Source organism: Symphalangus syndactylus, chromosome 14 (genome assembly GCF_028878055.3).
Source record: "Symphalangus syndactylus isolate Jambi chromosome 14, NHGRI_mSymSyn1-v2.1_pri, whole genome shotgun sequence".
Taxonomy (NCBI): domain Eukaryota; kingdom Metazoa; phylum Chordata; class Mammalia; order Primates; family Hylobatidae; genus Symphalangus; species Symphalangus syndactylus.
The window spans coordinates 45,697,706-45,766,791 of record NC_072436.2 but is presented as its reverse complement, the minus strand read 5'-3'; the positions used below and the strand labels follow the sequence as shown (position 1 = coordinate 45,766,791).

The following is a 69,086-nucleotide window of genomic DNA, read 5'->3' as shown; positions in this document are numbered from 1 at the left end:
GAAATTTCCCCAGATTAAATGGTCCTAATTTACTAATGCCCAGTCTGAGGAGAGTCAGGAGGGACAGAGGTACTTTTCTGAAGTAGAGAGCTGTGTTTGACTTGGCAAGTCCCCACAGGGTGTAACAAGGCAAGCATTAAATGCAATAGTTTGAGGCAAAATTGACTTGGTTATGTTAATAACTAGACGGTCAGCAATAGAGTGAGGAAAGAAGAAGGAGTAATAGAATAGATGAAAGAGTTAAATTTTTCTCAGCTTCAGTTTGGTAGGGTTTTCCCCTGGGACCGTGGCCCATGGATCTGGAGGGGGTGGTGCTTTCTTGACTTGGTTGTGATGAGTCCATCCTTTTTTCACTGTATGAACAGCAGTCTCGGTGGTTAGCAGCACAAGGTAGTGTCCTTCCTATGCTGACTCGAGTTTCCTTTCTTTTCACCCTTTGATGAGAATGTGATCTTCAGGCTGGTGCTGGTTTACTGGAAATTCTAGGGGTGGTACATGTGCTAAAAGACTTTTAGTTTTGAGGGAAAGGAAGGTGGAAGATATACCAAGTATATAATTTTTAACCTTTTGTTTTAAATATGGGGACATCGGCAGTGGACTTTATAGTCCTTGGTGCCTTTCTACTGAACATCTATTTTTATTAGTTTTTGGACCAAAGAAGACAAACACCATTTTATATTTGACAATGCTTCCTGTATGATTTTTATACCAAATAAGCTAAACTTCACCTTTATATTAGTGTGTTATTAATGTTAAACTTAGCTTTAATAAAACCTTGTAGACATATTTATTCAATTTTTAATTTTAGACCATAAGGTAAGATTTTCATAGACTCTTTTTAAACTTTTATAATCTTGTTAAAGAGCAGGTTAGTGCTTTAAGCAAAACCCATTGTGTTTTTACTTTAATGTACAGTTCACAGAAAAACTGGATGATACCCCTTTAACTTTAGCTAATATGTTTACACACAGAATTTTCTTTACAATTAACGTCTTAAAACTTGCTTAAACCTTTAAAACAAAATTTTTTAACCTTTTAATGTAGGTAAAAATTTACATTCTTATGCCTCCTTATAATCCCTTTGCCAAAGGTATATTTTACTTTCCTTATACACCTTGCACATAAACTGTTATTTCAATAGTTTTACATTCAGGAAGCCTTGTTACTTTTAAATTATACAACAATTCTTGCATAAATTCTTTTTATAACCTTTTTTTCCACAAGTTTCACAGATAATTTTTCGACATGCCTCAACTTTCTGACTTGTTGCAAACATCTTTTTTTTTTTTTTTTCCTTAGGATACTTCTGAACTGGTGAGGTGTGCTCACAATGAAGTTTCCTCTTAAAGTCATTTTTTCTACTTTCTTCTGTAGGCAAAGCAGCTGCTGCTACAGACTGAATGCATTTGGGCCATCCACGGGTTACTGGGTTAAGGATTTTTGATAGGAAGACTACAGGTTGTGCGTGGCCTCAGTGCTTTCAGGCTATGCCATTGCTTACACTTACAACAAGATGGTATTCGAGTGTTGTAGGGTCACAGAGAAGACCTTCAATTATCAATTATAGGTTTTAAATTTACCCTAGCTTTTAAATGAATAGGGTACACGGTTTTTTTCTTAACTACTTGTATATCTCTCTCTTTCTCTCTCTCCTTGACTCCCTCTTTGTCTCTCTGTCTCTTCCTCTCTCTCTTTGTCTTTTTTCCTCTCTGTCTCTTCTCTCTCTCTCTCTGCTAGTGTTTCCTTGCCTCTGCCAGCCACTTATGCTGCTGTTCTCTCAACCACTGTGGGGTGGGGATGGGGGGGGTCTAAAACCAGCTGTAACCAAGTGTCTACATATGGGAAATGGTCTGGGTGCCCTGGCTTGCAGGTTACCTTGTGCCATACCTTTGAAACAAGGGACCTGACCAGGCTTCCTTCTGATGGCCAACCCTCCTCTAATGCTGGCCAGTCTATTTCACACAAAGTTCTAAATTTTCCTGGTGTCATAGTAACACCATAATCTCCCTTAAATCCTTTCTTGAAATTTTTCAACATAGTTGCTGGTGGGGTGGGCTTACTTTGTGCCTGACCCATGCTTCCTCGAGACAAAACACCACACTCACACCACACACACACCACAAAACAAAGAAGGGGTAAAAAGAGCACACACATACTTTTACAGTTTATACCAAACCAGAATCAAAACCAAAGTCAGAGTATCAAGAAATCCAAGCCAGATCAAAACCAAAACCAAAGTATCAAGCAATCCAAGTCAAGTGAAAACCAAAACCAAAATGCCAATACAGGCACGTTGTGGGTGATCAGGCCACGCTTCCACTCAAATGGAGTGGGCAAGTTCCAAAGACCAGTCTTACCAAGTTTCAGATGTATGGACTCCAAATGCCGGTTCCTTCCTGGTGTTCAGCCACTGTGTTGATCCTCTGGGGGCCTGCCATGCACCGCTCTGGTGAGGTGTTCCACTGGGCCAAATGCCTACCTGGGAGTGCTCTCAGGACGCACATTGCCCAAGCTGGCCAGAGTCTCCTGCAGGGATCCTCCGCAGGGCAGGCCTAAGCCACCTAAGGGGCTGCCTCAACTGTCCATCCATTAATCACCTCGTTTCTCAGTCAGGGAACCAAGAAATGTAGCAGGACGAGCCACAGACAAAACCCCTCAGACACTGAGTTAAAGAAGGAGGGGCTTTGTTTGGCCAGAAGGATCAGAAAGACTCATGTCTCAAAAACTGAGCTCCCTGAGTGAGCAATTCCTGTCCCTTTTAAGGGCTTACAACTCTAAGGGGGTCCACATGAGAGGGTCATGATTGATTGAGCAAGCAGGGGGTAAGTGTCTGGGCGCTGCATGCAGTGGTAATCAGAACGGAACAGAACAGGACAGGGATTTTCACAGTGCTTTTCCATACAGTGTCTGGAATCTATAGATAATATAAACAGTTAGGTCAGGGTCAATTTTTAACTACCAGGCCCAGGGCATGGCACCGGGCTGTCTGCCTGTGGATTTCATTTCTGCCTCTGGGTTTTTACTTCTTCTTTCTTTGGAGGGAGAAATTAGACATAAGACAATATGAGGGGTGGTATCCTTCCTTACCTCAGCCTCCCAAGTAGCTGGGACTACAGGCATGCACCACCATGCCTGGCTAATTTTTGTATTTTTCATAGAGATGAGGTTTCACTGTATTGGCCAGGCTGGTCTCAAACTTCTGACCTCAAGTGATCCAAACACCTCAGCCTCCCAAAGTAGATGGTATGTTACTTCTGAGACTAGGTTGTAAAGATAGTGAGGCTTCTGACTGGATTGAGCCAGCCCCAGCTCCCACAGTCACTCATTCTTGGGGAAGCCAGCTGCCATGCTGTGACAGTCATACAGAGATGTCCACATGGTAAGAAGCTGGGACCTTTTACCCCAGTCGAGCCTTCAGATGATGGAAGCCCCTGTCAATACTTTTACTGCAACTTTATAAGAGGTCTTACAACAGAACTTCCCAGTTAAGGGACTGCTGGACTGTGACCATCTCAAGCTGTGTGAGATAACAAATGTTCCTTGTGAGGAACAAGCTCTGGTTTTTTTATCTTGCCCAAATTCCTACCTAAGGGGTCTAGGGAGCCATGCCTTACAAACCATCAATTCTCAACAGATGGGTTTTATTTGAACCTGTATATTGAGACTTACTTCTCGATCTGACTCTGGCATAATATTATGAGACAAGGAAAAAAATATTTAACCCTAAAATATATTTCCTTGCCATACTTTGTAATTGCCCTGCAAAGTCTCTTGTGGGAAAAATTTACATCCTATAGATAATCCCTTTTCCCCTTTGTTTTCCTTCCTTTCTTTCCAGATCAAGGAGATAATCAACTAAGACCCAGGCACCCTTTTAGGTCCAATAAGAAACATTTTACAACCTGCTCTATCTCTGAATTTCCAGTTACTATAACCCAGCAAGGAGGACAGAATATAGCTAATTGGGCCACCTTTTCATTTAAGTTGTTAAAGGAATTCAAGCAGGCCATTAGTCAATACGGGCCAAACTCTCCTTTTGTGCAAACTTTGTTAAAAAATGTGGCTCTTGATAATAGGTTAATACCATATGATTGGAATACTTTAACAAAATCTGTTTTCACTCCATCTCAGTATTTACAGTTTAAAAGCTGGTGGGCTGACAAAGCTCAAAATCAGGCAAGAGAAAACACACAATTGCAGCCACCTGTGCCTATTGCCTTTGAACAGTTAATGGGAGTCGACCCTAATTGGAGCAGATTAGAAAATCAAGCAGTAATGGAGGATGTTGCCATTGTTCAGCTGTGCTCTGTGTGCTTACGGGCATGGGAAAGGATAAATGTTACAGAGCTGGACAACCTCTTCTGGAAACAGGAAGAGGGGCCAGTCTTGGACCCCTCAACAAACTGAGGCATATCTGGCACAGCCAGTGCCCTTACAAACATACAATTGTCCCCTGACACAGCAGGCAGTGCTGCCATAGACCTTTGCAGCACAATTCTCATCTCCCTGCTTCCTGGAGAGCCACCAAAAAAGGTCTCTACAGGAGTTAGGGGACCCTTACACTCAGGAACAGTTGGTCTATCACTTGGGAGGTCTAGTCTAAATTTGAAAGGTGTCACTGTACATACAGGAATAATTGATTCTGATTATACTGGAGAGACTCAACTAGTTATTAGTTCCTCAACTCCGTGGTCTGCCTCCCCAGGAGAAATAATTGCTCAGTGGTTGCTGTTACCTTACACAAAACTAGGAAGCAGCACAGTGAAAAGAACAGGAGGCTTTGGTAGTACTAATCCAGCAGGAAAGGCTGTATATTGGGTTAATCAAGTGTCTGACAAAAAAACCTATTTGTACAGTAATATTCAGGGAAAGGAATTTGAAGGACTAGTAGATACTGGAGCTGATGTCTCAATTGTTGCTTTAAATCAATGGCCCTGACACTTGCCTAAACAAAAGACTTCCATGGGTATTGTTGGTGTAGGGACTGCCAAAGTTCCTTGATTTTACATGTCAAGGGCCAGATGTCCAGGAAGGGACAATTCAACCTATTATTACACCTATTCCTGTCAATTTATGGGGTAGAGATTTATTGCAACAATGGAGTGCCCACCAAACATCTGAAGATCTATCATGAGCCACAGCAGGAAGAGAGGACTCTGGGAAGAGCCAGAACTTCCAATACGAGTGATGGCACGAATAAACATCTCAGAGATGAAGGAGAAGACTGAGAATACTTGTCAGGCAAATCCTCCAACATGAGGACAAATCAAGAAGTTGGTGAAGATGGCAGAGGACAAATTGAAAGCACAGAACATAAACAACTAGTAACCTGATGGTGGCCATGCTGGTGGTACTTACCATGGTGGTAACCTTCCCTACTTTAGGAGCAACTCAGATTTCACTTACTGGGCATATGTCCCATTTCCTCCTTTAATTAGGTCTGTGAGTTGGATGGATCCTGTTATTGAGGAGTACTCCAACAACAGTACCTGGATGCCTGATCCCATAGATAACCAAAGGCCAATGCATCCTAATGAGGAAGGGATGAAAATGAATATATCCATAGGATGTAAATATCCTCCAATATGCCTGGGACCTGCTGTTGGATGCTTACAAATTAACACACAAGCCTGGTTGGCAATAGTTCCTGGAAAAAATAAATCACAGGCCATTCTGCACATGATTTCAAGGCATAGTTTAAAATATAATCATTCCAATCCTAAAATTCTGCAGTTCCATCTGAATAAGCTTGAATATGGGCAAAACAGAGTTTGGTTTGAAGGTGTGGGCACTTGAACTTAGGAAGATTGTATAGCAAGTCAGGCTGAGGTGCTACAAAATAATTCCTATGGAATCGTCATTGATTGGTCCCCAAAGGGGATTTTTAAAGAAAATTACACTGGAAGGCCCTCTTGTTGAACAAATGTAATAAACCAGTGGAATCGTTGGCAATGGAATCATACACAGTATGTTCGGACAGAAGCTGATTCCCCTATCATATGGAGTCCCGCTGGCATTGTCACCCCTAGTCCAAAAACGATACCTCCTGCCATAGGACAAGAACATTCAGAATTATGGAAATTAACTATAGCTCAAAGTTCAATCAAAATTTGGGAGGGCAAATATAATAAATATAGTGGGGAGGGAGGTAAAAATAAATACGTTCTTTCTTTTCTTTCCAACAGGACCTTTTGGATTCAAAGTTGTGTTCAGCCACCTTTTATGCTAGCAATAGGAAATATTACTCTTGATATAAATACACGCTTTATTACATGCTCCAAATGTCACTTGTTTACCTGCATTAACTCAACCTTTGATAAAAATCAAACTATTTTATTAATTAGAGCCAGGGAAGGAGTTTGGATCCCTGTGTCCCTAAATAGACCATGGGAGGCATCATCATCTATTCATATTGTAACTAAGATCCTTAAAAAATTCTTATCCCATTCCAAAAGATTTATGGATGCTCTTATATTTGCTATAATTGGCCTCATTGCTGTTACTACCACTACTGCAGTAGCTGATGTGGCTCTACACTCATCTGTGCAAACTGCTGAATTTGTCAATAAGTGGCAAAAGAATTCCACAAAATTATGGAATTCTCAGGTTCAAATAGATCAAAAATAGTTAACCAAATTAATGATCTCCATCAGACAGTGATTTGGATGGGAGATTGTATTATGAATTTAGAAAGTAGAATCCACATGCAATGTGATTGGAATACATCCGACTTTTGTTTTACTCCCCATAGTTATAATGAGACAGAACACCAATGGGAAAAGATTAAATGCCATCTGGAGAGCAGAGATGAAAAATCTCACCCTCAGTATTGTGAAGCTAAAAGAGCAGGTTTTTGAAGCTTCTTAGGCTCACTTAGTCCTGCACCCTGGAACTGACATCTTGAACAAGGCAGCCGATGGATTGTCTGCAATCAATCCTATGAAATGGATTAAGGCCATTGGAAGCTCTACATTTGTAAATTCTATCCTAAAAATTATGTGCTTGTGCTGTCTCCTTTTAGTCTGCAGAATTGGAAGCTACCTCTGGAAAGAAAGCTGCTGTCAAGAACAAGCAATGATAGCTGTGGTGGTTTTATGAAAAAAAGGGGGGGGCATTTTGGGAGAAGCTGAGACAGAGCTGGCATGTCTGACATGATGTAAAAGAGTCTTGGAACATGTCTGTGGTCCAGGGTCTAAAGCCCCTCATGGCCTTTGGAACAGCAAGCTCTGTGCTAAAGGGTGGAAGTCTGCCCTGCCACACCACAATCTAAGCCCAGGGCATAAAACTCTTTGTGGCTTGGATGGACTCCAGGGCTCAGGGTATAAAACCCCTCGTTGCCTTTGAAATGTGTCTAGACTCACTGGCTTCTTGCTTCTAGCACTCCCAGGCTCATAAAATGATTGTATCTTAAACTAGAAGAACATGTTCCCCATTATCTCAAGTGGCAGGATATTTTCCATATACTTCAAAGGAAATGCTAAACCATCACAGCTACAGCTCATGTGCTTGATGCACTGCTTCTTTTCAACCCCCACATCCTCACCACCTGCTTCTTTGATCACCAATAAATAGCGTGGGCTCCCAGAGCTCGGGGCCTTCACAGCCTCCATACTAGTGTTGGCCCCCTGGTCCCACTACTTTATGCACTCTAAACTTGTCTTTTCTCATTCCTTTGACTCTGCTGGACTTCATTGCCCCCATGGCCTGGTGTTGGTTCTGGCCACCCCAACATCAGTCAATCATGTCTACTTAATAAACCTACAGTAAAAACTCTGGACACTGAAGCCCTGTAGAGCTTCCTGAACACATTGATGTGCTAGGAGGGTAGTGCACCTTGAATTCATGGGCCAAGGACACGGAAGCTTCATGTTTAAAAATCATCCCAGAGCTCATCTTATGGTGGTCCTAATTTGTATCCTTTATAATGAACTATAATTGATCCTAAGTACTATGCTTTCCTGAGTTCTGTGAGTTTTTCTAGTAAATCATCACACTTGAGGGGGTCAGGAGAACTTCCTGTAGTTGTGGCCAGTTGATCAGAAGTATGGGAACCATAGAACTTGTGGCTGGTGTCTGAAGTGAGGGGAGTCTTTCTGGGGACTGTTTCCTTAGACCTGTGCAGTCTGTTCTAGCTGTGATTGGTCAGTGTCAGAATTGCATTACAGTATTGCACATCTTCTAAACTCAGCTGCCTCCATTGTACCTCTCTTGGGGCAGTGCACGTATATGTTATTTTTCAAACGCAATGTTTGAAAGAAAAACATGCTAGTAGTGAATTTATCCAGTCAATCAAAGGTATCCCAATGCAGGGCTACAGAAATCCAGACAGAGTAGCACTGTAAATAAGGATGTGGGCAAGCTGACATTAACAACATGTGATTATAAAAGGCATACTGGTGGACAGAAAATGCTAGCTAACTTAGAGTTTTAGTAAATTAATTTGTGCTTAATTAAAATTTTATAGTATTGGAATCCCTAAGCCAAATTTTTCTTTCTAGTTTATTTGCTGCTTACTTGCTCGTTTATTATTTAAGCCATTTAAATTTTAAAATATTCAAGAGAGGTTATCAAGTTAAATAAGGTTTAAAAATCACAAAGAAAAATCACCAATTAGCCAGGTGCTGGTGGTTCATGCCTTTAATCCCAGCACTTTGGGAGGCCAAGGTAGGCAGGGATCACTTGAGGAGTTCAAGACCAGCCTGGCCAATATGGTGAAATGCCATCTCTACTAAAAATACAAAAATAAGCTGGGCATGGTGGCACAGGCTTATAATCCCTGATACTTGGGAGGCTGGGGTATGAAAATCACTTGAACCTGGGAGGCAGAGGCTGAAGTGAGCCGAGATTGTGCCACTGCACTCAGCCTGGGCAACAGAGCGAGACTCCATCTCAAAAAAAAAAATTGTCAATTAGTCATGATCTCTGATAGTCTGTTATCCTTGGAGATTTGGAAAGTCTTCATCGTTACTATTAGTGCCCTAGTCTTTCAGGATTTGGTTTGATCTTCTCAGACTTGACTGGGCATGGGGACTCCTATGGAAAGACTGGTCCAAGATCCAGGGATGTCCCCTTTAGTCAAGGGGAACGTGGGCAATGGAGTGGCCTGGCCTTCTCAAGGTGCCATGCTTCCAAGTTGAGTGATCCCCTGCCCTCTCTCACAGGAAAGACATAGGAGAAATTCAGCCTCACAGTCTCCAGTTTTTTTGTGTGATTTATGGTGTTGCCAGGTGAAATCTCAACCCTATAATTCATCCATACATGTTAGCCAAGAACAATTTTACACAGAAAGGGTCCAGATGACTGAATTAACAAACATTATCTGACCCACTTGGTATACTGTAGAGTTATTTCTGCAATTTGAGTTTGCTTTTGCTTTTTAGTAACATGGCAAGGAACAAAAGGAATGTCTTCAAAGGATGAGGAAAAAGCTTTTTAGCTTTGTAAATAATTTGTCAATGGAACTACAGGTGGGAAAGATATTTTTTGCCTTGCTTGAGTGCCTTGAGAATTGAGAACTCGTGTGTGTGGAGGCTTTGAACTCTCCAGGAGATGGTGGGAGAGCAGAACTGTCTCATTTCCAAGGTCCTTTAGAGCAGAAAATGCAATCGCCCTGCTCCGTGCCCTTCATCTGTCAGGTGAGGAGATTTTCAATCCTGCCTTCCTGCAGCTCATGGCTCAGCCTTCCCCAGTCTTTGACCTTACCCTCTGCACCCCACCTGCCATCTCCCCGTCACTGAGAATGACAGTTACAAGGGAAGAGGTGAGTTTACCAGCCATGCTGAGATTGTGGCAGGACTTAGGCATGCCCATGCATCCTGTCCCAGATGCTGGCTCGCTCCTCAGGGCAATCTCCTTTCACCTTTCCCAGCCTGTCAGTTCACACATCATTCTGTTTCCACCAACTGCTTGCGTGTTCCCCAGATTTGGGCCAGCCATAAATTCCCACTGACTCTGAAACTCATGTTCAATCTTCTTCTTGGGCCAATCAAGCATCATGGAGGTTAGTGTGCTTCTTACACCCAGCGTGCAACACCCTGGCTATTCACGCCAAAGGAGCACATCTGTGGCAAAGCCCTTGGAAAATAATACATATTTTCCCAAATTTAGTGCTGTATTTACCCAGAGCGATAAAGACTGATTTGCTACTGTATTTTTGTAAGTATGATACAGTAAGATATTCAACTCCTTTGTTCGCAAACCATTTTTCTCATTATTATTTGTTAGGGTCTCTTCTATGCTGGGCACTGGGAAGGGAAAGGTGAATAACAACACCAGGCCCTCGGCGTCTAATGTTGCCAGAAAGGGGTCACTGGGGGAGCACACAGCAGGCAGGGTGGCTGAGGTCCTGAGTGAGAAGCCAGTGCAGTGGACATGGGGGGTCATCTGTCAGAATCTGAGGGAGGAGTAAGGGATGAATTTCTGAAACAGAAGTAGGAACAAGCTGGGAGAAAGGGTCGGGAATATGGAGGGAGCTTCAGGCAGAGCTCAAGGAATCTCTAGGAGTTTCAAGAGGTGACAGCTCAGAGAGACAAGGATGGTGGTGAGCTAGGGTTGGGTCCCTCATTCATAGCCTTGGCTGCCATACTAGACAGCTTGGAAATGGCACCTTCTGGTGGAGAAGGCATGCTACAGGGGCCCCGGGCATCTCTGGGTGTATTTGGAGGTAGGTGTATCTCCTCCTTCCTTTCAGCACTCTCTTCCTCATTTTTGTCTCATGTTTGCTCTCTCCCCTGAGAGGCACCTTGTGACCTCAGACTGGCCACCCACCCCTCGGGTCCCACCCCAGCTACTCAGCACCAACACCATCACAAGGCAGTGGGTGACATCCACTAGTGTCCTCATCAGAAACTTGTGGGCTGGTGCCCTTGTATCCTCTTTCAGAACAAGTTCCCAAAAGTAATGAGCTGTCACAGGAGAAGACCAGTTAACTCCTTCATATGACAGTGATACAGCAGCTAAAAAAAAATTATTTAGGCAGTTAATGAGGGTAAGAGAGTCCTCACTAAGGTTTCCCTTTTAACAAGGAGCAGTCCTCAAAAGTTTCTTTTCTGACAAAGAGCAGCCTGTAAAATCAAGCTGCAGACATAGATAAGCAATCTGGAAGCTTGCACGGGTGAACACCGGCAACTGTGCCAATAGGAAAAGGCTACCTGGAAGCCAGGTATGTTCAACATAGAGGCTTCATCTTCCCTTTTCTCTGTCACCACATGTACAGTAAAAAAGCAGGCAACATGGCACTGGCCAGGTAAAGAAATTATCTGCATATTGAAAGATCTATGTTGGGGCGGCCAGCTTCTTTGCACGCTGTGTAAATAGAACACCTGGTCCAACCAATCTTTTGGGCCCTGTGTAAATCAGACACTGCCTCCTCAAGCTTGTATGCAAAACCCCGTGCATTTCACCGCAGAACTGGAAGACCCACTCAGGGGCCCCTCTCTCTCTTCAGGAGAGAGATCTTTTTCTTTCAACTGTTAAAACCTTTGCTCTTAACCTCACTTCTTGTTTGTCAGCATCCTTGTTTTCCTTGGCGTGAGACAACAAACCTCAGGTATTACCCCAGAGAAATGACACTGCTTCAACAGTAATAAAAGCCATGTAACTTATTGTATTTACATTTTCACATTGGGAAAGTGTTGAGCTGAAAAACAAATCTCTAGAGGTGAATTTTCATAAGAGTGTGGCAAGCTGACCACACTCCTCTACAAATTAAGCCATGCATATAAAGATCACTTCTGTCTATAACTATCCTGGACAGTTTTTACAAAATCTTAAAAAAAAAATTCCTGGCACAATTTTTTTGTTATTACAGCCTGCTTTCTTCTACTAGCAATAGATGGCAGGAAAAAAAATGTATTTTTTTTTTGAAAGTCCCAGTTTTTGAGTCTCTGGCTAAGAGAGGTTACCTGTACCAAACATAACACTGGCAGTTACACATCTTACAGACAGTTCTGTGCCTGGGCTGCACAGAGACACCTTTCTCTAAGAAGCTTATGAGAGATACATGTAGAGATTTTTTATTGAAGCCTTATCCCAGGCTCCTGGAAAGAAGGTGGGAAGGGTAGCAGAAGGAATCATCTTCTAGTTATTAGGGGTTAACATGGGAAGAGAGGCTGGTGGAGACAAATCTAATGATTTGAACCCAGTTGTGGCCACCAGCCTGTTGGGGCACTTGGTGCTGTGCTGTGTCTGTGGGCAGCTGTGCCTCCAACATGGCTTGGGGAGTTGCAGAGCAGGCTGGCACCAGCTTTAGCAATATATCAGCAGCTTTCAGAGAAGAATATAAACCTGCTATACACTAATGGAAATTTATAGCCAATGCAATCTGGAAAATACATTGAACAACCCAGCATCATGAAGCCAAAATACTTCCTGTGGGCTTAAAGCTGATCCTCGACACCTGGTCAGAGAGGTCTAGCTTTTTACAGGTTACCACTGGTATGGGGCATCCTAGCACCAGAAACCCTGGTTAACTAGCAGTTCATACAGATACCCTTAGAAGTCTGAAGGATTCTGAAGTGGCTTCAAAATCAGTGGACAGAAAGAGGAAGAATAGAGCACAAGAAAATTATGTGGAATTTGTTCTGTGTTATTTTTAAAATTCTCTATTTTTAGACTTGTCAATGTTGTACTAACATTTGAGTTCATGATATGTACTATGTACTGCTCTGTACTCTGTAAGCAATAAGCTTGTTTTTATATTCCCACTGCCTAGTGCAGTGCATGGACACACCAGACGCTCAGTATTTAGACCCTGTAAGACCAATTAGAGTATAAAATCCATAGTACACCTATACATTCACTTTGGCTTTTCTTTTTAACAATTCAATGAATATTTATTTATTTATTTATTTATTTATTTATTTATTTATTTAGAGACAGAGTCTCATTCTGTCGCCCAGGCTGGAGTGCGGTGGTGTGATCTCATCTCACTGAAACCCCCATATCCTGGGCTCAAGCAATTCTCCTGCCTCAGCCTCCCAAGTAGCTGGGATTACAGGTGCCAACCACCACACCCAGCTAATTTTCATATTTTTAGTAGAGACAGTGTTTCACCATGTCCAAGAGGCCGGTCTCAAACTCCTGACCTCAGGTGATCTTCCCACCTCAGCCTCCCAAAATGCTGGGATTATAGGCATGAGCCACTGTGCCCGGGCAAATAAATTTTAATATGTGTATAGAGTTGTGCAACTATAATCACAATTTTAAAATATTTTCATCACCCCCCAAAGAATTTGCACGCCATTAGTAATCAATCCCTGCCAGGCATGGTGTAATCCCAGAACTTTGGGAGGCCAAGGCTGGTCCCAGCTACTCAGGAGGCTGAGGTGGGAGGATTGCTTGAGCTTGGGAGGCAGAGTCTGCAGTGAGCCAAGATTACACCACTGCACTCCAGCCTGGTTAACAGAGTGAGACCCCATCTCAAATAAATAAATAAATGTTGAGTAATCACTTCCCATTTCACCTCAGTTGCCCCTACCTCCCTCCGGTCCCACCCTCTACCCCTTCTTTCCCCAGCTCCAGGCAACCACTAATCTGCTTTCTGTCTCTATGAATTTCCTATGCTGGAATTCAATATATATGAAACAATACCCTATGTGGTGTTTTGTAGCTGGCTTCTTTCACTCAGCATGATGTTTTTAAATTTCACTCATGTTGTAGCATATGTCAGCACATGCTTCTTTTTATTACTGAATAATATTCCATTGTGTAGAGGTGCCCCACTTTACTTAACCATTCATCAGTTGATGAACGTTTGGGTTGTTTCCACTCTTTGTTATGATTAATGCTTCTAAAAATATTAATGTATGAGTTTCTGTGTGGACATAAGTTTTCATTTCTTTTGGGTATATCTGGGGAGTGGGAACAATTTGGATAGTGGACTTGCTGGAGGTCACATGGTGATTTCATGTTTAACTACTAGACTGTTTTCCAAAGTGGTTGTACTATTTTATATTCCCATCAGCAGTGTATGAGTGCTACGATTTCTCCATAGCCTTGCCAACACTTGTTACATCTGTCTTTTTGACCATAGCCATTGTAGCAGGTATAAAGTAGTATTTACATGTGTTTAGATTTGTAGGTCCGTGATGGCTAATGATGTTCAGCATCTTTTCTTGTGTTTATCAGCCATTTGTTTATCTTTTCTGGAGAAATGTCTATTCAAATTATTTGCCCTTTAAAAAATTAGTTATTTTTCTTTTATCTATTTTTTCTGTTATATTTCTATTTTTTTCTCCTGTGTGTTGTCCTGTCACTTTCTTGATGGTATTCATTGGAGCACAAAAATTTTAAATTTTGAGAAAGTCCATATTATCTAGTTTTTCATTTGTCACTCATCTTTTTGGTATCATATCTAAGAAGGCTTTGCTAGCACAAGGTCATGAAATTTGCTCTTATATTTTCTCCTAAGAGTTTTGTGGTTTTAACTTTTGCATTTAGGTTAATAATTCATTTTGAGTCTATTTTTGTGTATAAAGTGAAGAAGGGGACCAACTTTATTTGTTGGTATGTGGATATCCAGTTGTCCTCCTACCATTGGTTGAAAATACTATGCTTTCTTTATTGAATTGTCTTAGCATACTTGTTGAAAATCAATGAACCATAAATGTGCCGGTTTATTTCCAGATTCCGCATTCTATTCCATTGATTTATGTTTCTGCTAGTACCTATACAGTATTGATTATGATAATTTTGTAATAGGTTTTACAGCTGTCATGAGTCCTCCAACATTTTTCTTCTCTGTTGGTTATAGAGGGTCCCTGAATTACCACATGAATTTTAGAACCAGCTTATCAATTTATGCAAGTAAGTCAACTGAGTTTGTTTTTGTTTTTTGTTTGTTTGTTTGTTTTGAGATGGAGTTTCGCTCTTATTGCCCAAGCTGGAGTACAATGGTGCAATCTTCGCTCATTGCAACCTCCACCTCCCAGATTCAAGTGATGCTCCTGCCTCAGCCTTCCAAGTAGCTGGGATTACAGGCACCCACCACCATGTGTGGCTTTTTATATTTTTAGTAAAGACAGGATTTCGCCATGTTAGCCAGGCTGGTCTCAAACTCCTAACCTCAGGTGATCCACCCACCTCGGCCTCCCAAAGTGCTGGGCTAACAGGAGTGAACCACCGCACCTGGCTGACAACTGAGATTTTGATAGAGATTGCATAGAATCTGTAGATTAATTTGGGGGAGTATTGCCATCTCAGCAATAGTAAATCTTCCAATCCATGAACATGTGGTATCCTTCTGTTTATTTAGGTCTTCTTTAATTTCTTTCAACACTGTTTCATAGTTTTCAGTGTACAAATACTCTTTTTTCTTTAAATTTATTCTTAAGTATTTTATTCTTTTTGATGTTGTAAATAAAATTGCTTTCTTAATTTTATTTTGAAATTGTTAATTGCTAGTGCATAGAAATACAATTAATTTTTATAGATTGATCTTATATCTGGCAGTCTTGTTGAAGTTGCTTATTAGCACCAATAATTTATTAGTCATTTCCTCAAAAATGTCTATATGCAAGATAAAGTCATCTTAAAATAGTGATACTTTTACTTCTTCCTTTCTGATCTGGATACCTTTTATTTCTTTTTCTTGCTTAATTGCTGTGGCTTAAATTTTCAGTACAATGTTCCATGGAAGTAGTGGTGGACATTCTTGCCTCGTTCCCAACTAGGAGATTAAGTCTGTCTTTCACTATTAAGTTTGTTGTTAGTGGTGGCTTTTTGAAGATGTTCTTTATTAGGTTAAACAGAGTTCTTCTACTGCTGGTTTGGTGGGAGTTTTTATCATGAATAAGTGCTAAATTTTGTTAGAGGATTTTTCTGCATCTATTTTGATCACACATTTTCTTTTCTTTTTTTTATTAATGTGGTGCATTATATTAAGTGATTTTCAAACATTAAACCAATCTTGCATTTCTGGGATAAAATCCACTTAATAGCTGTATATAATCCTTTTAATATGCTGCTGGATTCAGTTTACTAAATTTTAAAAATAATTTTGCATCTATATCCATGAGGAACAGAATATGTAGTTGTCTTTTGTTGTCATATCTTTGTCTGGATTTAGTATGAGATAATACAGGCATCTTAAAATGTGCCAGGAAACATTCCCTCCTTCTCTATTTTCTGAGAGAGTTTATGTAAGATTGGTATTATTTCTTCCTTAAATGTTTGGTAGAATTCACCAGTGAAGCCATCTGGACCTGGGCTTTTTTTGCAGAAGATTTTAAATTTCTAATTCAAATCATAGAAGAAATCTAATAATTTTAAAAGGTTTTGTAAGATTTGCATCTTTCTAGGAATTTTTTCTTTTTCATAAAAATGGTCTAATATGTTAACATCAAGTTGTTCATACTAACCTCTTCTAATCCTTTTAATTACCATAGGGTCTGTAGTGATGTTTCCTCTGACACTCTTGATTTGGTCAATTTGTGTCTTCTTTCTTTTCTTGCTCAGGTTAGCTCAGGGGTTAGCTAACTATGATCCTTGAGCCAAATCTGGCTTGCAGTCTGTTTTAGTATAGACTGGGAATTAAAAATGGTTGTTTTTTTGTTTGTTTGTTTGTTTTACATTTTTAAAGAGTTGTAAAAAACAAACAAACAAAAAACACAAAGAAGAATATGTGATAGAGACCATACATGGCCTGCAGAGCCTGTAATATTTACTATCTGGCCCTTTACTAAAAAAATCTGCCAACTCCTGGTTAATCCCATGTGCATTTGAGAAGAATGTATATACTCTTCTGTTCAGTGGAGCAGTATAATGTGCCAGTTGGTCAATTTGGTTTATAGTATTGTTATATACTTACTTATTTTTCTGTTTAACTGTTACATCGATTATTGAGAAAGGAATATTCAAATCTCCAACTATAACTATTGAATTAATTCTTTTTTCAATTATTTAGATTTTGCTTCATGTAATTTTGATCTCTGTTGTCAAGTGCATACACATTGGTCATTGTTATTTCTTCTTGATGCATTGACTCTTTTATCATAATGAAATGTTCCTTTTTGCCTCTAAAATATGCCTTTTCTTGAACTCAATTTTGTCTGATATTAATATAGCGATTTCAGCTCTCTGATGATGACTCTTTCTGTGTACCTTTTTCTATTCTGTATTTAAATATAAAATATGCCTCTTGAAGAGAGCATATCATTGGATCTTCATTGTTTATTCATTCTGACAATCTTTGTCTTTTGATAAGAGTGCTTAGTCTATTCACAGTAAATATTTTAGTGATGAGATAGGATTTATCCCTATTATTTTGTTTTACTCTCCATATATCTCATGTCAGTTTTGTTTCTCTGCTCCTCTTTTAAAATAAACTTTTATGTGTGTTAGAATAGTTTGAAATTACAGAAAAGTTGTAAAGGTAGTACAGAGCATCTTTCTATTGTCTTGTGTTAAACAAATATTTGTAGGTGCTCCATTTTTAATTATTTTATTTTTAGCTATGTTTTTGGTTCTGTATTTCTTTACAGTCATTGTTCTTAGAATTACAACTGCATCTTCAGTGTATTACAGTCTTCTTCAGGTTACTACTGATTTAATTTCAATAATATATACCAACTTTCTTCCAGCATAACTCAATTTTCTCTGTTTATTTTTTGTACTGTAATCATCATAAAGATTGATTTACGTATGTTGTAAACTCAGCAATAAAATGTCAGAATTATTGCTTTAAATAATCTTACAATTATCAAAGAAATCAAAAAATAAAGTCTTATATTTGGCCATATATTTACCATTTCTTGTGTTCTTTAAGCATTCCTATGGACCTAATTTATTTTATTATGAAGAACTTCCATTCATATTTCTTAAAGAACTGGTCTGCCAGCAAGAGTTATTTCCGTTTTTGTTCATCTGGGAATGCCTCACTTTCACGTTCATGTTTGAAGAAGAATCACGCTGGATGTAGAATTCTTGGTTGATAGCTGAGTTTTAGCATGTTAGACATGCAATTTCATGGCCTTATGGCCTTCATTGTTTCTGATGAGAAAACAATTGTTAATCTTATTAATGGTCCACTATATGCGAGAAGTCCTTTTCTTTTGCTGCTTTCAACAATTTCTCATTTTCTTTTGCTTACAACTATATGACTATCTGTCTAGCTGGGGATCTCTATGTTTTTTCTATCTAAGGATTGTTGAGCATCTTGAACCTATAATGTTTATTGTCAAATTGTGAAGTTTTTAGTAATTATTTTTCCAAATATTTTTCTGATTCTTCCTCCTTCTTTTCTCCTAGTATACTTGATGTTTTCCTATAAATATCTGAGGCTCTGTTTATTCTTCTTCAATATTTTTACTCTCTGTTCTTCAGACTGGGTAGTTAATATTGATCAACCTTTAAATTTATTTATTTATTATTCTGTTATCTGCAATTTGCAGTTGAGTCCATCTAAGTGTTTTTTTTCGTTTTTGTTATTGTTTTCAACTTTAAAACTAGCTTTTAATTTGTTTATAGTTTCTATTTCACTATTGAGATTCTTTATTGAGTCATTGTGATATTTTCCTTTAATTCTTTGAATATATTTATAACAGACACTTTGAGACCTTTGTCTATTAAATCCAAACTCTATGCTCATCCAGAGTCAGTGCCTTTTGGCTACTTTTCTTCCTTAATATGAGTCACACATTTTTGGGGTTTTTTTTCAGTCTAGTAATTTTTAAACTAAAATTGGACATTTTGTATAATATATTGTAGCAACTGTAGATTTTGTTTTATTTTTCTTAAGGTTGTTGTTGTTCATCATTGCCAGGATTTAAACTCTGAAGTCTGTCTCCACTATGGTGTGCCAGATATGAATCTACTAATGTTTTTATGCTTCTTTATATTTTTTGGCCTTACCTAAAAGTTGCCCCATATCTGCATAGCTCTACAGTTAGCCAATGTTTTCGATGGTGCTCAAACACTTCGAGTCTTTAAGGTTTACACCCTCTGCTGAGGTATCTATGTGTAGGCCAAAGAATGCCTCACAGTTTTAAGTGTCCCTAGGCTTTCACTTTTTATCAGGCTCTCTTTAGTCTCTCCTCCATGCTGAATAGTTTTCCAGTTGCCCAGGACCATGTGAAGGGCTTATCTTAGTTCTTCTGTGGCTCTCTTATTTCTAATACTTTCTTGTTAAGTTGCTAGTTGTCTCATTGCTTGCTTTAATCAGGTCCCCAGTCTCAGGCTAGTAAAACTGCAGGCTTTCCTTTGTAAAAGAAACCAGAGCTGGACACTAACCAAAGCAGTAAAACAGATTTTATTCAGGAACTATTGCAAAAGGGGACAAGAGACCTCAGTATATGGTATGCTCAATTCCAAATACAGCAAAGACAATTGAGAATTTTTAGCCAAGGAGGAGGTTGTAGGGATATGGTTTATGAAAAAATTACTAATAGGAGACATCAAGGGTAGTGAAAATTCTTACTAAACTAACCTAAAAGTATTATTGCTAAAGGTAGGTGATATGGTTTGGCTGTGTCCTGACCCAAATCTCATCTTGAATTGCTGCTCCCATAATTCCCACCTGTTGTGGGAGGGACCTGGTGGGAGGAAATTGAATCATGGGGGCGGGTTTTTCCTGTGCTGTTCTCAAGATGCTGAATAAGTCTCACAATATCTGATGGTTTTATAAAGGGCTGTTCCCCTGCACACACTCTCTTGCCTGTTGCCATAGTAAGAGGTGCTTTTGCTCCTCCTTCACTTCCGCCATGATTGTGTGACCTCCCCAGCCATGTGGAACTGTGAGTCAATTAACCTTTTTTCCTAAATTACCCAGTCTCGGGTATGTCTTTATTAGCATGTGAGAACAGATTAATACAGTAAATTGGTACTAGTGGAGTGGGGTGCTGCTGTTAAGATACCCAAAAATGTGGAAGTGATTTTGGAACCAGATAACAGACAGAGCTTGAAACAGTTTGGAGGGCTCAGAAGAAGACAGGAATATGTGGGAAAATTTGGAACTTCCTAGAGACTTGTTGAATGGTTTTGCCCAAAATGCTAATAGTGATATGGAAAATAAGGTCCAGGCTGAGGTGGTCTCAGATGGAGAAGAGGAACTTGTTGAGAACTGGAGTAAAGGTCACTTTTGCTGTGCTTTAGCAAAGAGACTGGAGGCATTTTGCCTCTGCCCTATAGATTTGTGGAACTTTGAACTTGAGAGAGATGATTTAGGGTATCTTGTGGAAAAAAAAATTCTAAGGAACAAAGTGTTCAAGAGGAAGCAGAACACAATTGGAAAATTTGCAGCCTGACAATGTGATAGAAAAGAAAATCTTATTTTCTGGGGAGAAATTCAAGCCTGCCACCGAAATTTCCATAAGTAACAAAGAGATGAAAGTTAATCACCAAGACAATGGGGAAAATGTCTCCAGGGAATGTTAGATACATTTGTGGCAGCCCTCCCATCATAGATCTAGAGGACTAGGGGGAAAAATGGTTTCATGGGCCAGGCCCAGGCCCCCCTGCTGTGTGCCACCTAGAGACTTGGTCCTCTATGTGTCAGCTGCTCTAGCCATGGCTATAAGGGGCCAAGGTACAGCTCAGTCCATGGCTTCATTGGGTACAAGCCCCAAGCCTTGGCAGTTTACACATGGTATTAATCCTGTGGGTGCACAGAAGTCAAGAATTGAGGTTTTGGAACCTCTGTCTAGATTTCAGAGGATGTATGGAAATGCCTGGATATCCAGGCAGAAGTTTGCTGCAGGGGCGGGGCCCTCATGGAGAACCTCTGCTAGGGCAGTGCAGAAGGGAAATGTGGGGTTGAAGCCCCCACACAGAGTCCCTACTGGGGAGCTAACTAGTGGAGCTGTGAGAAGAGGGCCACCATCCTCCAGACCCCAGAATGGTGGATTCACCAACAGCTTGTACCATGCTCCTAGAAAAGCTGCAGACACTCAACACCAGCCAGTGAAAGCAGCCTGGAGGGAGGCTGTACCATGCAAAGCCACAGGGGCAGAGCTACCTGAGGCCAAGGGAGCCCACCTCTTGCATCAGCATGACTGGGATGTGAGACATGAAGTCACAGGAGATCATTTCAGAGCTTTAAGATGTGGCTGTCCTTCTGGATTTCAGACTTGCATTGATCCTGTAGCCCCTTCATTTTAGCCACTTTCTCCCATTTGGAATGGGTCTATTTACCCAATGCCTTTACCCTCATTATATCTAGGAAGTAACTAACTTGTTTTTTGATTTTACAGGCCCATAGGTGGAAGGGACTAGCCTTGTCTCGGATGATACTTTGGATTGTGGACTTTTGAGTTAATGCTGAAATGAGTAAAGACTTTGGGGGACTGTTGGGAAGGCATGATTGGTTTTTAAATGTGAGGACATGAAATTTAGGAAGGGGCAGGGGCAGAATTATATAGTTTGACTGTGTCCCCACCCACCCAAATCTCATCTTGAATTGTAGCTCTCACAATTCTCATGTGTTGTGAGAGGGACCCAGTGGGAAGTAATTGAATCACGAGGGCAGGTCTTTCCCATGTTGTTCTCATGATAATGAATAAGTCTCACAAGGTCTGATGGTTTTATAAAGGGGAGTTCACCTGCACATGCTCTTTTGCCTACCACCATGAAAGATGTGCCTTTGCTCCTCTTTCGCTTCCACCATAACTGTGAGACCTCCCAAGCCATGTGGAACTGTGAGTCAATTAAACCACTTTCCTTTATAAATTTCCCAGTCTTGGGTATGTCTTTATTAGCAGTGTGAGAACAGATTAATACAGCAGGCCATAGGGATCAGGCATCATTTAAGAGATGACATGGGATTGTCACTGGTAGAGGGTCATGACTGAAACTTGTCCAGGTTCTTGGCATTTTTAACAAAGAATTGGACAAAACTCCCAGCAAAGCAAAGAAAGAATGAAGCAACAAAAGAACAAAAGCAGGGGTTTATTGAAAATGAAAGTACACTCCACAGTGTGGGAGCAGACCCTTAGCAGTGGCTCAAGGGCCTGCATACAGAATCTTCTTGGGTCCAAACACCCCCTAGAAGTTTCCTATTGGCCACTTCATGCTCACCACATGTAAGTGAAGTGGTGGCCTGCAATCAGTCTGACCAGTTGCAAAAAGCAGCCAACCAGAGGCTGAAGTGAATTACAAAGGTCACACTCCTCTGCAAACATCTGATTGGTTGCAAAAAGCAACCAATCAGAGGCTAGGGTGAAGTTACAAAATTGCAAACCAAAACTCCACCCACAATCAGTCTGATTTGTGGCAGACAGTAAATTTCCCATCTGCCTCACAGGAAAGGTGAAAGGGAGTAGCCTCTGGACCTTTTGTTACTTAATTTGGAAAGCTAGGGATTTTCCTTTCAATTTAGTTCAAGGAAGTTAGCATGAAACAGCCTTAGGTTCCTTGCCTCCAGACCTATTCTCCTGCCTCAGGATGAGGAATTTGATCAGATATTGACAGTGATCAGATATTGAGGTGGGGGATTCTTGCTAAAATGACTTAGTAGGCTTCTCATTAAAATTGAGCTGTGTAGGCATGAAGCGAAGGCCCAACAGTGAGGGTTAAATGAGGCACAGAGGAGCTAAAGTTTGGTGAAGGAGAGAATCTTTTTCACCTTCTTCTTTCTCAATCAAGTTCATCACTCTTTGCCAACAAAGTCATAGGGAGTTTTCACCCCAACTCCAGCCCCCAAAAGGAATATTTATTCTGGCAATAAAGCTGCTGATTTTTGCAACCATCACAACTGTGGTCAAACTACCACTTTTGCTAACAAAGCTATGGACAAGGGGGTAGGGAAGCAGCCCCAGGCAACAAGGCCACAGACTCTTACACAAGCTCTAGCAATTTTATTAAGAATGTGTCTTCAGGCCTGGTGGGGTGGCTCCTCCCTGTAATCCCAGCACTTTGGGAGGGCAAAGTGGGTGGATCATCTGAGGTCAGGATTTTGAGGCCAGCGTGGCCAACATGGGTGAAACCCCATTTCTATTAAAATACAGAAAATTTGCTGGGCATGGGCATGTGCCTGTAATCCCAACTACTCAGGAGGCTGAGGCAGGAGAATTGCTTGAACCCGGGAGGCAGAGGTTGCAGTGAGCCGAGGCTGTGCCACTGCCTTCTAGCCTGGGTGACAGAGTGAGACTCTGTCTCAAAAAAAAAAAAAAAATGAGTCTTTACTCATTGTCCATCTTTGTTTGACTTTTAGTACCCTAAGGGTGTTATTTCAGACAATCCTGTGCAGTATTATATGCATTCGTACAGACAAGGATTGCTGACCTCTTCACGCTGCCACGATTGGAAGACCCTCTAAAGGCTCTTGGTCAGAGTCTTTTACATATTAAAGCATGTTGTGAATAACCAAGTGGGCAACACAGAATTCAGTGTTTTGAAACCTCTGTGGCAGTGGAACTCTGCCCCTACTTTTTTTTTCCAGGAGCATCTGATTTATTTCTCAAAGTTTAATGCAGAACACTTACACGGAGAGGTTAGTAAGATGCAGATTCCTAGGCTCCCACTCCAGAGGTACAGGTTGTATAGATCTGGGGTGCATACATATGACTTTAGACAGTTGTCTGAAGACCACACCTTGCCCTTTGTTCCATAGAGTGCATCCGTTCATAAGCTCCCACACCTCTCAATAAAAAGTCATTTACTTCTTTTCACTTAGTGTTTTAAAAGACTGATAGAGAAGAGACGATGCTATATGTTCACCAAGTCTGTTTTATATTCTTCCTTGATGGGAACATGTAAAACTACACTTACCAGTCCTTTGTAGCTGGCTGGGACCACATGACTACATCTGGCCAAAGATATGTGAATGAGACAGCCAAGTGCAAAGGAGTTCCCGGAATAACTCCAACCAGCCTGCACACTGGTAATGTGCACTGGGGTGGAGCCACAGAAGTTCTTCCATTTGCAGTGGGGAAGAGCCTGGCTCCTCCTCTTCCTGGGTGGAACCTGGAATTTAATCTGCCAGGCAGGAAGCATGTACTAGCAGGACTCTCGCTCAGCTGAGAGTTCCTGTTTACCTTTTTGCCCAGTAAATCCCATTTTTCTCACCCTTCAAATTGTCCACGAGCTTAATTTTTCATGGTCATGTGACAAGGACCCCATCTTTAGCTGAACTGAGGAAAACTCCTACAACATGAGCAGGAGGAATAAGTGGATTACTTTCCAGCCATGGCAGTGGGGAGCCCGTGTGCAGTTCTTCAATCTCTTGCCTTCCGTTTGGTGTGAAGGGTGGTGGCCTCGTCATATAAAGATGACAGAGCTATGGGTTTGACAAAAGTCTGAAGACTCACATAGTCAACAGCTGCCTGTGGAGGATAAAGGGCTTTGGGGGAGCAAGAAATAAGCTTTTAGTGCTAAGCCATTGAGATTTGGAGTTGTGTGTTGCCACATCGTGAATCTAGCCTATTTTGAGTTAGGGGTTATAGAAACGGCAATGGTGAAATTACCTTCTGAAAAAGCTCAAAGGATTGAGGAAAGAAAATATGATTAACAGGAAACCTACGATCTCAAAAATGAAAGCTTGGCATAAGCCAGCGTCATTTGATCCCGCTCCTTCCATGGTGAGGTAATAGTCGCAATCGACAGGCCTTTCCTGCAGTTGTTAAGGTCTGACCTTTTAAGTGGAAAACAATACCTTAGGCCTAATCTAAAGGACAGATGCAAAAAAAAAAAAAAAAATGTCAATTAACTCAGCCCATCTATCCAGAACTTGCATTTGTAAATGGTTTTATTTTCAAGATGAAGATAAAAACAAGTCTTTCCATTTTAATCTTCTGTTAACCAGCATATTTTGTTAATTATAATCTATAGCCTACTCCTTGGGTCTTTCATTATTTGAGGTTTTACCTTATATGCAATGATTTTAACATAAATAAACACCAAGGAGGGAGAAAATAGGTGGTGTACTTCATAATACAAAAATAAATAAATAAAATTAGTAAAATTGCTTTCAGTAGGGAAACACTTTAAGCTCTCTTTCTGTCTAGGAAAGGCACCAGTTCAATTAAATATAGCTGGCTGTATTTTATGTTTAAACACTGAATGTGAGTCAAAGATTCACGACTTCCTCAAGCTTACTTCACACTGCTTTCCCATCCCCCAGCTGCATCTAGCACCAGTCTGTCCTTGGCCCACCCAGCAGGAAAGAAATGTGATGTGTGTGTGTTCTATCGTGGAATTAATCAGCAGACAGTATGTCGGGGTTAGGTTGGAGAAAATTAAAGGCACACTTGCAGCTCATAGAAAATACTGTGAACCCATTTGGTGAGAGTAACAGAGATGCTATGAAAGTCAAATGGCCAACCTTTCCTCCCTTTGCCTTTATTAACTTTGACATTTGCATGAAAATTGAATCCTGGTTTCCTGGGGGCTCATCTACTCCTGCAGTTTCCCCTTACCTGAAGGCTTAATCTTCTGTTGGTGACATGATAATCAGTTCTCCAGCAAGCAATTATGATGTCACAAAGAGGCAATTATCACTTCAGGTGAGAAAATAAACAGCCCACACAGATGATGACTTGAAATCTTTACGATTATCTTAAGGTAATTTTTCTTTTGAAAGATTTCATATGAGAAAATGACTATAAGCCTAGATAAAGAGCCCACAAGACAATGGTAGAAGTGTTCATTCTAGACCCTAAGTCAAATATTTGTACATATTCCCCAAATCCTTACTGAACATTTCTGGGGTGGCTTCTCCCTCCTCCAATGTCCCCTGCAAAGTGTGGCATACTGGCTTCCATGGAGACCCATCTGTTGGTCCTCAATGCTTTTCCTCTTTCAAAGCAAAATGAACAAAAGTGAACAAAAATGAACTGAAATAATATCATGGAATGGTACCATTAATTAGAAGAAAAAAGATTTCATTGCACAAAAATTGGAGAATGTATATAAAAAGAAATAATTAAAAATTGTTTATAATCCTACCACCCAGAGAAAACCATAGTATTTTAGTTCCAGTCTTTTCTTTCTTCAGTGTGTTGGTGTGTACATTGTGAAATGATTACCACAATGAATGTGTATCATCTCACATAGTTACTTTTGTGTGTGTGATGAGAATGTCAGCAACGTTTGAACTAGAGCAACTCTACCTTGAGTAGGGACTGGATAAAATAAGGCTGAGACCTACTGGGTTGCATTCCCAGGAGGTTAGGTGTTCTTAGTCACAGGATGAGACAGGAGGTTGGCATAAGATACAGATCACAAAGACCTTGCTGATAGAACAGCAAGCAGTAAAGAAGCTGGCCAAAACCCACCAAAACTAAGATGGTGATGAGAGTGACCTCTGGCTGTCCTCACTGCTCATTATGCTCTAATTTTAATTTATTAGCATATTAAAAGACACTCCCACCAGTGCCAAGACAGTTTACAAATGTCATGGCAATGTCTAGAAATTACCCTATATGGTCTAAAAAGGGGAGGAACTCTCAGTTCTGGGAATTGCCCACCTCTTTCCCAGAAAACTCATGAATAATCCAACGCTTGTTTGGTATGTAATCAAGAAATAACTGTAAGTATACTCAGGTGAGCAGCCCATGCTGCTGCTCTGCCTATGGAGTAGCCATTCTTCTTTTTTTTTTTTTTTTCTGAGACAGAGCATTGCTCTGTCACCCAGGCTGGAGTGCAGTGGTGTGATCTCGGCTCACTGCAGCCTCTGCCTCTCGGGTTGAAGTGATTCTCCTGCTTCAGCCACCTGAGTAGCTGGGATTACAGGCACCTGCACCACATCTGGCTAATTTTTGTATTTTTAGTAGAAATGGAGTTTTGCCATATTGGCCAGACTGGTCTCAAACTCCTGGCCTTATGTGATCCACCCACCTCAGGCTTTCAAAGTGCTGGGCGTGGACCACTGTGCCCGGCCAGAGTAGTTTTTCTTTTATTCCTTTACTTTCTTAATAAACTTGCTGTCACTTTATGGACTCGCCCTGAATTCTTCCAAGTGTGAGGCCCAAGAACCCTCTCTTGGGGTCTAGATGTGGACCCCTTTCTGGCAACAAGAATACTTGAGACCTATTCTCTTAGCATATTTCTGGTATTCAATATATGATTGTCAACTATGGTCACCATGCTGTACATTAGGTCTCTAAAATCATTCATAACTGCAAGTATGCACCCTGTGACCAATATCTCCCCATTTCCCCTCACCCCCTGGCTCCTGGTAACACCCTTCTACTCTCTGCTTCTGTGCTTTCAACTTTCATTCATTCTACATTTAAGTGAGATCATGCAGTGTTTTTCTTCCTGTGCCTGGCTTGTTTCACTTAGCATGAGGTCCTGCAGTTTCATCCATGTTGCAACAAATGGCAGGACCTCCTTAGTATTCCATTGTGTGTGTGTGTGTCTGTGTGTCTGTATATATATATAGTGCATATATATATATATATATATATATGTGGTATGATTATATATCTAATTACAATTTCTTTACTCATACACCTGTCAATGGACTCTTAGGTTGTTTCCATTCTTGACCATTGTGAATAACACTGCAATGAACATGGAAGCACAGATTAGTGAGGCCATTTTCAATCGCCAAAGAGACAATGTTTGATTCTGGCCAATCAGAGTGTTAAATGCACTGGGTCATTTGGCTACTGACTAGGCAATTGGGTCAAGGCAGAGGTATCCAACAGTGACCAACTATCAAGTAGGACAGACTTAGAGTAAACAGAGAGCCACTTAGGCCAAGAGTGACTGTGCTGTAACTTCGGCCATTGCAGTCCCGGGAGTAAGCTCTGCTCACTCGGTCCTCATGAGCACAGGTCCCTGTCCTCCATGAGTGACCTCTTTTCCAATACATAATCACGATTTTAATTGTTTTAATTGTTAATCTTGAAAAGGCTTCTGTACGAGTCGACTTCCCTTTAGAGTATAAACGCCTTAAGAGTCTCCTCTGCAAAACGATCTACAGATTCTCAAAAGCTAGGGTAAAGAAGTAGAGAATTTTGCCTATAAGAAGTTATCCTGTTGGCTCTTCCAAAGCTTTTTACCATCCAAATCTGCTTGACACAGTTTGATTAGAGAAGAGGAAGTCTCAGTACCAACCACAGGACTATGAGACACAGAAGGAGGAGGAAAGAGAAAACCCACTAGGCCTGGTTTCTGAGAGAGCCAGTCATAGGACATTACAGTGAAAGACTTAGGGAGTGAGAAACCCTGGAGCAACTCAGGGGGCAGGAAAACTTGAGAAGAAAGGAAATTTATAAAATTGTTGTTGTGCAGAATAAGTTGAGTCATTTAAAATATTTCTTTGAGGAGGAAAGGGAAGGCTGAAATTACTTTTAATATATGCCAAGCCCAAAGTGTTTCTTTAAATCTAATGCTCAGATAAGACTGGGCCATGTGGGACCTGTCAGGCCTCTGAGCCCAAGTTAAGCCATCGTATCCCCTGTGACCTGCGCATATACATCCAGATGGCCTGAAGCAAATGAAGAATCACAAAACAAGTGAAAATTGCCTGTTCCTGCCTTAACTGATGACATTCCACCCCAAAAGAAGTGAAAATGGCTGCTCCCTGCCTTAACTGATGATATTACCTTGTGAAATTCCTTCTCCTGGCTCATCCTGGCTCAAAAGCTCCCCCACTGAGCGCCTTGTGACCCCCAACCCTGCCCGCCAGAGAACAACCCCCTTTGACTGTAATTTTCGTCTACCTACCCAAATCTTATAAGATGGCCCCACCCCTATCTCCCTTCACTGACTCTCTTTTCAGGCTCAGCTGGCCTGCACCCAGGTGAAATAAACAGCCTTGTTGCTCACACAAAGCCTGTTTGGTGGTCTCTTCACACGGATGCGTGTGACAACTGGTGCCAAAGACCCAGGACAGGAGGACTCCTTTGGGAGACCAGGCGCCTGTCCTCGCCCTCACTCCATGAGGAAACCCACCTACGACCTTGGGTCCACAGACCAACCAGCCCAAGGAACATCTCACCAATTTCAAATCAGGTAAATGGCCTTTTCACTCACTTCTCCAGCCTCTCTTGCTACCCTTCAATCTCCCTCCCTTGCTACCCTTCAATCTCCCTCTCTTGCTACCCTTCAATCTCCCTGTCCTTCCAATTCCAGTTCTTTGTCCTCTCTAGTAGAGACAAAGGAGACACATTTTATCTGTGGACCCAAAACTCCACGCTGGTCAGGGACTCGGGAAGACAGCCTTCCCTTGGTGTCTAACCACTGCGGGGACGCCTGCCTTGATCATTCACCCACATTACCTTGGTGGCAAGTCAATTGTGGGGACGCCTGCTTTGGCTGCTCACCCACCCCCTTCTCCATGTCTCTACCTTTCTCTTTAAACTTACCTCCTTTACTATGGGCAACCTTCCACCCTCTATTCCTCCCTCTTCTCCCTTAGCCTGTGTTCTTAAAAACCTAAAACCTCTTCAACTCACACCTGACCTAAAACCTAAATGCCTTATTTTCTTCTTCAACAGTGCTTGGCCCCAGTACAAACTTGACAATGGCTCTAAATGGCCAGAAAATGGCACTTTCGATTTCTCCATCCTACAAGACCTAGATAATTTTTGTCAAAAAATGGGCAAATGGTCTGAGGTGCCTTACATCCAGGCATTTTTCACACTTCGTTCCCTCCCTAGTCTCTGTTCCCAATGTGATTCCTCCTGAATCCTCTTTCTTTCCCTCCTGCCTATCCCCTCAGTCCCAACCTGAAGCGTCGCTGAGTCTTTCCAATCTTCCTTTTCTACAGACCCATCTGACCTCTCCCTTCCTCCCCAGGCTGCTCATCGCCAGGCTGAGCTAGGTCCCAATTCTTCCTCAGCCTCTGCTCCTCCACTCTATAATCCTTCTATCACCTCCCCTCCTCACACCCGGTCCGGCTTACAGTTTGGTTCTGTGACAAGCTCTTCCCCACCTGCCCAGTAATTTCCTCTTAGAGAGGTGGCTGGAGCTGAAGGCATAGTCAGGGTACATGTGCCTTTTTCTCTATCAGACCTCTCTCAGATCAGTCAGTGTTTAGGCTCTTTCTCATCAGACCCCACTAAATAGATACAGGAATTCCAATATCTAACTGTCCCACAGTTTAACCTGGAGTGACTTACATGTCATCCTGACTTCTACCCTCTCCCCAGATGAACAGGAAAGAATTTTTTCTCTAGCCCAATCTCATGCTGACAACTGCTGGCTCCATGAGCCAGACTTCCAAGAAGGCATTAGAGCAGTTCCCCAAGAGGATCCCCAATGGAACTATCAGGCAGATTCCCCAGGTATAGCTAGGCGAGATTACATGATTTCCTGCCTTGTTGAAGGGCTTAAAAAGGCAGCTTACAAAGCTGTTAATTATGACAAGCTTAAAGAAACTACCCAAGGTAAAGACGAAAACCCAGCCCAGCTCATGGCCCGCTTAGCAGCAACCCTTAGACATTTTACAGTCCTAGACCCAGAGGGGCCTGAAGGCCACCTTATTCTTAATAAGCATTTTATCACCCAATCCACTCCTGACATTAGGAAAAAACTCCAAATTTAGATTCTGGCCCTCAAACCCCACAACAGGACTTAATTAACCTTGCCTTCAAGGTGTACAATAATAGAGAAGAGGCAGCCAAATGACAACGCATCTCTGAGTTACAGCTACTTGCCTCCACTGTAAGACAACCCACAACCATGTCTCCAGCATACAAAAACTTCAGAACATCCAAGCCACAGCTTCCAGGGGCTCCTTCAAAACCTCCTCGTGGATCATGCTTCAAATGCCAAAATCCTGGCCACTGGGCCTCAGAATGCCTGCAGCCCGGGATTCCTCTTAAGCCGTGTCCTGTCTGTACGGGCCCCCACTGGAGGTCGGACTGTCTGACTCGCATTGCCGCTGCTCCTGAAGCCCCTGGAGCCCAAACCCAGCGTTCCTTGGCTGACTCCTTCCCAGATCTCCTTGGCTTAGCAGCTGAAGACTGACACTGCCTGATTGCCTCAGAAGCCCCCTGGACTATCATGGATGCCAAGCTTCAGGTAACTCTTACAGTGGAGGGTAAGTCCGTCCCCTGTTTAATCGATATGGGGGCTACCACTCCACATTATCTTCTTTTAAAGGGACTGTTTCCCTTGCCCCATAACTATTGTGGGTATTGATGGCCAAGCTTCAAAACGTCTTAAAACTCCCCCACCCTGGTGCCAACTTGGACAACATTCTTTTATGCACTCCTTTTTAGTTGTACCCACCTGCCCAGTTCCCTTATTAGGCAGAGACATTTTAACCAAATTGTCTGCTTCCCTGACTATTCCTGGACTACAGCCGCATCTCATTGCCACCCTTCTTCCCAACCCAAAGCCTCCTTTACATCTTCCTCTCGTATGCCCCCACCTTAACCCACAAATATGGGACACCTCTACTCCCTCCCTGGCAACTGATCACATGCCCATTACTATCCCCTTAAAACCTAATCACCCTTACCCCGCTCAACCCCAGTATCCCATCCTGCAGGACGCTTTAAAAGGATTAAATCCTGTTATCACTCACCTGCTACAGCATGGGCTTCTAAAACCTATAAACTCTCCTTACAATTCCCCCATTTTACCTGTGCAAAAACCAGATAAGTCTTACGGGTTAGTTCAGGATCTGTGCTTTATCAACCAAATTGTTTTGCCTATCCACCCTGTAGTGCCCAAACCATACACTCTTTTGTCCTCAATACCTTCCTCCACAACTCACTATTCCATTCCTGATCTTAAAGATGCTTTTTTCACTATTCCCCTGCATCCCTCATTGCAGCCTTTCTTTGCTTTTACCTGGACTGACCCTGACACCCATCAGTCCCAGCAGCTTACCTGGGCTGTGCTGCCCCAAGGTTTCAGGGACAGTCCTCATTACTTCAGCCAAGCTCTTTCTCATGATTTAATTTCTTTCCACCCCTCCACTTCTCACCTTATTCAATATATTATGACCTTCTACTTTGTAGCCCCTCCTTTGAATCTTCTCCTCCTGCTCCCTCCTGCTCCCTCAACATTTATTCTCCAAGGGATATCGGATATTGCCCTCCAAAGCTTAAATTTTTTCTCCATCCATTACCTACCTTGGCATAATTCTTCATAAAAATACACGTGCTCTCTCTGCCGATTGTGTCTGACTGATCTCTCAAACCCCAACACCTTCTACAAAACAACAACTCCTTTCCTTCCTAGGCATGATTGGATACTTTTGCGTTTGGATACCTGGTTTTGCCATCCTAACAAAACCATTATATAAACTCACAAAAGGAAACCTATCTCACCCCATAGAGCCTAAATCCTTTCCCCACTCCTCTTTCCATTCCTTGAAGACAGCTTTAGAGACTGCCCCCACCCTAGCTCTCCCTGACTCATCCCAACCCTTTTCATTACACACAGCCAAAGCACAGGGCTGTGCAGTCAGAATTCTTACACAAGGACTGTGACTGTGTCCTTTAGCCTTTTTGTCCAAACAACTTGACCTTACTGTTTTAGGCTGGCCATCATGTCTCCATGCAGCAGCTGCTGCCGCCCTAACACTTTTAGAGGCCCTCAAAATCACAAACTATGCTCAACTCACTCTCTACGGCTCTCATAAGTTCCAAAATCAATTTTCTTCCTCACACCTGATGCATATACTTTCTGCTCCCCGGCTCCTTCAGCTATACTCACTCTTTGTTGAGTCTCCCACAATTACCATTGTTCCTGGCCTGGACTTCAATCTGGCCTCCCACATTATTCCAGATACCACACTTAACCCCCATGACTGTATCTCTCTGATCCACCTGACATTCATCCCATTTCTCCATATTTCCTTCTTTCCCGTTCCTCATCCTGATCATGTTTGGTTTATTGATGGCAGTTCTACCAGGCCTAATCGTCACGCACCAGCAAAGGCAGGCTATTCTATGGTATCTTCCATATCTATCATTGAGGCTACCGCTCTGCCCCTCTGCAGTACCTCTCAGCAAGCCGAACTCATTGCCTTAACTCTGGCTTTCACTCTTGCAAAAGGACTACATGTCAATATTTATACTGACTCTAAATATGCCTTCCATATCCTGCACCACCATGCTGTTGTATGGGTAGAAAGGTTTCCTCACTACACAAGGGTCCTCTAACATTAATGCCTCTTTAATAAAAACTCTTCTCAAGGCCGCTTTACTTCCAAAGGAATCTGGAGTCATTCACTGCAGGGGCCATCAAAAGGCATCAGATCCCATTGCTCTAGGCAATGCTTATGCTGATAAGGTGGCTAAAGAAGCAGCGAGCATTCCAACTTCTATCCCTCACGGCCAGTTTTTCTCCTTCTCATCGGTCACTCCCACCTACTCTCCCACTGAAACTTCCACCTATCAATCTCTTCCCACAGAAGGCAAATGGTTCTTAGACCAAGGAAAATATCTCCTTCCAGCCTCACAGGCCTATTCTGTTCTGTCATCATTTCATAACCTCTTCCATGTAGGTTACAAGCTGCTAGCCTGTCTCTTAGAACCTCTCATTTCCTTTCCATCGTGGAAATCTATCCTCAAGGAAATCACTTCTTAATGTTCCATCTGCTATTCTACCACCCCTCAGGGATTGTTCAGGCCCCCTCCCTTTCCTACACATCAAGCTTGGAGATTTGCCCCTGCCCAGGACTGGCAAATTGACTTTACTCACATGCCCCAAGTCAGAAAACTAAAATACCTCTTGGTCTGGGTAGACACTTTCACTGGATGGGTAGGGGCCTTTCTCACAGGGTCTGAGTAGGCCACCGTGGTCATTTCTTCCCTTCTGTCAGACATAATTCCTCAGTTTGGCCTTCCCACCTCTATACAGTCTGATAATGGACTGGCCTTTACTAGTCAAATCACCCAAGCAGTTTCTCAGGCTCTTGGTATTCAGTGGAACCTTCATATCCCTTATCATCCTCAATCTTCAGGAAAGGTGGAATGGACTAATGGTCTTTTAAAGACACACCTCACCAAGCTCAGCCTCCAACTTAAAAAGGACTGGACGGTACTTTTACCTCTTGCCCTTTTCAGAATTAGAGTCTGTCCTCAAGATGCTACGGGGTACAGTTCATTTGAACTTTTATATGGATGCACATTCTTTCTCAGCTCCAATCTCATCCCAGACACCAGCCCTCTAGGTGACTATCTTCCAGTCCTCCAGTAGGCTAGACAAGAAATTCGCCGGGCAGCTAATCTTCTCTTGCCTACTCCAGATTCTCAGCCATATGAAGACACCCTCGCTGGATGATCAGTTCTTGTTAAGAATCTGACCCCTCAAACTCTACAACCTCAATGGACCGGAACCTACTTAGTCATCTATAGTACCTCAACTGCTGTCCACCTGCAGGATCCTCCTCACTGGGTACACCATTCCAGAATAAAGCTGTGTCCATTGGACAGCCAGCCTAATCCCTCCTCTTCCTCCTGGAAGTCGCAAGTACTCTCCCCTACTTCCCTTAAACTCACATTTCTGAAGAACAATAATAACACTTATGAGCCTAATACATCCCTTCATTCTATTAGGTCTGTTTGTCTTTACCTTACTTTTTGCAACAGAGCTTTATGAAGTCGCCCCCACTACTTGGACTGAGCCCCAAAAACTAGTCATCCCTACTATCTTCTGTCTAGTCATACTCCTATTCACCATTCTCAACTACTTATAAATGCCCTATTCTTGTTTACACTGCCAGTTTACACTGTTTCTCCAAGCCATCACAGCTGATATCTCTTGGTGCTATCCCCAAACTGCCACTCTTAACTCCCTCTTAGAGTGGATAGATGATCTTTGCTGGCAGGGGACCCTCCAATACTTTCACCCTGATGAAGTTCTATTGTTTACTTTCATACTCAGTCTTATACTCATTCCCATTCTTATGCCACCCTCTACCTCTCCCCAGCTATCTCCACCACACTATCAACCTTACCCACTCTCTCCTAGCCATTTCTAATCCCTCCTTAGCTAACAATTGCTGGCTTTCCATTTCCCTTTCTTCCAGCACCTACACAGCTGTCCCCACCTTACATACAGACTGGGCAACATCTCCTGTCTCCCTATACCTCCGAACTTTCTTTAACAGCCCTCACCTTTACCCTCCTGAAGAACTTATTTACTTTCTAGACAGGTCCAGCAAGACCTGCCCAGACATTTCACATCAGCAAGCTGCCACCCTCCTCCGCACTTACTTAAAAAACCTTTCTCTTTATATCAACTCTACTCCTCCCATATTTGGACCCCTCACAACACAACTATTCCTGTGACCGCTCCTTTATGTATCTCTCAGCAAAGACCCACTGGAATTCCCCTGGGTAACCTTTCACCTTCTCGATGTTCCTTCACTCTTCATCTCCAAGCCCAACTACACACATCACTGAAACAATTGGAGCCTTCCAGCTCTGTATTACAGATAAGCCCTCTATCAATACTGGCAAACTTAAAAACATTAGCAGTAATTATTGCTTAGGAAGACACTTACCCTGTATTTCACTCCTTCCTTGGCTACCTTCCCCTTGCTCGCCAGACTCTCCTCCCAGGCCCTCTTCTTGTTTACTTATACCCAGCCCCAAAAATAACAGTGAAAGGTTGCTTGTAGACACTCAACATTTGCTCATACACCATGAAAATTGAACCTCCCCCTCTATGCAGTTACCCCATCAGTCCCCATTGCAACCTCTGATGGCTGCCGCCCTAGCTGGATCCCTAGGAGTCTAGGTACAAGACACCCCTTTCAGCACTCCTTCTCATCTTTTTACTTTGCATTTCTAGTTTTGCCTCGCACAAGGTCTCTTCTTCCTCTGTGGATCCTCTACCTACATGTGTCTACCTGCTAATTGGACAGGCACATGCACACTAGTTTTCCTTACTCCCAAAATTCAATTTGCAAATGGGACCAAAGAGCTCCCTGTTTCCCTCATGACATCGACATGACAAAAAAGAGTTATTTCACTAATTCCCTTGCTTGTCCAAGGTTTAGGACCTTCTGCCTCCATTATTGCTCTCAGTACTAGAATAGCAGACATTTCAACCTCTGTCACGACCTTCCATAGCCTCTCTAATGACTTCTCTGCTAGCATCACAGACATATCACAAACTTTATCAGTCTCCAGGCCCAAGTTGACTCTTTAGCTGCAGTTGTCCTCCAAAACTGCCATGGCCTTGACTTACTCACTGCTGAAAAAGGAGGACTGTGTATTTTCTTAAATGAAGAGTGTTGTTTTTACCTAAATCAATCTGGCCTGGTGTATGACAACATAAAAAAACTCAAGGATAGAGCCCAAAAACTTGCCAACCATGCAAGTAATTACGTTGAACACCCTTGTGCACTCTCTAATTGGGTGTCCTGGGTCCTCCCAATTCTTAGTCCTTTAATACCTATTTTTCTCCTTCTTTTATTCAGACCTTGTATCTTCCATTTAGTTTCTCAATTCATCCAAAACTGTATCCAGGTCATCACCAATCATTATATAAGACAAACGCCCCTTCTAACAACCCCACAATATCACCCCTTACCATAAAATCCTCCTTCAACTTGACCTCTCCCACTCTAGGTTCCCACACTGCCCCTAACCCCGCTCAAAGCAGCCCTGAGAAACATTGCCCATTATCTCTCCATGCCACCCTCCAAAAAATTTTTGCTGCCCCAACACTTCAATACTATTTTATGTTATTTTTCTTATTAATATAAGAAGGCAGGAATGTCAGGCCTCTGAGCCCAAGCTAAGCCATCGTATCCCCTGTGACCTGCATGCATACGTCCAGATGGCCCGAAGCAAGTGAAGAATCACAAAAGAAGTGACAATGGCCTGTTCCTGCCTTAACTGATGACATTCCACCACAAAAGAAGTGAAAATGGCCAGTCCCTGCCTTAACTGATGACCTTACTTTGTGAAATTCCTTCTCCTGGCTCATCCTGGCTCAAAGCTCCCCGACTGAGCACCTTGTGACTGCCACCCCTGCCCACTAGAGAACAACCTCCTTTGACTGTAATTTTCCTTTACCTGCCCAAATCTTATAAGACGGCCCCATCCCTATCTCCCTTTTCTGATTCTCATTTCAGGCTCAGCCCGCCTGCACCCAGGTGAAATAAACAGCCTTGTTGCTCACACAAAGCCTGTTTGGTGGTCTTTTCACACGGACGTGCGTGACAGGACCTTGGTTTATATCTAGGCTTCTCGAGTAGAGGAACAAATGCCAAATGGCTAAAATGGGTCACCACACGCACATCATGGTTTCGTTATAGCATATTTAAAATGTTCTTATTTGCTCACAATTCTACTTCCACTAGACACTAATCTTTTCCAAACAAGGCCTTTTTTGTTACTAATGAATCCCTCTTCCTTTCCCCATTGATCACCTGTATTAATTAGGATAGTTTAGCTGGCTGGAGTAAGGACTCCCCAAAATGCAGTGTGTTAAACAAGTTAGAAGTATATTTCTCTTTCACATGTTTATGAGGAGGTAAGCAGTGCAGGGCTGGTTGGGTGGCCCTGCCATGCCCAAAATAGAGTTCTCTCTGGGTCCAAGATCGTTAACTCACCTCTTACCATCACACACATACCTGAACCAGCAGGAAGGAGAAAAGGTTGTGTCCTTACTTTAAGGGAATCCACTTCCAGCATACACTCCCTCACTCTGACTAGCTTATCTCTATTTCACATGTAAGAGTTTCATCCCTAACTTCTGTGTTGTCATTATATCATAACTTGCTTTAAAGTCCCCAATGTAATTTACTGTCTCATTGTCTCTTTTGGTCCCTGTCAGTACTTAGCACGAAGCTCAGTACCCAGAGGCACACAAAAGGTACTTGCTGACTGAGATATTGGGCTATTTGCAGAATGTCTGCACCAACATAGAGTGCTCGGAAGAAACTGGTTGAATTACAAATGATCCTGACTTAACAATGGTTCCACATTCCAATGGTGCAAGAGCGATATGGACTCAGTAGAAACCATACTTCATTTGGATTTTGAATTTTGATCTTGTCCTGGGCTAGTGATATGTGGCACAATACTCTTACATGAGATATTCAACACTTTACTATAAAACAGGCTTTGTGTTAGCTGAGTTTGCCCAGCTGTAGGCTAACGTACATGTTCTGAGCATGTTGAGGGTAGGCTAGGCTGAGCTATGATGTTCAGTAGGATAGGTGTATGAAGTGCTTTTTCAACTTAATGATATTTTCCACTCACAATAGGCTTATTGGGAGAGACATAGACCCATCATCATCAGGTGAGGAACATCTGTATACTCAGATATTTATGTTCTGTGTTTTTCTGTCTCCTCTGAGGTGGTGCCTTTTTGGCTCAGTTGAAGATGTGGCCCTTTGGATTTAAGGCATGCATTCTAGGGTGTAATTGTTTTAGCTCTGGGAGCTATATCTGGTGGTCAGACATTAAGAGACTAATCTAATTATGTTTCCAGATATAAAGATATGTACCTGCCCATGTAGTACTTGCCACAGGCATTAGCTACCTAGTTTTCCAAATAGATAAACTCTGGGGCAGACCTTTCCAATTTAGGTTTTGTACTGTGGAGCTACAGGGAAATTACTTTTATATTTGCTTTATTCTTTAAAAGCAGAGAAGAAATACCCCACTTTGATTTTTCAGATCTCCAGCATAAGCCTGTTCTATATTTGGGGAGAGTTACTGTTGAGTATACGGTATCTCTTTTCCAATAATCCATTTGAGATGATCATGTTCTTTTTTTTTTTTTTTTTTGGAGACAGAGTTTCACTCTTGTTGCCCAGGCTGGAGTGCAATGGTGCGATCTCGGCTCACTACAACCTCCATCTCTCAGGTTCAAGTGATTCTCCTGCCTCCTGGGTTGCTGGGATTACAGGTGCAAATCACCACACCCAGCTAATTTTTAATGTTCTTAAATTTAACCATAATTATTCAACAGAGGACCATTGGAAGTAAAATTGTCCTGCAGACCAGGTTCAATATGCCAGCTGAGGCCACATGTTGGGAAGGCACTGTGAGGTGACATCAGCATGGGCTTTGGAATCAAAGACAACTGGTTAGTAATTCTAGTTACACCTTCACTAGGAGAGGAACTTGGGAAAGCCACTTAACTCTTTGAGCCTCAGTTTCTCCCCTATAAAATTTTGACAGTAATATCTACCTTATTTTATGGATTAAATAAGATGAAGTGTATGTAACCAGAACACAGTCATAAAATGATTTTGAGCTTTCCAATCACTGCCCTGAGTTACGCGACATCAAACCTCTCTCTCCAGCTGGGTCATGCCTCCATTCATAACACCTTGGGCAGATTCTATAATTTGAGGGTCACGTCCTGTTACAAAAATTTCGTTAATTTCAAGGTAGCACCTCAATCTCATATCTGATTCAAAACTCTCCTCCCCCATCACAGGTCTGACCTGCGTCTCCAGAACTCAGGGCAAGGAGTGGGGAGTGGGCTTTATTCTTCCACTTTCTGTTCTGGGGAGAGGTGGAAGCAGCCATGCGGCCACTCTGGTGTAACCTGGGACTGTCTCTGCTCCCTATGAATGTGTGTTTTCCTTGGGGACCATCTTTAGTGTCATCTCAGCCCCTTCAGGGTCCCTACAGGACTTCCTTTGACACCTGATCACCTGCCCTGGCTCACTCACGAGCCTCTCTACAGGCTGGGCATCTTGTTATTTAGCCACTACCTGTGGAGCCCACTTCCCGTGTCCCTGGAGTCACCAAATCCTTCCTCCCACCGTCTGGCTCTGGCGCTCTCTTGTCTGTGTCTCACTCCCTTTGAAGTTAACTTATCTTCCATAACCTGGGAGAGGGGAGATCTTTTGACCTATGACTCAAAATCTAGAAGCAATATAGAAAAATATTTATATATTTGATTGTATACAATTTTTAAAAGAGAAAATCTGTATGACAAGAAACACCTCGAGCAAAGAAAAAAGACAAATGGCAAACTGGCGGTAAATATCAGCAACTCACACCTGAAAGGATCAATAGCTCTAATAAAGAAAAAACTTCTGAAAATAGAGAAGACCAACAATCCTATAGAAAAGTGGGCCAGAGAGGAGAAATGCAAATAAAAACTATCCTGAATTACCAAGTCCTACTATCAGATTAATCAAATCGCAAAGTTGAGTAGTACCCAGTGAGGGCGGGCTTGGAGAAATGGGAGTTTATGAAAGTGAAATGAGGCTTTGACAGTGGCTAATAAAATTCTCTATGCATTCACCTTTTGTTTTTGCAATGTTCTTTCCAGGAACCTATTTAAATACTGGGAAGACCTTGGACACAGTGGCTTACCCCTGTAATCCCAGCACTTTGAGAGACTGAGGTGGACGGATCGTGAGGTCAGGAGATCGAGGCCATCCTCGCTAACATGGTGAAACCCCGTCTCTACTAAAAATACAAAAAATTAGCTGAGCATGGTGGGGGGTGCCTGTAGTCCCAGCTACTCGGGAGGCTGAGGCAGAAGAATGGCGTGAATCTGGGAGGCGGAGCTTGCAGTGAGCCGAGATCATGCCATTGCATTCCAGCCCGGGCAACAAAGCAAGAATCTGTCTCAAAAAAAAAAAAAAATTGACAAGACCCCCCAAAAGACATATGCAAAGGTGTATTCACAGCAACATTATTTGTGATGGCCCCAAATGTCCACCAATCGGAGGCTGGCGGAGTTGTGTGCAGCTTTCAAAACAAGGTAGGAAGATCTCTAGATCCTGCTATGCCAGGTTCTCCAGGATATATTGTCAATTGAAAGAAGCAAGTAGAGAAAAGTAAATATAGGCCAGGTGCAGTGGCTGATGCCTATAATCCCAGCATTTTGGGAGGCCGAGGCAGGTGGATCGCTTGAGGTCAGGCATTCAAGACCAGCCTGGCCAACATGGAAAAACCCTGTCTCTACTAAAAATACAAAAATTAGCCAAGCGTGGTGGCACACGCCTGTAATTCCAGCTACTCCAGAGGCTGAGGCAGGAAAATAGCTTAAGTCTGGGGGCAGAAGGTGCAGTGAGCTGACATTGCACCACTACATCCCTCTATCCTGGGCAAAAAAGAATGAATGAGACTCTATCTCAAAAAAAGAAAAAAGAAAATATAGAAAAGTAAATATAATATGCTGCCATTTGTCTAAGAAAGAGGGGATATAAAAATATATATATAAATAAAACAGAAGGATTGATTATATAATGAATAGCATCCTTATCTTTAAGAGGAAGGAGAAGGTGGAGAGAGCAAGGGTGAAGCTAGATTTCTCTCAATCTACCTTATACTTCCATTTGATAGAAGGCATGTGAATAAAAAAATTTAAGAAGTAAAATTTCTATAATCCTAGTTTTGTTTTTTCTAAAAATATAAATAAAGAAACTTATTTCCCACATCCTTTTAAAACCCAGTGTTAATGGGTACCTAGTAATTCATTACAAAGATGTCCCATGAATTACTTAAAAAACCTAACTTTGTTTTAGAAGTATCTCAGCTTAACAGCAAAACATTTCATGGGGAGTCAGAAATCTCAGGCTCTGAGCCAGCTTCCATTAGGCTGAACCATAAGAAATTACTGCTGCTGGATTCTTTTTGCCCTGCCAAAACAGCAATGCATAAACTCCAACCTTGTGGCTATTACTCCTGTGACCCTGGGCCAGTGACTTCTCTCACCTCTCCTGAAAACTCTAGAGGAGTCCTGCCAGGCTCAGGGATAGTTGTGAGGATCAAAAGAAATGCTGGACAGCAGGTTTTAGGTGGGATATTGTTAGAATTGAGAGGAGGCATGTCTGCCTGGTGCAATGAGAAGGTATGAGTGTGAATCCTTTTATAACTCCTTGCAGAACAATTCTAAAAATAAGGCATAGGTTCATTCCCAAACTGCACCAGGGCTGCAGGCACATTCTAAATTATACCAGTTATACAGACAGAACTCTTGCAGTGCTAATGCAATTAAAGGGCATTTGCATGGAATGAGATTTTAGGGTTTTTTTTTTTTTTTTTTTTGCAGTGCTGTTTAAAGAGGGTCCTTTGAGTTGTATTCTTAATTTGTGTAGTTTTTTCCCTTTAAGATGATCTGTGCACTTCTCACATTTGAGATGCACTGGCTGGAAAATATTGCAGCAGCCCAGGCAGGGCTTGATTTCAGCCGAAGTTTCTCAGGGCCTCCACACAAGGCATGCCTGGGAAATTGCCTTTTGGGACCTCTGCCAGGCCCCCTGGGAAATGGGATCAGCTATCCTTCGGTGTAGATTTAGTTGTTCAGTGACCCAGGGTATCCGAAATAAGCAGAGAGAAAGAGCCCTCACTTCTCTTCCAAGCAAGGCAGTGTTGTTTGCACTCGGCTCTGTAATTAGGAGCTACTGGTGAGATGCTTTTTGGAAGTGAGTGAGCCGTTTCAATTTGGCCATTTGTGGTCCTGAATTACAGCTGACTGGAAATTAAAGCTGTAAGCGCAGCCTCAAACCACAGGGAATGGGGCTGAGGGCCTCCCGGCCACCTGGCACAGCTCTGGAATGCTTACAGCACTTTATAACGCTTGCTAGGGGCAAGACAAGGGCAATAAAATGTGAATTAGATGGAGATGAACATGCCATCGGGGGCAGGAAGAAATCCTCAAGCAGATGTGTGTGGAAATTAATGGTGTGGTGATAACAAATGTTGAAGCACTGCACAGTGACCATACTGGGGAATTGGCCCCCTGACAACTGTTTGTTTTACGAAGGGCGGGGCCTCCTGTGGATGGAAGGAAAACGTAGGAGGTAATAGCTTTTGAATTTGGTGCACTTGATGCATATTAAGGAGATCTTTCAGTCTGTTTCAGGAATGCATTTCAATCTGTGCTGCCAAAATCTTTGTTAGCCAGGGTCAATATTCAATTTATTTTTTAAAAAAAGTCTCATTCTCTTTCCCCTATTTTCCATTTGCTCCTTCTCCAGATAAAGAACGAGGGTAACTAATGCTGAGAAAAAATAACCACCCTCAACCAGGAGGCCATGCTGCAGAAGGATCCGTCTCCCTGAGTTGTCTCTTTACCCAAGGCGGGGTCTGGATGTTCAGAGCAGGGTTTTAGCAGGCATGCTTTGGAGCTCAAGAACAGGGGTCCCCAACCCCCAGGCTACAGACTGGTACCAATTTGTGGCCTGTTAGGAACTGGGCTGCACAGCAAGAGGTGAGTGGCAGGTGAGTGAGCGAGCATTACTGCCCGAGCCATGCCTCCTGTCAGATCAGCCCGGCATTTGTTCTCGAAGGAGCACGAACCCTATTGTGAACTGCACATACGAGGGATTTAGGTTGCATGCTCCTTATGAGAATCTAATACCTGATGATCTGAAGTGGAACAGTTTCATCCCAAAACCACCCTTCCCCACCCCTACACTCCCCCTAATCCCTGTCCGTGGAAAGATTGTCTTCCATGAAACTTGTCCCTGGTGCCAAAAAGGCTGGGGAACGCTGCTCAAGAACATAAAAGAAGTTCAGACCCTAATCCTGGATGCTCGGGTAGGCTGGTGATTGGCTTTTCAAAAGCTTTATTTCTATTGAAGGAGAAGAAAATAAAATGAGAAAGATACCACTGTGATGGCTGTAACAAAATTCTAATATTTAAAAGTGATACCAAAATATAGATTGTGTAAAGTAGGGAGCAGATTTCATGGTGGGAAATACAGGGCAGTGAAGTAGAAATAATTGTTGGGTTTGACATTTGAAGACCTGGGTTTGGTTCCTAGCTGGGCCGCTTTTTAGCAGTCACTATGGTCTTTGAGTACCTCCAGGCTTACCTTATATTTTTCCTGCTCAACACCCAAATTAGCTATTTACCAAGGAATCCTGGTTCCTTTTGATAGAGAGTGATACTTAGATCCGGGTGAAAGAAACCAAGATCTGGGGCCTACATATGCTCATTGCTATGAGGGCCTCAGTGTGTCTCCCTTTCAGTGGAGGGAACTAAGGAATGTATCTTTGGAATCACGGATTTATACTGATACCTTCAATTCAAAGACAATTCAACACAAATACATTGCCGAGTTCTTCCTCAATATCCTCCACACCATATTTGTATCTCTCTTCTTCCTTACTCATTGCTTTATTCTAGGACATAACTCAAAATATTCCAAAATCACAATATCGATACCAGTACTGACAACAAAACTCCTAAGATCAAGATTTCTTTGCAGGTCTTTTTACCCTGAGAATAAGTCCAACTAAATGTGTATGCTTGGAGCTCAGCTTTTAAGTTATTTAATTCTTTTTTTCTATGTACGTATGTAACTAGTTTTGTAGATAGTATGATCATTGTGTTGTGTTTATCCAAGTTTAGAGTGCTTCCAAAAAACTTTTTGATTTAATTTTATTTTTGAATATGTAAAACATATAATTCGAAAGTCAAAACTGGCAAGGCACAGTGGCTCACGCCTGTAATCCCAGCATTTCAGGAGGCCACAGCAGGAAGATTGCTTGAGCTCAGGGGTTTGAGACCAGCCCCGGCAACATGGCACAATCCCATCTCTACAAAAAATACAAAAATTAGCCCGGCATGGTGGTGCACACCTGTAGTCCCAGCTACTCAAGAGGCTGAGGTATGAGGAATAGATTGCTTGAGCCCAGGAGACTGAGGCTGCAGTGAGCTGTGAGTGTACCCCTGCACTCCGGCCTGGGAGACAGAGCAAGACCTTGTCTCAAAAGAAAAAACAAAGTCAAAACTACATAAAAAGTGATGGTCATTCCTATCCTTTACCTCTTACACTCTGAGCCTATCTCACCCCCCAAATTTCACTGGTTTATGATTTAATAATCTTCCTGCAATCACTAGGCCAGAATCACGGTGTTGGCAGTGCTATCTTCCTTCCAGGTGATGATCCGTTTCCTCGCCTTTTCCAGCTTCTAGAGGCCACCTGCATTCCTTGGCTGTGGCCCCTTCCTCCACCTTCAGAGCCAGCAAAGTCAGGCTGAGTCCTCTTCATGCTGCATTTCCCTGGTTCCCTCTCTTCTGCCTCCCTTTTCCACTTATAAAGACCCTTGCAACCACGTTGGGCCCTCCTGCATATCCAAGACAGTCAGCTGATTAGCTGTCTGAATTCCATCTGCAACCTCCATAGCCCTTTGACAGGTAACCTAATATATTCACAGGTTCTAGAGATTAGGATGTGGACATCTTTGGGGCCATTATTCTGCCTGCTGTGGATTTCTGCTATCACATTGGCTAACTACTATTGGTTTGTTTCTTGCAACCACATCAGAGGAGCCAGGAAACCTCTCAGAGGAAGTTTGAGTGTTTTCCCTAGACCTGGGAACTGGTGTCAGGAAGGTTTTTGCCCACTTTTAATATCTCTGATGAAGGCTGAAATCCTGCAGGACTTAGCAATTGGTCTTGGAAGAAAAATGGCACCATTATCAGGGCTGGAAGATGCTTTGTGCCTGAGCCAGCATCTGAGCAGCCACAAGCATCCTTGTTGCACTCTCTTCCCCTTGAGGAATGAGGACAAGGCAGCGCCCACAGGTGTCCTCATCCGAAGCTGGGTTATTCTTTTACCCAGCTCAGCTCACTCAAGTTGCAAATCTGTGAATGCAAACTTGGAACAGAATGCCCTAAAACCAGCTTCAGCTAGCCCAAAGTTGGGGAGTAGAAGGGGGAAGGGGGAGAATTATGACTTAAGTTATGATTTTAAATGAACATGAGGTTGCTCTTTCCTTTCCAAAATTTGAAACCTGCCTTGCATTCCTGGCTACAATAAATAAGACTTTTGACATTTTTCTGCAAGGTAAAAGGTAGACGTAAGAAGTGTGTGAGGAGGTGTGTTCTCCCTCCTGCCCTCCGCCTACACCAGCAGCTCAAGGAGTTCCCTGGTTTCGATTGCCTCATTCCCCACCCTGGGCTGTTCTGTTCCTCAGGCAGGGCCTTGGGGCCTGTGAAATCAGGGGCCCCAGGAGCATCTAGCAGGTGGCTTGGCTGAGGGTGTGGAGTCAAGAGGGACCTATGGTGAAGGTTGGCTCATGGAACCATAATTTAGCTCATAAGAGTCCTTCACTAAGCTCTTCTGACCTGACGCTCTATTTCTAGATGTATCCTTCCCTTTCCTTATTCTCTGTCTTTTTCTGGGATGTGGGCTGAGTTTGGGGTGTTAGGACAGACAGTGTGGTGGGAGAGATCTTTCTTACTTTTTCAATTATGTTCTCTGTCTCCCTTCCTCTCTGTCTGTCTCTGTCTCTCTTTCCTCTCTGTCTCTGTCTTTCTCCTTCTCTCTCTCCCCTTCTGTGTCTTCATCTCTTTTCCTATCTCTCTCTCCCCATTTGCTGTCCCTCTCTGCCTCTTTCTCTATCTTTCTCTCTGCTTCTCTCTCTCCTCCTTTCTTGTTTTCTTTCTTTCTCAACCTCCTCTGGCTACAAATGAGATCTATACCAGATTTTAAATCCTGCCTTTAACTTTGTGATAAACCACTATTCACGGCTTAGAGTTTCAGAAATTAGAAATATTGGCTGGGCACGGTGGCTCAAGCCTGTAATCCCAGCACTTTGGGAGGCCGAGGCGGGCGGATCATGAGGTCAGGAGATGGAGACCATCCTGGCTAACACGGTGAAACCCCGTTTCTACTAAAAATACAAAAAAATAGCTGAACGTGTTGGCGGTCGCCTGTAGTCCCAGCTACTCGGGAGGCTGAGGCAGGAGAATGACGTGAACCCGGGAGGCGGAGCTTGCAGTGAGCTGAGATCGCGCCATTGCACTCCAGCCTGGGGGACAGAGCAAGACTCCGTCTCAAAAAAAAAAAAAAAAAAAAAGAAAAGAAATATTGAGCATATGTCCCCATAGGCACCAGGGAAAAGCATTTTCTTGTGCACAGAGGTGTCACCTCTTTTTCCTTGCAAAATTCTGCCCTGGAGCAGATCTCATGTGTGGGCCTGAATAAAAATGTGACTAGAAAGCAATAAGGGGTTGACTTTTTTTTTTTTCCTGATAAGTGAGTGTAGTCCCCTTCAGTTAAGTGCTCTGAGAGCCTGAGCATTTATTCCAGTCCACTCCTTTCGGGACATTGAGTTTAGACTCTGCCTCATATTTTGGGGGGCAATTCCCAGTATTAACAAATATTCGTCCTTGGGAATGTCTTTATTTTTGGAACCAACCAAATGCTCTTTAGAGCCCTGGTGAAGGTGGGCGATCCAGCAGGACAATGGCACATTTGGTCAGAAGGTTGAAGATGTGACTCTAGTGCTTCTCAGAAGAGGCTACACCCTGCAGGTAGAGGGAGGATGCATACGAGGATGTGCAATATTATAACTTTATATTTGAAAAAAAAATGCCTCTTGGAAACTTAAAATAACATTAAAAGGAGGCATAAGAATTTTAGGTATGTGAAAAGGAAACTATCGGTTTTAAATGTTTGAGAAACTGCTTTAAGATAATAAAGGAAATATTCCTGTGTAGTGAGAAAAAGAGCTGTGGACACAAGTTTCTGCAAGGGCTCAAGTACATTGCAGCAGCAGGTGGTGGTGAAGCTGCCCCACTCTGAAGCCTGGTATCAGACGCACAGGGTCAGGCCTGCAGGAAATACCAAGACTGCCCACATCCCCTCACACGAGGTCTCAGCAGGCCTCAGTCCCACTGGGAATTTTAATGGAGCTCGTTAGCTAACCAGGGAAGCCCTGGAGGAGGCCAACCTGTGATGGAGAAGAATCTGGAAACCTTCTAATCTCTGGAAGAACTGAACCCATTCATAATGTATGTCTTTAGGAGAGGAGGCCCGTGGGATATTGGCCAGCTGCCTTCAAATATTTGACGGGTTGATGTGAAAAAAAGCTTTGACTTATTCTGTGTATCTCATGGGAGAATACATGAAAAAGAAAGAATATCCTTTCTTTTTCTTTTCCTTTAACCTGTTTTATTTCAAAAAGGATCAACAGCAACTTACAAAGATTCATATGACCCAACAAGACAAAATGAAATCCCAGCATCTAGATAATAAAATCAAAGTAAAGAGAAAAGAAAGGTTGGAAAAAGACATGAAATAGAAAGGCGATTAGGACACAGAAGGATGTGGTTAAGTGGGCTACAGGTGGGGCTCTAATGTTTTATGATAGTAGAACTAAGTCAACGAATTAAAGAGGGTTGGGCTTGGGGATAAAACTAGGGGAAATTTCAAAATTATCATTGTCCAGCCATGGGAGAGGTCACCCTGGGTGTGGAAAGGTCCTCAGCATTGCAAGATGACCTGACTTGGCCTCGAATTGTGACTATCAGCAACTGGGAGGGGAATCCCGTCCTGGAAGGAAGAGAGGCTGGCAAAATGAACTCCCAAGTTCCACAAAAATCGTTGGTTTAGGAATCGGTCTCATTACTGTGTACATTGTGATGGGTTCACAGCCACAGTCAACTTACCATACATGGGTCATTTGAGTGTTGTCGAGGCAGAAAAGATGTTGTATCCTCAAGGGACCTCCCCTCAATTCCTTTCTGAAACCCATAATCCCCAAAGCCAAGTACTTTAATTCCCCGAAGAGAGATAAGGATGGAATGCAAGACCTAAGGACTCACAACACATTTTTTAAAGTTACACTAAGTTGGAAGTGACTGACACAGAGACCTTCCAAAGAGCAGAGGCCATGGGAAATGGAAGAGGCACGTGGCTGCTGGGCCTCGAAGGAGCATCCTTTGGAGCTGCCCCAATCTGATCTCCCATGCCACCAGGATACTTCTCGTACCTGGTCATGGGGACCCTGTTTTTATATGAGAAAATAGGTTTTCACAGTATGGAGATTCCCCAAAGAACTAAAAGTAGAACTACCATTCAATCCAGCAATCCCACTACTAGGTATCTGCCCAAAGGAAAATAAAAAGGAAAAAAATCCCACTACTAGGTATCTGCCCAAAGGAAAAAAATCCTATCAAAAAGACACCTGCAATCATACATTATTGCAGTAATAGTCACAACAGCAAACCATGGAACCAACCTAAGTGTCTGACAATGGATGACTGCATAAAGAAAATGTGGTATAGGCCATGCACGGTGGCTCATGCCTGTAATCCCAGCACTTTGGGAGGCCAATGTGGGCGGATCACCTGAGGTCAGGAGTTCAAGACCAGCCTGGCCAACATAGTGAAACCCCGTCTCTACTAAAAATACAAAAATTAGCCAGTTGTGGTGGCATGTACCTGTAGTCCCAGCTACTCAGGAGGCTGAGACAGGAGAATCGCTTGAACCCAGGAGACAGAGGTTGCAGTGAGCTGAGACCTTACCATTGCATTCTAGCCTGGGCGACAGAGCGAGATTCAATCTCACAGAAAAAAAAGAAAAGAAAAGAAAAAGAAAATGTGGTATATATACACTATGGAATACTTTGTAACCATAAAAAGAATGAAATCATGTCTTTTGCAGCAACATGGGTGGAGCCAAAGGCCATTACCCTAAGTGAAATAACTCAGAGACAGAAAATCGAATACTGCATGTTCTCACTTATAAGTGGGAACTAAACCATGGTACACATGGATACACAGAGTGGAATAATAGGCACTGGAGACTCCAAAAGTGGGGAGGGTCAGGGCGGTGAGAGTTAAAAAATTACCTCTCGAGTACAGTGTTCGCTCTTTGGGTGATGAGTACACTAGAAGTTCAAACCTCAGCATCATGCAATATATTCGTGTAACAAAACTGCACTTGTAGGCGGTCGGTTAGCTCAGTTGCTAAGAGTGTGGTGCTGACAAAACTGCACTTGTACTCCTGAATCTTATTAAAATAAAAGTAAATAAATAAACATTTTTTAAAATAGAAAATATGTTTTCAGTGTTTCAGCAACCAAGGTGTATGCCCCATGGGTCACTGGATGTGACTAGCATTTCTTTATTTAGTGTACTACCCAGGAAGGCTAAACATGGCCACCTTCAACGTCGAATTTCTCCAACAACACGGCGAAAGGTTTTTTCCTTGTCTGTCCTGGTCGAAAGAGGAGGCATGGCTCTCCTTAAAGGTGTGACTTGGACCTCGGCTCCCACTATCTTTTGCGCCTCCATCATCACTTGGCCTCTAGGCTTGCCACACAAGAGGATAGCAGGCATGGCACCGTATGGCCACACCTCTCCTCACACCTCTGTGACCTATTTCCTGCCATAAAAGTTACTATCTCACTAGCAGGCTCCAGCCTTCTTGGAGAACCAACTCTCCTGGTTAACTGCTAAGGAAAGGTGAGGTACAGAGGGCATGGGTGTTGATGGGAGACCAGGCAGCCACAGAGGTGGCCCCAGCGCTCTGGCTGGAGAAAATGAGAGAAATTTTGCTTTGCTTCTGAAAGGGAGGAAATAGTGAAAGAAGCTGGCCTGATCTGGTGAGTCTGGGGCTTTTCAGGGCAGGGTGAGGGTGCATGATGGGGGAGAAGTACCTGGTGGAGCTTCCATAGGGGTTTGAGGACATGGACATCTCAGGTTTGATGGACACTTGCTTGTCTGCATTGGTGTGATATAAGCAATCCTGTTTCCTCCAAATCTTCAGCAGGGTTTATTACATACAAAATTACCACCATCCTGCCAGGTTCCAAGTTGTAAGCAGCAGAAACCTATTCTGGCTAGTTGAGGAGCAAATGCATTTGGTAAAGGATATTAGCTGGATCGAAGAACTCCTGGGGACCAAAGAACTGGGCTGGAGGCTTTATGGTAAAGGGTCATGCCAAGATCACCCCAGAATGGGCCCAGCGGAGCTCAAACTGTGGTCATTTCTAGTATAGATGCTGCAGTATGCACCACCATCTCCTTGGAAGCAGGCCTCCAAGGCCGCCTCTGTGGCTGCCTGGTCTCCCACCAACACCCATGCCCTCCGTACCTCATCTCCCCTTAGGGTTAACCAGCCGAGTTACTTCTCCGACATGTCCAGAGCCAGCTGATGAGATAACCTTTATGGCAGGAAATAGGCCACCTTGCCTAAGGCCCTGCCACTGCTCTCTCCGAAACCTGTGTGTAGCTGCCACCACCTTCACCAGTGTCACTACCCCCAATTCAGGGTCTCTGGTGAGTTCATCTCTCTGTTCCCCTGGGAGACTTGCCTGAGCCCTGGAGGCAAGAGAGGCTGGCACAGCAAACCAGCTGCACAGAGACTCCCAGGGGTTCAAGGCCTCAAATCTAGGAAGGCTGGATTAAAATACATGATAAATATCTGCTCTGTGACTCCATGTGGAAATCAAAGAAGAAGCTGTATTTTTTTTTCTTTTTAGTCTGAGAAAAACAGAGATTTGGGACCTTATAGTATATGAACAGGAGGAGTAAATCCTGACACACCCCAACCACTCCAATTTTCCTAGCAAAAATCTTGGGCAGGGTGTGGACATCCACAGATTGTAGAATGAGGTGTTTAGCATAGTCTGACCTACATCTCATGGAATAGATGGGTCCGGGTGCTGTAATCTGATCGATCCCCTTCTAATAAGAAAATGCCTTAAAACTTCTCTTTGAAAATAAGAAAACTACCTAGATAGAAGAAATTATCCCAGCCATAGGGAACTAGGCAGCATATTCTGTTGCCTCTTATCAGAGTCTGGCCCTAACTGGCTGTGTGTCTGCAGGCAAGCCATTTAGCCTCTCTGGGCTTTTGTTCAATGAAGGGCTCTGGGGGATTGCTATCTATTATTTTGCACTCAGTGTTCACAGTTTAGTCCATTCACTTCAGGGAAACTTTTTTTCCTGTACTTTTTTGAGATATAATTAATATAAAGTGCACAATGTAGTGTACAGCTTGATGACTTTTTAGGCGCGCGCGCGCACACACACACACACACACACACACCCCTCATGTAACCACAACCCTGATCAAGATACGAAACATTTCCCACATCCAGAATGTGCCTTTGCGTTTCTTCCAGCCAGTACCCCACACTCCAGGTTTAATCACAGTTCCGACCTCTAACACCATGGCTTTGTTTTGCCTGTTCTTGAACTTCATATAAAATAGAATCATACAGTGTACTTTTGAACGTCTGGTTTCTTTCATATATAACATGATACTTTGAGATCCATCCGTGTCATTTTAGGTAGATTTTAAAAACTGCAATTGAAAATTCTGGAATAGAAAATTATTCCTGGCTTTTAAAAATAGACACGTCATGTACAGGAAGGATGGGGAGATTTTCTAGGTCAGCAGAGGGTGCAGCGGTGTCTCCTCTGAGACCGGAGATCTTGATTCAAGTTGCAGAATGTGATTCTGTGGCTGATCCAAAGATTTTATGAACAGTGAGTAAGGCAAGGAGGAAGGGGAGAGGGGAAAGAGTGGGAAGGAGAGGGTGGGTGAGGAAGAAGGCAGGGGTGCTGGGGAGCTGCGGGAGCTTGTGCTTCCTTTTCTGGCATCTACTGTTCTCTCAGATCAAGTACAGTTGTGTAAACAGATCTGTGCCTGGAATGTAAGGAAGGAGGGAGGGGAGCCAAGTAAGTCAAGGACTGCTGGAAAACAGGAAGAACTTGCCTGAAATAGACTAGCTCGTGCCTTCAGGATGGGACTCCTGGAGAAGCCATCAGGCCTGTGAATCAGGCACAGCGCAGCAGAAGCACTACCTGGCATTGTGCTGTCCAGGCCTGGGGTGGCACTGTTCCTGTCCTGGCCCCTGTACTAAGTAGTCGAGTATTAATGGGCTGGCGGAGCAACTAGCCAAGCAGAGGCCCCCGTGGCTTAGGGGCTCGTCTTTACTCAGCGAGATGAGTGTGGGATTGGCTGGGGCTGTCCCTTCCAGTCCCCACTTGTCTTCCCCTCCCACTCCACCCCCAGCCAGCTGCTCTCAGCATCAGGGCGTTGAAAACTTGCATCACACTGCAGGGAATGTTGTAATTGTGAAATAGTTCATGAGAGATGGAGGGTGGACTTTTACCTTTGAATCTTTGTTCATAAACAAATGGTGCTGTACCCAGTGGGAATTCCACACCATCTCCCAGTGCATCCCATCAGTAACAGGTTTTTGCCTCTTTACCTGCATTTCCCTTAACTGTGATTATTATTTTTTTGAGATAGAGTCTCACTCTGTCACCCAGGCTACAGTGCAATGGCATGATCTCAGCTCACTGTAACCTCTGCCTCCTGGGCTCAAGCAATACTCCTGCCTGAGCCTCCTAAGTAGCTAGGATGACAGGTATGTGCCAGCACGCCCCACTAATTTTCGTATTTTTTTTTGTAGAGATAGGGTTTCACCATGTTGTCCAGGGTGGTCTGAAACTCCTGGGCTCAAGCAATCCACCCGCCTCAGTCTCCGAAAGTGCTGGGATTACAGGCGTGAGTCACTATGCTTGGCCTAATTATTTTAATGAAGTATTAAAAAATTATTTTTTGCTCTGACGAAAGCTGATCTTGTATTCTCCCCCATTCTCTGTTCACTTTATTATTTCCTTACAGGCCTTAAGCAACCGGACACTTCTGTTTACATACTAACAAAGTCCATGGATTCAGGTACACTGAGGAATCAGTTGCTGCTGTTTCCATTAAGACTTTTGGCCTTGAAAAAAATATCTTTTAAAAAAATAATTTAGACTTTTTTTTTTTTTTTGAGACAGAGTCTCGCTCTGTCGCCCCAGCTGGAGTGCAGTGGCACAATCTCGGCTGGCTCACTGCAACCTCCGCCTCTAGGTTCAAGCGATTCTCCTGCCTCAGCCTCCTGAGTAGCTGGGATTACAGGCATCAGCCACCACGCCTGGCTAATTTTTTGTGTGTATTTTAGTAGACACGGGGTTTCACCATGTTGGTCAGGCTGGTCTCAAATTCTTGACCTCAAGTGATCTGCCCATCTCAGCCTACCAAAGTGCTGGGATTACAGGCGTGAGTCACCACACCCAGCTGTAATTTAGACTTTTATTTTAGATTCAGAGGGCATATATGCAGGTTTGTTATATGAGTATACATGTGTGATGCTTAGGCTTGGGGTACAATTGATCCCACCATCCAGGTACTGAGCATAGTACCCAATAGTTTTTCAACACTTGCTGCCTCAGTTTCTTCCCCAGTTTCTATTGTTGTCATCGTTTTGTCCATGAGTACCCAAAGTTTAGCTCCCACTTATAAGTGAGAACATGTGGTGTTTGATTTTCTGTTCCTGTGTTAATTCACTTAGGATAATGGCCTCCAGCTGCATCCATGTTGCTGCAAAGGACACGTAAAATCTCATCTTAAAAAAAAAAATGTCAGCTGGGCACGGTGGCTCATGCCTGCAATCCCAGCACTTTGGGAGACGGAGGCGGGTGGATCACCTGAGGTCAGGAGTTCGAGACCAGCCTGGCCAACATGGTGAAACCCTGTCTCTACTGAAAATACAAAAAAATTAGCCAGGCATTGTGGCAGGTGCCTGTAATCCCAGCTACTAAGGAGGCTGGGGCAGGAGAACTGCTTGAGCCCGGGAGGTGGAGGTTACAGTGAGCTGAGAACATGTGCCACTGCACTCCAGCCCGGGCAACAAGAGTGAAACTCCATCTCAAAGAAAACAAAAACAAAAACAAAAAAACATCAAATCCAGGGCCAGCGAAAAATTGTTTCCAAATTGGCCGTGCTCCAATGTGGATTTTTAAAAGTGGAATGAACAACAATGGGACACAAGTATACACCTACTGGAACGGCGAAAATCCCAAAAGCTGACAATGGCAGTTTCTGGTGAGGATATGGAGCAACAGGAAGTCTCATTCACTGCTGGTGGGAAAGAGAAATGGTATAGCCACTTTGGAAGACAGGCTGAGAGTTTCTACAAAGCTAAGCATACTCTCACTATACAATGCAGCAATTGCACTCCAGAGTATTTACGTGATTGTTGTGAAAACTTATGTCTGCACAACAACTTGCACTCAAATGTTTATAGCAGCTTTATTGATGATTGCCAAAACATGGAAGCAACTGAGATGTCCTTTAAGAGGTGGATGAATAAACAATCTGTGGTATATCTATAAAATGGAATACTATATAACAATTAAAAAGAATGGGCCCTCAGTCCAAGCAACAATGTGGATGAATCTTGAACGCATATTGCTAAGTGAAAGGAGACAGCATGAAAAGACTGCATACTGTATGATTTCATTTTATGATATTCTGGTAAGGGAAGAATTACAAAGATAGAAAACAGCTTCACGTTCATCAGGGGATTGGGGAAGAAGACGGGAGGAATAGGGAAAGCACCCAGAATTGTTGTACGGCCATGAAATTATTTCATAAGGCATTGTAGTTGTGGAGACATGACACTATGGATTTATCAATTAGGAGATTGGTAATCCCAAGATGGAATCCAGCCTGTGGCAAAAGAATCTAACTGTATTACAATGTGGCATAACCTCACTGAAGGAGGCAGGAGAAAAGGTGCAGACCTAAGTAACTTTGGAAATGAATGGAGCCTGCAGGACTAAAGACAAAAGAAACAATACAGAGGTACTATACTCCAGCTGATAAAGTTGTTTCTTATGTGCTTTGGGTTAACAATTTTGATACTCTCTACATGTATACTTGGATTAAGATTATTAGTAAAAGATGATGGATGTTGGAAGGCAGGTTTCTCTCTATTGGAGTAAATGGTTACAGGAAGCCAAGGGAATGCCTAGAATGAACCATGTGGTTCTCTGTGTGAGACATTAATCTAGACTCATGTTTAGCTTAACGTAGATACAGGTGGATAATTATGAAAATAATTCTGGATATGTGTATACACACAGGTAGACACACCCTCATATATTTCCAAACTCTGTCTGCTGAAAGGGCCTAGAATCAATGAACCCTGGTAACAACAAGCACACTCCTCACCCTGATTTTGGTTTCTAATACCATTAAAGGAACCAGAGCTCCTTGGAGAAATGGCTCAGTTTAAGGCTATGGTGGGAAATGCACCTGGAGATGAACCTGGAACCTCTCATAATCACAGAAGATAAGAAGGACCTCAGAAAACAAAAGCATGTGGCCAGGCGTGGTGGCTCAGGCCTGTAATCCCAGCACTTGGGAGGCCATGGCAGGTGGATCTCTTGAGGTCAGGAGTTCAAGACCAGCCTAACCAACATGGTGAAACCCTGTCTCTACTAAAAATAAAAAAAAAATTCACTTGGGAGGCTGAGGTGGGAGAATCGCTTGAACCCAGGAGGCAGAGGTTGCAGTGAGCTGAGATCGTGCCATTGCACTCCAGCCTGGGTGACAGAGCGAGACTCCATTTCAAAACAAACAAAGAAAACAAATAAAAAAACCACAAAAGCATGGGGTTACATCAAAAGAACACAGGAGCCAACAGAAAGGGTTCCCAATGGCTAAACCCAGAACAATTTGAGCAACAAAGTAAATAATGTAATTTGGATTATAACCCCAAGTATAAAATAACAACTGTGTGTCTGTAGTTAGATAAATAAGTGATTGAATAGCTAAATACACAGGGTAGAATAGACAAATCTCCTATTCAGAATTTCAAATAATTTATGTAGATACTTGCTTCTTAAAGAGGTGGGACATAACTTCCCACAAGTAAGTGTAGGCTGTGCCTAGTGACTTCTTTCCAATGAGTACGGTGTGGAAAATGTCAGGGTTGAGATGGAGACTGCCTCAGCCAGGTCATGAAGGCTAGCATCAACAGTGACAAGTCATGCTGATGTATGGACTCTTGATGCAATGCACTTTTACTTCTGAGATCTTCCTCCCAAAATCCTAACCCCAGTCTAATCATAAGAAACATGGAGGACAAAAGTAAATTGAAGGACCTTCTGCAAAATACCTGACCAGCACTCCTTAAGACTGGAGAGGTCACCAAAGACAAGCAAAGTCTAAGAAACTGTCAGAGCCAAGAGGAGCCAAAGGAGACAAGAGGACTTAATATAATATATCCTGGATGGGATCCTGGGACAGAAGACAGACATTATATAAAAACGAAGGGGGGGCCAGGCGCAGTGGCTCACACCTATAATCCCAGCACTTTGGGAGGCTGAGGCGGGCAGATCACTTGATGTCAGGAGTTAGAGACTAGCCTGGCCAACATGGTGAAACCCCATCTCTACTAAAAATACAAAAATTAGCTGGGCATGGTGGCAGGCACCTGTAATCCCAGCTACTCAGGAGGATGAGGCAGGAAAACTGCTTGAACCGAGGAGGCGAAGGTTGTAGTGAGCCAAGATCGTACCATTGCACTCCAGCCTGAAAAACAAAACAAAACAAAAATGAAGGGAATCTGAGTAAAGCCTGGACTTAATTAATAATAACTATGCATCAGTGTTAGTTCATTAATTGTGACAATATAGGAATGTAAAATATTAACAATAGGAGAAACTGGGTGTGGGGCTATAAAAACTCTCTGTGTTTGCTTTGCAACTTCCTGTACATCTAAATGATTTTAAAATATAAAGTTTATTTAAAGTGGAATGGATAAATATAGCTAACATTTATGCCAAGGTAAAGAAAAATTTTGTTCACCAGAAATTCTCTTAATTGTATCAAAAATCTAACAATGAATTTGGAAGATGTGTTTGATGAGTGCTTCTGGAATCCAGGCTGAGCCTCCATGCTCCCTACTGCAAAAGGCGAATCCTCATCCCCTAGATATGAGATAAAAAGAAGGATATGTTTTGTACAAGGATGAGTTTTGCTCATGAGAGGAATGCAAATAAGAAGCGGGAGAGGGAAGGCCCAGGAAGTCAAGGAGAGAGTGGTAGGAAAATTGTGATGAGATGTGAGAAAGCTTCCTTTTTCAGCAAAGCCTCCTTAATCAAACTCTTGGTGGGTGTGAATTTTTAAAATTTTAATAGAAAACCAATGAAGAGGCTGAGTTTTGCATTGGGGTAAAGAAAGAGGAATCTAAGAAGTCAAAGCTTTCAAGCCATTTTAGTTAATAAAGACCTACAAGGATTGAAGTTTTCTGGGAATTAACAGGAATCCTCAGTAGAGCAACTCAACCCTAGTCCTGGGATGGAGGATTTCAAGGCAACGGGACCTGCCTGTCAAGGGGCAGAGAGGACCACCAGGTGACGTCTGGAGAGATGCTGATTTAAATTGTTGACTCAAACTGAAAATTATCTTAATAACGAAAAGTTGACTGCTATCTCAGAACATTGGAGGGTTAGTCACTAAATCAAGAGCATCATGCTGAATCACTGCTACTGCTTCTCTCCCTCTTCCCCTACCCTCTGAAACCATGGTCAGACACTGGCAAAGTTGTGAAGCAGTCTAGGGTCATTTCTGGTTTTCTTTCCCCAGTCCACCTATTTTCAATGACCTTCTCTCTTCACTACCCTCTCAAACTCCATCTCTACAAGGTTTCTTGCATCTATAAGTCATGAACACCATAATATCAACAGCTAAGTTCCAATGGCATTTGCCCTAAAAAACAAAATCAGGGGAAAGAAGCAAATCAAGTAATTCCTAAGGCTTTTAGGCTCTGTGATTTTAACTTGCTCTGGGAAAGGTATTCTGAGTAGGCTGTTGGTATTAAAATCATACAGGATGTTCTCACTCATAAGTGGGAGTTGAACAGTGAGAACACATGGACACAGGGAGGGGAACATCACACACCAGGGCCTGTTGGGGGGTAGGGGGCTAGGGGAGGGATTAACATTAGGAGAAATACCTAATGTAGATAACGGGTTGATGGATGCAGCAAACCACCATGGCACGTGTGTATGCCTATGCAACAAACCTGCATGTTCTGCACAATGTATCCCAGAACTTAAAGTATAATAATAATAAAAAAATTCGTGTATGAATGCAACATTCCTCCAAGTGTGCCTCCTGGACTGAAAGCATCAACGTCACCCCAAAATGTGTCAGAAATGCCAAGTCTCAGGCCCTACCCCAGACTACATGAGTGACTTGAGGGTGGGGCTTGGAATCTGTGTCTTAGACTCTCCAGGTGATTCTGATGCTGTCCTAAGTTTCAGAAATGCTGATTTTGTGAGTCCCAATTCTTCCCCAAGAGGCCAAAGAGTGGGGTGGCTGCTGTGCACTGTGAGCAGCTCTAAAAGCTGATTGCAGGTAAGAATCACCTGGGAACTTTAAAAAAAAAGGCTTTCCTTGCCTGGGCCCCATCCCCAGAGGCTCTGATTTATGCACTACTTTTCAAAGGCCCCCCCCAGTGGTTAGAATCTGCAGCCAGCGCTGAGAACCTCTGCTCCAGGATCCAATCCCAGGCCTTATCTCTTCCTCCAAGCTCCCTTGCTCAAACTTGAGCTATGAAAGGCCAGCATCAGAATCCCCTGGAGGCCTTTTAAAACCACCTCAGGTTTCTGATCCAGGAGGTCCGGGGTAGAATCCAAAATTTTGCATTTCTAACAAGTTCCCAGGTGATGCCGAGGCTGCCGGTCCAGTGACTCCACTTTGAGAAGCATTGATGTTAGGTTCAGATCTGAGTGTCTGCCTGTCAGCCCCACTCACATCCGGCCTGCCCCCGTATATACATAGAGGGACTTTGAATGAACAGCAGTTGGATTTGCTTGGAAATATGAAAAGCTGGAAGGGTCTCTGTGCACTTCCTCATGAACACGGGAGCCCGTCCCCTTCCAATCTCCACACCGGCTCCTCCCCTCGCCTCCTGCATAGCGGGATCAGCTAAATAATGGTTCCCAGAGGTGCACGTTCTAATCCCTGGATCCTGTGAATGTGCCGTTATATGGCAAAAGAGACTGCAGACATGATTCAGGACCTTGAGATGGGGAGAGGAGCTTGGATTATTTGAGGGCCCCTAAATGCAATCACAAGGGTCCTTATAACAGGGAGGCAGAGGGAGGTCTGACACAGAAAGTGACGATATCACCACTGACACAGGATGCTCCACTGCTGTGTTAGAGGAGGGAGGCTGAGCCATGGACCAAGAGGCCACGGAGCAGGCTCTCCCAGACATCCTCCTGGGGGAGCACAGCTGTGCCCACACCTTGATTTGTGCTCAGGAAACTGACTTTGAACTCCTGACCTCCAGAACTGTGTAAAGAGATGTTTTATGCTACCAAGTTTGTGGTAATTTGTTAGCAGCCACAGGCAACTCTCTCTCTCTCTGTCTCTCTATCTCTCTCTCACACACACACACATATACACACAAATACACACACACACACATACTCACACACACAGCAAAAGGAGCAAGAGGCCATGGGAGAACTCAGAAATCATATATGAGTTTGTCCAACATGTTTTCCTATAACACACTTTCTCTCCACAATCCTGTTAAATAAGCGAGGAAGTAGTAGTAGTAATAGTGTACCCATTTTACAGATGAGGAAGCAGTTTTGGCCACTGTCCATTGCTAGCAGATAGGCGATTGGGACTCAAACCCAGAATCTGAGGCCCTGTCTCCTGTTTTCTCAAGCTCCACCCCTCTGCTGTTTCAGCACATCCCCAGAGTCCATTTCCTTTGCTGAGAATAACGACTCACTCTCTGCTGGACACCTGCAGGGAATTACTCCAGTGCCTCCTTCACTAACCTGTTGTTCATCACTCCCTCAGTTGGCAGGAATTAAATCACTGCTGCTCAGAAATTGTCAGGACATCTGTTTACCATCACTGTCCCAGGGAACCAGGCTCTCTGACATTGCAGCCACCTCTCTCCTTAGCCAGGGCCCTTGAATGCTTTTGGAGACATTTAGGAAAGGATTTGGCACAGAAGCATAATGCTGGATGAAAACTGCCATTCAGAAGACTTCGCCATTCAAGCCTGTTGAGCCTAAGGGTTTCAAACACGTCTCCCCACCTGCCAGTCGTTGCTTGTCCTGATTCAAAGAGACTTGAATCTATCCAAGGAGTTGGATAGAGAGCAACTTGTTGTTGGTCAGACATGGTCTTTTTTGCAGTCCAGGCACTGGGACAGAAGCCAGCAAGCCAACTGATCTCAAAGGTAAAATGGTAACATATGGGCTTCCTAGGGGGACGTGTGTCTCAAACACTGACAGAGTTGGCCACATTCTGCAAAGCAGAGGACAAAATCCATTTGCCATAACAGACTGTTAGAGGTGTTGGTTGAGTCACCTGGACTCACCCACCTTGCAGATGGGGGGCTTTTTACCTGATTGTGGAAACTTGGCCAGTTAAGAGTCTAACAAGATCTAGTTGATCAGAGAGCTATCTTAAAAGCAAGAAAGGGCCAGGCGCAGTGGCTCACGCCTGTAATCCCAGCACTTTGGGAGGCTGAGGCAGGTGGATCACGAGGTTGAGAGTTTGAGACCAGCCTGGCCAATATGGTGAAACCCCGTCTCTACTAAAAATACAAAAATTAGCTGTGCGTGGTGGCACACACCTGTAGTCCCAGCTGCTCAGGAGGCTGAGGCAGGAGAATTGCTTGAACCCGGGAGGCAGAGATTGCGGTGAACTGAGATCACACCACTGCACTCCAGCCTGGGCAACAGGGCAAGACTCCATCTCAAAAAAAAAAAAAAAAAAAGAGCAAGAAAGGCAAAAACAGCTTCTTGGAGTGGGAGCAAGGGCAAGACTGCTTCATGGCACATCTTGGAGAATGTTTGCTTGTGGATGGCCCTGTGCCCAGCTCTGGTTTCTTTCTGAGGAGGACCAAGGGGAACAGCATTAGAAATTGACTATTAAAAGGGAAACAGAAAAGTTCTTGCAGTTAAAGTTCATATTTAGGCAGCATTTCTGTTTAATAATATGTGGTATTTTATAGGCTCTATGCTCTTCAATTGACATTTGAAACGGGTCTTAGAACGTCAAGGCTCCTGTACCTAGGGAAGAAAAGTGTGACAGAGAAGGATGTGTGTCACATTCCAGTGCACTTTGAGACTGGATGAGCACAGCTGTGGCGTGTGCACCAGCCTTGCTTTGATCATAGAAAGCTCTGATCACAGGTCACCCTCACTAGCAGCAGACATAGTTGTGAAATTGATGTCACATCTGTCACTTCGTGTGATCTCCCAGCAACTCCATGAGGAAGGCCAATTTCCCTCATTTTGTGGATGAGGAAACAGTTGTTTTTTTGGTTTTTTGTTTTTTGTTTTTGAGACAGAGTCTCGCTCTGTCACCCAGGCTGGAGTGCAGTGGCGTGATCTTGGCTCACTGCAACCTCCACCTCCTGGGTTCAAACAATTCTCCTGCCTCAGCCTCCCAAGTAGCTAGGACTACAGGTGCATGCTGCCATGCCCGGCTAATTTTTTGTATTTTTTTCGTAGAGACGGGGTTTCACCATGTTGCCCAGGCTGGTCATGAACTCCTGAGCTCAGGCAATCTGCCCGCCTCGGCCTCCCAAAGTGTTGGGATTACAGGCATGAGCGACGGCACCCGGCCAACAGTTTTTAAGAAACTTGCCCAAGGTCAGCTGCTAGAAAATGGCAGGGCTGGGATTTGAACCCAAGAGCCTTGGCCAGAGCTCTGATCTACTCTAATGTACCATGTCCATAACAAGCACAGGCTTCCCTCTCGCTCTCCTCTTATCATTACTGTCTGCATTTGAGAGTTAGGAAAGAAATCTAGACTGTCTGCCCTCAGCCCCACCACTCACACTCCACTTTCTTTTCATCAGAGGCTATTTGACTCTGAGAAAAAGAGTGAAAGAAATGAGCCAATGAAAAGTTGAAGAACTCACCCGAAGCCATCCAACTACACAGACTCCAATGGTTTGGCTCCAAAGCCCAGACTCTTAACTACTATGCTAAATTAGGGATAAAAATAGAGCCTATGATTTGGGTTATTTTTCACTTTTAATGAGGAAAGTGTGTTCCAAGTTTAATGGCTGCCACAAAATAGGCTCTCAATAAACACCATCTATTATTATTGCTACCACTAAATATTAATTAACACAAGATTGCCATGCTGAACACTACTGGGTTTTTCCTCTCTTCTGTTTCTGCTATAACATGTCACTTTTTATTGCTTTCTCTGTCTTCCTACATTTTAAGCTTTTAGTTTATTTTATGCACAATTCAAAATCCTCATAGAGGGGACACATCTTGACTTGTCTGTTGGGGCCATGTTTGTACCTGCTAACCCAGTGTACTGGGACTAGGGGTTGACCCATGACTCATCATAAATCAGGTTGAGCTAATCAGATTCTCTCTCTCAGGAGTTTGGAATCAAGAATATGAGATACTGAGAGAAGATGGTTGCTTGACCTGAGGTCTCCTAGAATTGGATAAATCAAAGCCACCTTTACACCAGAGCTACGGTGGAACGGAGAAGCCACCACTTTGCTAGGAGAGATGCAGAAGAATGAAGTAGATGTGGGCAGAGAAGAGAGGCCACGTGATTTCATTCAAGGTGAGGGAGTAGCTTCAATCTTCAGAGTTCAGTTCCATGAAAAATAGGTGAATTCTAAGAGCTTGCCTGGAGTAAACTTCAGCTAACTTCCATTTCGCTTGAGCTAGTTTGAGTTTGAGTGCGTCTCTCTTCCTTGCAATAAACCTAACATTAGCTCTGCCTCTCCTGCAGAGTAAACTCCTGGAGCCCCATGAGGGCTCTTTGACAGTGGCCCTCAAAGAAAGATCTACAGCCTCCCACAGAGATGCACAGACACTTGGGGATCTGCAAAACTGAGCTATTCTTATAATAATAAGATGTTACTTATAATAATAAGATGTTATGTTATTCTTATAATAATAAGACGTTACCATTCATGATGTTACCAAATCATGAATGGTAAAAGATCTATTCAAAGTGTGAGGTGGACTTATGGATTTAATGTGACATATGGAGAGTTATTGATACAATTTGAAATTTCTCATTCCAATTAACATTTAAGAAATTACCACTTTTAAGCTTTGGTGTAGTATCAAAGAATATCCACAATTATCTGGAAAGGAGTATCTAAAATACTCTTCCCTATACCAACTATGTAGCTAGTACGGATGGATTTTTTCATGCACTTCAGCAAAAACAACAGATGGAATGCCGAAGGAGAGATGAGAATCCACTTGGCTTCTGTTGAACCAGATACTCAAGATACTTTATTGCTTTAAATGAATTCACAAATACTTTAATAGTATCTCAGTTTTGGGCCAGGCGCGGTGGCTCACACCTATAACCCCAGCACTTTGGGAGGCCAAGGCGGGCGGATCACATAAGGCCAGGAGTTTAAGCCCAGCCTGGCCAACATGGTGAAACTCTGTCTCTACTAAAAATACAAAAATTAGCCGGGCATGGTGGTGCCTGGCTGTAATCCCAGCTACTCAGGAGACTGAGGCATGAGAATCGCTTGAACCCAGGAGACAGAGGTTGCAATGAGCCAAGATCACGCCCCTGCACTCCAGGCTGGGTGGCAGAGTAAGGCTCTGTCTCAAAAAAAAAAAAAAAAAAATCAGTTTTAAGTTTGAATATTGTAAGTATAGGTAGACAAAAGGCTCTTTGGGCTTCTCGATAATTAAGAGTGTAAAGAGGTCCCAAAATCAAAAAGTTTGAGAATGACTACTCTAGTCCAACCACCCTGATGGCTCAGTAGAACCTTCTGCAGCATTCCTAACAGTGGTCACTTAGTCTCAGCGCAATCTTTTTCTGGAATAGGAAGTTTATTTTTTCCAGTGATCCCATTTTATACATTGACCTGAAGTCTGTGTCCTTGTAACCATCCCCTAGTAGTCCCACTTCTAGCCACAGAAATTGGGCACAGTGATGTCTTCAGGCATCTTCACCTATTGGAAGGCAGCCATCTGGCCTTCCCATTCTTAGAGAAAGCTGCCCAGCTCCTTTGGCCTCTCTCCTCTAACTTGGTTAATGAACCCTTCATCATCCACTGGCCCATGTTTGTACTCATTTCAGGTTTTCACTGTTCCAAGCGCCTTTCTTTTTTATTTCTTCCAAGGTTAAGGGTATTTTTCAGATTGCTGATGTTTTTATAAACCTGGCCTGAGAAGAGTTGAGAGCCCCTGCAGTAATGTTAACCAGATTCAGCTATGCGGTTCTGTGTTTTGTTACTTCTTGGTATACTTCCATGTGCATTTGTGAGCACCCTCTCCGTTTCCTGCAGTGATACACTCGTGACCTCCTCCTTTGCCCTCCCTGATCTCTTGTCTTTACCCTCGCCTCTCCTGGGAAAGGGAAGACTTCTCCAGACCCACATGAGGCAGGCCTATACTTGCCAATGAAGCCCATGACAGGTAGGTGAACCCCACCCAGGGTTTCAGGATTAGCAGTTCACCGGTTGCCCCAACCCCTCTTCTCCAACTTTGCATTTATTTGTAACGAGGATGATATTTTGATCTCCGTATGTCTGTCTCCTGTGTCTGTCTCCCGTGTCGTCTCATACCCCAGACAAGGAAAGGGATGTTATTTATTGGTTTCTCTGAAATTCTGATTTTTTTTTCTTAAATTATAGGCTTAAAAAACTAATCTAATCTGGCTGGGCATGGTGGCTCATGCCTGTAATCCCAGCATTTTGGGAGGCTGAGGCAGTGGATCACGAGGTCAGGAGTTCGAGACCGGCCTGGCCAACATAGTAAAACCCCATCTCTACTAAAAATACAAAAATTAGCAGGGCGTGGTGGCACATGCCATAGTCCCAGCTACTCAGGAGGCTGAGGCAAGAGAATCACTTGAACCCAGGAGGTGGAGGTTGCAGCGAGCGGAGATCCGGACACTGCACTCCAGCCTGGGCAACAGTATGAGACTTTGTCTCAAAAAAAAAAAAAAAAACTAATCTAATATTTGAATTAGCAAACTTTAAATGATCATAAGCTCACAAAGACACAGGCTCTGGTGTCAGCCTTGACCATTGATAGACTCCTTGGGACAGATGTTTAGGGAATTAGTTTTCATATGGAAATGAGAGCACTTTAAAAAGAGGATACATTTGGTAAGAGGAGAAACATAAACGGTCCTAGGAGTGGGGGAGACAGAGCTGGGGAGGCGGAGGACAAGGGCTCTCCCTGCCTGTTGAGAAAAAGGCCTGTGACACATGTCCACACAGAGACAGCCATCTGGAGGCAGCTGAAATAGAAGCTATTATTTGACATTCAGTCCTGCCTTCTTTACGCTGAGACACTGCCTTTTTACCTTCTAAAACTTCCATCCGTGATGTACTGCAAGGGTGACTTTATGAATTCTTTTTTTGTTGTTTTTTTTCTAACTTTTATGATTCCTGAGATTGTAGCAGCCACTGAATCTCCTATGCTGAGGCCAAGCCATCTAAGCTTGATCCAAGATGCTGACCTAAAAACAGCCTGGCCCTTGGATACAGAGATAGAGGGCAGATTTGTGAATATCGGGCACTTTAAAAAGCATGAATATGTAAAATCACAGGTTGTCACGCGAGAGTGAAAAGGAAGAGTGAGAAGAGAGGGCAGTCAGGACAAACCCTATTGTACAAAAATCAAGTGAGGCAGAAACGAGAAGATGAAAGTCGATTGTGGCAACAATAATCACAAATAAATAGGAAAGGAGAATATAAAGAGAATCCAGCCTATACCATGAAATCTCTTATTCCCATTTATCATCTGAGGAGATTACAGAGATACTCATTTAATGACTTTTTGCAATTTGTGCCCTATCTTGATTTTAACTGATTTCCTAGAAACCCTTGGTAGACTCACATATCATTTGCTGTCAAACGAGTCTTCAGGAGCAAATGCAACTCTGGCCAGTGTTCTGTACAATCTACTAAACATAGTTGTGTGACTATTTGAGAGGCACACATTGGCTCTCTGGCAGTCTTGGGCATTCTTGGTGCAAAAACTGCAAAAATGATTTGGTGCAGTGTTAGCAGCAGCCTGACATTTTCCTCACCAGCGATTGCAATGTGACCTTTTGGGAGGCTGTGTTTGCCTGAGGGAGGGAAGTCTCCTGGGACTTTACAGAGCTTGCAATAGATTGATTATTGTTGGGGACAGTGATGCTCGCCTCATAATAACTTATTAGTCTCCCACCATCTCCACTGTACTTCCCTGGTACAATTTCCTTCCAGGCTTCAGGAAGGTATTAAAAAGGTTTAATGTAATTCAGAGTAGGTTCAAAAGTATTTTAAAGTTCAAACGGAACTATTTGAGAGCAAAATTCCTTATGCAACAGTGGAAAAACGCAGACTTGGTGTCGGAAGGCCTGGCAGTCATTTTTATGTGTCCCCCACTGTGGGGCTCTGGGCCTCCAGCCCTTCTTGGGTCAAACAGAAATAATGGAGCCTGCTTCACATAATGACTGTGGAAAGTAAACTAGAGAATACGGTTCTGCATGCCTGGGACAGGGTGGGCACTTAGAAGACCCTCCGTTCTTTTCGTTCCCCATCTCTCATGCTTTCTCCCTCCCTCTGTCTCACTGATGATCCAATGAATTATGCAGCCAGATCAAGCTGACCCTTCATTTAATCAAACAAATGGTTAGTATCTCTGCTTTACATGAAGTATCATAATAGCAATAGCTAATGTTTATATCCTGCCATGTACTTTATGTTATGCCTTCAAACACATGATCTACGATTGGGTATTTTGCTTACACCAAACAAGCTTAAGCTTAGTGCCATCGCACGCCACACCCCCTCTTAGGAACTCAGATATGCATAACGAAGCCATCCCTAATCTTGCCAGCTCATCTTGTCAATGCGACATAGCAGGTGTGAATGCCAAATGTGCCAATAAATGAGGAGTGTGGCTTACCTGGGAGTCAGCCCATTTGACAATGCGGTGTCTTCTTGGCACAGTGTTGAATTACAATTGCTAGTTCTGGCTGGAGGATAGTGTGGTTGGAATCTGTCTCTGGGGTCCTCCTCACTCTACTCCTTCATGGATCTCTCCATTTTAGTAATTAAGGTGTTCATGCTTTTTCCTCTCAGGAAAAGAAAGAGGGATAGACACTTTCATACTGAAGAGTTAGTAACTTAATGATTCATCCTTACCAGGACTATCTTCATCCTATTTCTAGGTTTCTGTAAATGTCAGTGTTTTTCTAAGTTCTCTTCTAGACACAAGACTTGCCACCATCTCCCGGGGTGAACATCTCCACATCTGGAGTCAGAGATCTCCTCAGATCACCTCTGGCCAACTCTTTCTCCCGAGGTCCAGGCATACCAGTAGATATCCAACTGCCCATTGGTGGCTCCTCTTGGGTGTCACTAGCCCTGCAAATTCAATGAGCCATCACATCTAGCTCCACTCCTGTCACCTCCTGCTGTATGAATGTGGCATCATCCACCCAGATGCTAAACCAGAAACCTAGAGACCATCTCACTCTGCCCTCTGTTTCATTTTCTACAACCAGTCACCAAGTCTTGTCCATTCTACCTCCTAAGTGTCTTTTGAGCTCTGTTCACATCTCTCCATCCCTGCCAACACTACCCTAGTCAAACTTTCTCATCTCTCACCTGGAATATTACAGTGACTCCCAGTTATTCTCATTGCTTCCTATCCAGGCAATTCAAAACATAATAGGAACCGAGCATGGTGGCTCACTCCTATAATCTCAGCATTTTGGCGGGCTGACGCTGGTGGATCGCTTGAGCTCAGGAGTTCGAGACCAGCCTGAGAGAAATGGTAAAACCCAGTCTTTACAAAAAAGTACAAAAATTAGCCAGGTGTAGTGGTGCACACCTCTAGTCCCAGCTACTGGGGGCTGAGGTGGGGGGATTGCTTCCACCCAGGATGTCACGGCTGCAGTGAGCCATGATTGCACCACTGCACTCTAGCCTCAGGGACAGAGTGAGACCCTGTCTCAAATAATAATAAGAATAATGCTAATAATAGTAATAATGATAATAACCACAGTGATTCCCTCCCCCCATACCTTTTATCTCTTTACCCCTTTGTACTGCATTTTGGGAGGATTCCTTAGCCTGACCCTCTAGCACATGAATTCACTACTCAGCAGTTTATTTCCAATATATCTAATGAGTTCTTGTTTGAAATCTTCCTTTATTACTCTGAGGATATAAATTGTATTTATTTTAAAGCACTGTTCTATGTGTTCTATTAACTCAGTTTCCCTAGGTGTAAGATTTTCTGTTAAGTTTGATGTCTCTCCTGGTGACGGTCCCTTTCAAATTGTTTATGATTCTTGGTTGTAGGCTCAACTTTACCCTTGGAAGTCCCTGCTAGATTAGTCACCCCCTCTGTGCCCAGCGGGGAGGGGAGGCAGAGGAATCTGCTGGGGTTTATGGTACACACTGTTTTCAGGAAGAGCAGAAGAAAGCCAGGCCAGGTCACTAGGCTAGGGTGACCCATTCCTTGCAGTCTGTCAGACACTGGGTGCGGCCCCATCTCTCTGACCCAGGCACTGCTGGATGTGGTAACAAACACTCTTTGCCAAAGCCTAGCTCATGTCAGGGTCTGTGATGCTGGAGTGGACCACCATGGCAGTTCTGGCTGTGGAACTGCAGAGACTCTCCCGGGGCCTCCTCCTGGCTTCTACCCATCTAGACCATTGGTGTGGCTTCCACCTTCTATGTTTGTTACTTTTCTGTGGCAGCCAGTGCTGC

At 43.2% G+C, this 69,086-nt stretch overlaps 1 long non-coding RNA gene across 2 annotated transcripts; it reads left to right on the top strand.

The window, feature by feature from the left end:
* Positions 1–28,634: 28,634 nt before the first annotated feature.
* Positions 28,635–36,992, top strand: LOC134732353 (uncharacterized). Of its 2 annotated transcripts, XR_010115413.1 has the most exons (4): positions 28,635–28,893; positions 30,478–30,906; positions 34,091–34,314; positions 36,932–36,992. It is a non-coding gene; the product is annotated as an uncharacterized lncRNA (long non-coding RNA). The 2 variants fall into 2 exon arrangements; XR_010115412.1 differs by lacking the exon at positions 36,932–36,992 and having other exon boundaries at positions 34,091–34,550.
* Positions 36,993–69,086: the final 32,094 nt, after the last annotated feature.